Source organism: Caretta caretta, chromosome 22, assembly GCF_965140235.1.
Source record: "Caretta caretta isolate rCarCar2 chromosome 22, rCarCar1.hap1, whole genome shotgun sequence".
NCBI lineage: Eukaryota > Metazoa > Chordata > Testudines > Cheloniidae > Caretta > Caretta caretta.
The window spans coordinates 22027777-22088724 of record NC_134227.1 but is presented as its reverse complement, the minus strand read 5'-3'; the positions used below and the strand labels follow the sequence as shown (position 1 = coordinate 22088724).

Here is a 60948-nt window from a genome sequence, read left to right as displayed (position 1 = left end):
TGACTCTTACTAAAAATACCCACAACACCATCTCAACCTTCCTCAGCCTGCAGTTCAGCTGCGTGGCCCCCAGTTCCCGATCCTGGTTCGACTCCAGCCCAAGCCTCCAGCAGGGCCCTCGGCCTGACGGGGGCTTTTAATGTCCGGACAGGCAGTTTTAATACTTTACCCCGCTGCGGCCTAGGGCGGTCCCTGCGCCCAGTCCCGCTCCCTCAGTCCCGGACGCTCCCCCTCCCCCGCTCAGCGCGCACCAGCAGGCGGAGACCAAGGGAACTCCTCGCTGCAGGAGCCCCGCCGCGCGCCCCACGCCCCTCCCCCGCCGGAAGCGCCCGCGCGCCCCGCCCCACGTGCGCCGGCCGGGGCCAGGCGGTTTCCGGTGCGCGCCGCGCGCCGTTTTGTCCCCGTCGCCGCCCCGTCCGCCCCGCCGCCATGGCGGCCCCGGGCCTGTCCAAGGCCGAGTACCTGCGGCGCTACCTGGGCGGGGCCGCGGCCGAGCCCGAGGGCGGCAGGCGCAAGCGGAGGAAGAAACCGCCGGGGAGCGGCGGCAGGGGGTGAGTGGCCCCGCTTCCGGGTCTTCCCCGGGGCCCCCTGCCTCGGGGCTGCCCGGCGCAAGTCCCGCCCCCAGGGCTCCTCGGGCCCCGCGCCGCTGCCCCCGGGTTCCCGAGCTCCGCAGTGGGGCCCCCCTTGCTCCCAGGGACCCCCCCCAGGGTCCCCCTGGCTCCCTTAGCCCCCCCTTGCTGCCAGGGACCCCCCCCAAGGGTCCCCCTGGCTCCCTTAGCCCCCCCTTGCTCCCAGGGACCCCCCTCCCCACCTCCCACCCCGCCCTAAGGGGTCCCCAGGCTCTCCCAGCCCTTAGCCCCCCCTTGCTCCCAGGGACCCCCCCAAGGGTCCCCCTGGCTCCCTGGGCCCCCCCTTGCTCCCAGGGACCCCCTTTCCCACCCCGCCCTAAGGGGTCCCCAGGCTCTCCCAGCCCTTAGCCCCCCTTGCTCCCAGGGACCCCCCTCAAGGGTCCCCCTGGCTCCCTTAGCCCCCCCTTGCTCCCAGGGACCCCACACCCCACCCTAAGGGGTCCCCAGGCTCTCCCAGCCCTTAGCTCGCCCTTGCTCCCAGGGACCCCCCCGCCCTAAGGGTCCCCCTGGCTCCCTTGGCCCCCCTTGCTGCGAGGGACCACCCTCTCCCGCCCTAAGGGTTCCTCTGGCTCCTCCAGACTTTCCCCAGGCTCCCTTACCCCCCCCCCCCAACGATTTTCCCCACAGCGCTTAGGGATGTGATTAAAGGGTTGAAAAATGTGCTGTATAGCAGCGATTCTCAACTAGGGGTACGCCAAGGTCCTCCAGAGCGTACATCAACTTATCTCGATATTTGCCTAGTTTTACAACAGACTACATAAAAAGCCCAGACAACGACTTGTTTACGGTGCTCTATAGACTATACACTGAAACGTATGTACAGTATTTATATTTCAGTTGATTATCTTACACTTATAAGATAAAAACGAGAAAGTCAGCCATTGTTCAGTACTGGTGTGCTGTGACACATCTATATTTTTATGTCTGATTTTGTAAGCAAGTAGTTTTTAAGGGAGGTGAAACTTCGGGGGTACGCAAGACAAATCAGACCCCTGAAAGTGGTACAGTAGTCTGGAAAGGTTGAGAGCCATTGCCTTATAGTGACAGACTCAAGGATCTCGGTCTATTTGGCTTAACAAAAAGAAGGTTAAGGGGTGACCTGGTTACAGTTTGTAAGAACCTAGGTGGGGAATAAATATGTGATAATGGGCTCTTCAATCTAGCAGAGAAAGGTAGAACTGGATGTTTTTCTAAAAGATCTGCTCTAGGAATTATTGTGGGAAAATTCCCTGGTCTATGCCATATAGGAGATCCAGGTTCTCAACCTGTTTACCTTTGTGGGCTGCATCCAATACTACCTGTGTGGCCCATAGGATGTCACATGGGCTGCTGCTCTGTGCTGATTGGGACATAAGCGGCCCATGGCTGCAGGTTGAGAACCTAGATCATCACAATGGTCCCTTCTGCCCTTGGAATCTATGAATCTGAGAGACCTCCTCCACTTCCACTCTGAAGGATCCCCAAGTAACCCCTTAACCATGGGGGCCCACCAGGCATCTCCTCCCTTCTGAGACCAGAACACTTGTGTCTACCCCTATCCCCAGGGTGTGTTTGGGGCTTGGGGCTTGTGTAGCTTTTTTTCTTGCTCCCCCTGCCCTGTTCACTGCATATGGGGAGAGGTATAGCTAGAGCATCACCCCTAGGTGGCTGATTGGGGGTGGTTGGTCTCACAGCAGTAGACTATGGGGATGCAAAATGCAACTGCTGTGTCTCTGAGGGTCCTTTCTTTGCCTGCCACCTGAGTTGCGTACATTGGACACACATGCCCCTTATTGCTTCATTCATTTGCTTTGTACTCCCTCCCATGAGCCATGGTCCTTTCCTAATGCCACTACCTTTCTCCCCCTCCTCTCAGGATGCGAATAGTGGATGATGATGTGAGCTGGAATAGCATTTCTGCTGCACAAGAGAAAGAGGAGGAGGAAGAGGATGAAGGGGATCTGCCTGTGGTGGGTACTCAAGGGTCAGGAGGCTTGTGCTATCAAAAACCAAAGTACTGATTTTATTGAGCACCCTTACAAACTTCCTGCTGTCATCATGGGGGGAAACACTTGCCAAGCAGTGCCCGGGGGAATGGCTGCCTGTGTAAGTGGACAAAGTGAATAACTTGTCTGGTTTAACTGTAGAGAGATCTGATTAGCATCCTAGAAAGAATGATACTTTGCATTCAGATTTTTTATATATGCATTGCAGTAGATCTAAAAGCTTAAAGCAAACTGGAGCCTCGTTCTGCTCGGCCTTGTACAACCGTCAGCAAAGGGAGCATTTAGTTTGTAAGCTGTTGGTGATAGGGACTGTTACTTACTACATCTCTGTCTTGCATTAAAAAAATTAACAAAACAACATTATAGCAAAAGGAGAGAGCAGCTGACCCTGCAGTGCTGCTGTTCTGTGAAGATGTTTCAGAAATAGGAAGTAAAATTGACCAATGGCATAAGTGGGTGCAACTCTGTTGGCCTTAATCAGTGTCAGATTTGTCCCAGAGCACGTGTGAAAGATGTGGCTGCACAAGGGCTGTGTTACACTACATGTCCCATAGAGAATCCAGGATGCGAGTGTCTAAAAGTAACTGAAAAGCACTTAGAGACCATTATGCTTCATGACTCATGTCCCTCTTCTGGGGTAATTGCTTCCGAGAGCAGAGATTCTCAACCTTTTTCCTTTGTGAGCCCCCCCAGCATGCTATAAAAACTCCCCGGCCCACCTCTGCTGCAACAGCTGGTTTTCTGCATATAAAAGCCAGGGCTGGCGTTAGGGGGTCACAAGCAGGGGAATTGCCTGGGGCCCCATGCCACAGGGGCCCCTGCAAAGCTACATTGCTCAGGCTTTAGCTTCAGCCCTGGGTGGTGGGGCTCAGGGACCTGGGCTTCAGCCCCATGCAGTGGGGCTTTGGGTTTCTGTCCTGGGCCCCAGCGAGTCTAATGCTAGCCCTGCTTGGAGGCCTCCCTGAAACCTGCTCGAGGCCCCCTTGGGGGCCAAGGACCCCTCGTTGAGAATTACTGTGCTAGAGCATATTTTCCTGTGCTTTGTCTATCTAGTTCAGGTTCCAATGACACACTGTAAGTAGACAGACTGTAACTAGCAACTTTTAGTAGGATGTTATTGAGTTAACAATCATATTTTTAAAAGCCTTTGTTTGAGTTACTAACAGCACCTGAGATACTGAAAGATTTTTAATGAGACTGATCAGTTTCACTTACTGCTTCTTTTGCGGTAGCCCATCTTCAATGTCTTGTGAACAGATACTGTTTAGATTTAAAACTTCCCTTCAAACAAATACAAACAAACAAAGTTCCCATTGGAATTGATAATTTTTTTTTTTTTTTGCTAATTCCTGTTTTTGAGCCAAATCTAAATTTTGATCTGAGACTGCTTGGCATGGTGGGTCTTTAGAGATTGATTTTTAAATGAAAAAGAAGCAGAGGAGAGCTGTTCCAAAACAAAAGCAACAGATGAGAGAAATATTTTGAAAAGTTTTAAAACAACCTCTTGTAATGAAATCAAATAAGCCTGTGCAATTGATGATGTGAGCTAGACTTTGCAACTTAAGTAGTAAGGGATGTGTTCTTTTCTAGAGTTACAGAGAACAACCCAGCATTTAATACATAGTCAGAGGCTTTAGCAATATTGTATGTTTTGATATCAATGTACAGGAAGTCTGTGCAGCAGAATAATGGAGGTTTACAGGCAAACCACATTAGTTGCCTGAATGTGTTTATTTTTGAGAGTAAAAAATCTCTTTGGTTCTAACTCTGCTACTTTACATTCAGGTGGCAGAGTTTATTGATGAGCGTCCAGAAGAAGTGAAACGGATGGAAGAATTCCGGACAAACAATAAATGGAAGCTTTTAGGAGGTAAGCTTGGAGTGGTGGTTTTGGTTGTTTTAGCCCCAGTAAAGTTTTCAGCTTGGTACAATACCCACAAATGTAGTAAGTCCTTGTTCCAAATAATTTACAATTAAAGATAGATATGTAGGAAATACTCTGTAACCCAGAGATGGAGAAGTCTTAGGTTTTATAGGGTTTTCATTCCATATTTCAATACATATGTCTTATGAGCCTTACAGAAGAAAAGAGCTTTCAGGAGGAACTTGACCAAAGAGAAGTGGTTTGGCTTAGAAGGGGTGTTCCACAGGAAAGAGGCAGCATGGAAAGTTGCATGTGGAAAGTGATAGAAGGAAATGAAGAGAGATTCAGGACTGGCATTTTACAGAGAACAGAGGGGCTGATGGGATACAGTGGGACACAGGATGAGATGCGGATGGGGGGACTTGTGAATGGGTTTGAAGATAAAGCCAAGACCTTCAGCTTGACTTCAGCAAGGTGATGCCCTGCAATTGTCAGGTTGTCATCGATGGAATTGAGGGTGAAAGTGAGCATAGTCATCATCTGCAGAAGATGTGAGGGCAGGGGCCCTCTTAGTTGATTGCAGGGAGCCCTGTCTGACTTCATCTAGGGAGCACATCTGGGCTAACTTTCCATTCCCTTCCCCTGAGTATATTGCCCCTGCAAGCTGAAAAATAAAACACCAACAGAAAAAGCATATACCTCACAAGTCCTGAGATGTGCTCTCATTTTATGGAGAAATCATAGGACTGGAAGGGACCTTGAGAGGTCATCTCGTCCAGTCCCCTGCACTCATGGCAGGACTAAGTATTATCTAGACCATCCCTGACAGGTGTTTGTCTAACCTGCTCTTAAAAATCTCCAGTGCTGGAGATTCAACAACCTCCTTAGGCAATTTATTCCAGTGCTTAACCACCCTGACAGGATGTTTTTTCTAATGTCCAACCTAAACCTCCCTGGCTGCAATTTAAGCCCATTGCTTCTTTTCCTATCCTCTGAGGTTAAGAAGAACAATTTTTCTCCCTCCTCCTTGTAACAACATTTTATGTACTTGAAAACTGTTATCATGTCCCCTCTGTCTTCCCTCATAGGTCATGTTTTCTAGACTTTTACTCATTTTTGTTGCTCTTCTATGGACTTTCTCCAATTTGTCCACATCTTCCCTGAAATGTGGCGCCCAGAACTGGACACAATATTCCAGTTGAGGCATAACCAGCGCAGAATAGAGTGGAAGAATTACTTCTCTCGTCTTGCTTACAACACTTCTGCTAATACATCCCAGAATGATGTTCGCTTTTTTTGCAACAGTGTTAGACTGTTGACTCATATTTAGCTTGTGGTCCACTATGACGAGAGTCTAAGTGATGATCTTTTCTTTTTTTAGATCAGAATGAAGATTCACAAAGCTCAGACCTTTCTCTAGCTGCCAAGTCTATAGCAAGGTATGGGGCTTTGCCTGGGGTCGTGGTTACCAGGTTCTTTTTTATTTTGTATAATACTTTGTTTTCAGTGTTGCCCCTTTTATCACAGGTTCTCACAGTACTTTACAGTTAAGCCTTATGATGTAGGAAAGGGATATATGAGGATTGCTTTATTCAGTCCTAAAATGCATTCACCTCTGGGGGAGAATGCAGTAACTGTCTATTACAGTGTACAGAAATACTACACAACACCTTAACACAGGAAGCAGAAAATGTTGGTGACTGCGTGCTGCCAAGCAAAGCTGGAATGTGATGAGGACAGTAGAGTTCCCTCGTTTTCATAACAGCCTTGGGATCTTTATATTCTCGTATGACTCCTAAAAACATTCCGACTGCCCATAATAGTGGAAGGGGCTGAAACAGATTTTAAGTATCATGTTGGTCATAAAGTGATTCTGGTAGAACTTAAATGCCAACGCGGCCGGAGCTCAGAGGGCCCAGGTATAGGAGCCCTTTTGGGGTTTTTGTGTGGTAGTGACAGATCAGAGGTGACAAGTGCAGGAATTAATCTGTGTGAACGTCTGTCTGTGAAACTGAGAACCAAATGCGAATTGGTAACCAGCGCTCCATTCAGGAGGGCTATTAACACCCTTTAAACCCCCGCTGGCTGCTTTACAAACCCCTTGTTTTGTTTTTATTTCCAGTTCAGAAACCACAAAACAAAAGAAAATTAAACACTCGTCTGAACCATCACCTCCCAGGAGAGGTCGCCATGATTCACCTGAGAGCTCTCCACCCAGGAAGCAGCGTCATGATTCTTCAGATGAGTCTCCATCCAGGAATCAGCGCCGCGACTCGCCGGACCTGTCGCCGCCCCGGCGGGGCCGCCGCGACTCGCCGGACCTGTCGCCGCCCCGGCGGGGCCGCCGCGACTCGCCGGACCTGTCGCCGCCCCGGCGGGGCCGCCGCGACTCGCCGGACCTGTCGCCGCCCCGGCGGGGCCGCCGCGACTCGCCGGACCTGTCGCCGCCCCGGCGGGGCCGCCGCGACTCGCCGGACCTGTCGCCGCCCCGGCGGGGCCGCCGCGACTCGCCGGACCTGTCGCCGCCCCGGTGGGGCCGCCGCGACTCAGTGTCAGGGAAAAAAAGCAACAAAACTATGGACAAATCGCTACCAGGAGGAATCCAAGGAGAGCGATCTAATCTGAGATCCGGCTTCCCACACAAGTCCTCATCGCATCATAAGCAGCAGATAACTCCAGATCTTTCACCCCCCAGGAAGAACAGAGACAATTCTGACCTAGCCACATCACCATGTCAGAGAAAGAGAACTGGATCACCTAATGGGCTGAAAAAACAAAGCAGCACAAGAGGTGAGTGTGTATGAGATCATCCAGCGCTAGCCGGGTGCTCTTGGGAACAGCAAGTCACTCAAGTTCGTGTTATTTCTAAACGTTTGTCAGGCCCCAGTCTGTGACCATGTTTGAACACTGCTGCCAGCTGTGGGATTTGGAATCAGTGTTTCACACTTTCCCTTGGTATGTTAAAGATGGTAGGACTTGGACTTATCTTACAACAAGTACAAAAATCCCCAGTAACGAAAGTTTTGTAATGATAAAGCTAAGTCTCTCAGTCCCGTTCTGCACAGACTTAGCAAGGGGTTAAAAATCAACTCAAAGTGCCTATATCAGAGGCAAATTCAAGTAAAAGGAACCTCACGGAAAGAGAAGAATATTTCCAACACGTGTTAGTGAATGTTAATAATATCCTTTTTCCCTGCACATGAAGAGGTGGCCTTAGGGACAGCTGACCTAGCCCATGCTGATGGGAAATAGCTCAATCAGGAACGAAGCTGTTGGAGCAATGCTGATTATACCTAAGTACTTACCAGTATTTTTATAGGTGTAGAAGAGGGATTTTCAAAATAATGTCCAGGACCAGTTGGGGCTGTTCTTAGAGTTTGATACAGAGTTCTAAAAGGAGTGCCCAGGCAGGGCTTAGCTGTCTGTGTACCCTATTATCACATGGCTTGTTTAACATCTCTTCTGGTTTCCAAAACTGGCTAGTTTAGCTCTGCAGAGATGCACCACAGACGCTAGCGTGTCCAGGCTTTTACAGGGCTCCAAATTGTATTTCTTCTGTGATTATAATTTCATATCTCTGTATTATTGCAGGCGTTTCTCCAGCCAATAAAAAGCCTAAACAGGCTCTGTCGCCTAAAAGGCGCAAGAGGCATGACTCTGATTCTTCACTGCCACGGAAGAGTTCCCAGGATTCCTCTGATTCTGACCTTTCCCCCCTTCGGAACAGTCGCAGACCAGGCCTGCTACACCGTGACTCCCACTCCAAACTCTCTCCTCCCAAGAGGAATCAGAACACATCTTCGGATTCTGATTTATCTCCTCCCCGAAGGAGTCAGGCAGCTGGAAAGAAACTCCACAGTTCAAGGAGCTCTCCTAGCCTCTTGCCTCCTCGTCGAGGCCCAGATTCTAAAAGATCTTTTCAGGGGGAGAGAGGAGAGGACCAGAGGGTAAGCTTGTAAGGTATACGTTTCCCACGCTGCCCTCCTTACATGCCTCACCCCGTCCTGCAGTGAGCATTGGTAAGGATGAGTGATTAGCTTTGTCCTCTTGGCCCACTCAGTCTTTGTGTGTCTGCTGAGAGTGCCCACAAGGGGGCCAGTTATTGCCCCGGGGAGGGAGGTGGCTTGGTGATATGGGCATTTCTCCTAAGAACTGGACTGAGATCACCAGCTCATTACATGGATGGGCCTCCACAGCCTTCAGCTAGTGATAATGTGTGGTATCCCTTTTGGATTTGCAGGCCAGCCAGATGCTGTCTGGGGGTAAAGCTGGCTTGGTGTCAGCCGACCTGCTGCGGAGAGAACAGCAGGAGCACAGGAGACATGACAGAAATAACAAACACTTGGAAGGTAAAGAGTTAATGAGACTGTAATGGGCATCAACTTCCTTCAACCTACAGCCTGGTTCCTACTGCTTTTTTCTGTGCTAGTCGTAGGGGTTTTGGGTGTGGTGGGCCCTGGCTGAAGTGATTCTCTGTGGGGTAGCATCTAGGCACTCTGAAAGGCCTTCGAAGGGCCTGTAAAGCCCCTTCATTTTCAGTTTAAATCGATTTTTACTAAAAAAGTCGCAGGTTTTACAAAAAGTATTCACTTTTTTTTCTCATTTTCACCATACTTTTGTATCATTCAAATACATAAAAAAAACTTGTTTTATTAGGAAAATACAAGACATTGCATGAGATATATGTATTACGATAATACAATACTCTGCGTGTGTGTACATGCAAAATTGCTTGTTGAAGTAAGGCTACGTATTAACCTAGATAAGGTACACACAATAAACAAACAGGCACGCATGCAAGCTCTGAAGTGCGTGTGTGTGCATCCGAACATACTGATAAATCTCATGCCGACCATGTACACATTTCAAGCTGTTAGCAGCTAGCGGTTTAAAGATTTGACACACTAAAATGGGAAGAAAACTAAAATCTATATCAGAATACATTTCAGAACACAAGGAGGTATTCAAAAGTTTAAAAAAAACTCAAAATCAGGAGAAAAGGATGAAGTTGAGTGTATGCGCGGCAAATGGTGTCGCCCAATTATTAAATGTAAATATTTATAGGTTAATAGTTCTAAGTCTACAACAGTAAACTGTTTATTCAAATGAAAAGTTTTGTTTGGGGATTAGCAATATATTGTTTTCTTAAACTCAGAAGTGGCATTGTGTTTTGAGTTCTGTTTTAGTTCTGTAGCAAACCACATTGAACGGAATTCAAAGCGGTAATCCATCTACTGAATACTTTTTTCCCATCTTTCCGTTCACCAAAATAAACCCTGATACTTACCTAGAAACATTATTAATAGTTTTTTGCACTGATTTTCACCTGTTTTTGGTGTTGTGGTAATAAACACTGATAAATTCCTGGGAAAAATTAAATAAAAACTGAAAACAAAGGGCCCTAGGCCTGTAAAGTAAATGAAATGTAAATGGTGGAACCCCCCCCACCCCCGAGCACTGCTCCCCATGAAATAATAATAGAGAGGGCTGAAGCTTTTGGGACTTGCATCAGGGTGCTAGGCAGGCTCAGGGAGCACTTCTTAAAAGAACAGGGTCAGACTGAGATTTGAAGAGGCCTACCTACAAGGACAGTTGTGGTCAGTGGCTAGAAACTGGTGGTTGTGGTTCTGTTGTTATTGGTTGGTGACCTTTTTCTGAGGCTGGAATACTGTAAAAACAAAAAAATATACATCAACCAACCAAAACACAAGGCTCTTGAAGTGCGTAGAAATGATTAACTGAATTGACTGAGATCTTGGAAATGTTCTAAAATGACTAACCTGCACCTTCTCATGTCTTCAGATGAATCCCAAAATGCTGAAACAGTCTTTCGAGACAAATCAGGCCGCAAGAGGGACCTTACGCAGGAACGACTTGAACAGCAGAAGAAGGCGGAGGCGAAATCTGAGAGAGATGAGCTGTATGCCAAGTGGGGCAAGGGGTAAGAAGCCCCAGAGTTCAATAGCAAACTGCTCAGTCCTTCTGTTCCATGGCATAATATCCCCTCCCCCTAATGATGTAACACCTCTGTTTCCAACAAAGATGGCCATTTTGATGGTGGTTTGAGTGATATGGATGCAGGCCCACTTGTGACTGGAGTGAGATCACTGGACTCCTTTCCCAGGGAGCACTGACCAGGCACTGAGATTCTGGATTTGAACCTGTGACCTGGACACCAAATGTTCTCTGTCATCTTAGAGATCTCTTGAATCTTCCTGTCCAGCACTGGTGTGTGGAGTGTGAGTGCCGTACACTTGTTGGTAGCACAGGATTGCAGTCAGCCAAGCACACTGAGCAAGCAGTAGGATGTGCCCTGGGTCTGACTTGCTCTAACATAAGGCTTCGTATGTTTCTTTTCAAGCCTGGCTCAGAGTAGGCAGCAGCAGCAGAATGTGGAGGATGCAGTAAAGGAGATGCAGAAGCCATTGGCTCGTTACATTGATGACCAAGACTTGGATCAGATGCTTCGAGAGAAGGAAAGAGAAGGGGACCCCATGGCTAACTTCATCAAAAAGAAGAAAGCCAAAGAGAGCAAGGATAAGAGAGGTTGGTTTGTATTTGTTATGGCAGTTCAGGGCTCCAGTGATTGCACTGGTGAACAAGGCTGCTGTGAATAAATACACAGCACAAGACTCACCGTAACAGATCAGTCTGTTTCTGGTGGATGTTAGTGCAGTAGTGGTAATAACTCACTGTACTGTTGTTTGCCAGCTGTGGTCTGATTGGCTTAGAGACCAGGTGAACAACAGTGCTATGGTCTTATGAACCAACAGAGTTAAACTAGATTAAAGGTGGTATTTGGAAGTTGCCTCCATGAATAATGGTCAGTGCTCAGCGGGCTGGCTGGCTGGCTCAGCATTCAGCGCTTGTGTGTGTACACTGGTTTCGACTGATGTTAACATAACCACATGGTTGGGCTGAAATAGTAATGGATTATATTGTTGCTTTTCTCTGTCTCTAGAGAAGCCCAGGTACAATGGACCAGCACCTCCCCTGAACAGGTTTAACTTATGGCCTGGGTATCGCTGGGATGGAGTGGACAGGTAGGCATTCCTGTTAAGTTTGCGGCGGTAGAGGTAGTAGATGGGCCTCTGCCCTGAAGAGCTTACCCTGAGCTCAGGGGATAACCCAGACAAAGGCATGGGGGAAGCATGCTGTACTGCCTGCACACAAAGGCGTTTGCACACAGTCTCTTGGCTTAATGAGCTTCCAAAGCTTTTTTTTTTTTTAATGATGTGAATTTCATGCCAGAGTGAGGTGCTGGCTCAACGCCCCGAAAGACCAGAGTTCTCTGTTGACCAGCACAAGGGGAGCAGCCTGGGTAAGCAGCACTGCAGGCTTCTCGTTAGAGCTGCTTGAATTTTTGGGGCGTGAAAATGGCTTTTCAGTGATACCGAAAAATGTTTGCCTTGGCAATTTTACAAATCGTTGGTCAAATTGAAATGACCAACTATTGGGTTTCAGGTTTTTGCAGGTGCATGCCCCTTCCTCTTTTCCCCTTTCCCATCCTCCCCCTCTTTTTTTCCCCAGTGAGGTGGGAGGAGGACCCCAACCGGTCTTTTCTGTATTGATTATAACTTTTTTTTTTTTTCATTTTTAGATGAAAAATCAAAAACTTCCATGAAATGTATGTTTTTAATTTTTCACAGAAAATACTTGCCATTTTCTTACCATCTGTGCTTTCCACACCCTGCTCTCCCCCTTGCTAATATGCCTCAGTGCTGACATTTGCAGACCCTTGCTATGGTGAGCTGGGAGACCAATCTCCATAGTTTGTCCGTCTTGCCAATGTGGGGATACGTGGCTTTTGCAGTCAGGACATCTATCGTTAGAAACTGGAAGGAGTCTCGCCTAATTTGCTGTACAGTGGCCACTGAACTGCCACCAGATGGCACCAGCTGTTGTTAACTATGGATGGAGCTGAAACTGAGCCAGCAATCTAGAAATGGAGGGGAGCTTGAGCAATCTGGTCATTCCAAAAGGTTTCATTTCTCAGAAATGGCTTGGTAAAGTATATTGTGCACCAACCCACACTCTTGTTGATGTTATTTTGTAGGTCCAATGGGTTTGAACAGAAGCGCTTTGCCAGGCTAGCCAGCAAGAAGGCAGTTCAGGAGCTTGCATATAAATGGAGTGTTGAGGACATGTAAACAAAAGAGAGAACCAAATGGAAGACTGCTCCTGGCTCCCTGGCAGGGAGGAAGAGAGACCTCAGTACACCTAATGCCGTTGCAAGAGCTGTAAGAAATGGCTTATTCTTCCCTGAACACCTCTTCTCCATAGCATTTAGTGTTAAAGAGGACTACCTGGGGATGACAAGGCTGCCTCTAAAGGAAAGTTCAAGATGTTCCTGGAAGAGGATGAAAACAGGTCACTCTGTCCAGGCAGGCAGAGAGGAGAAGGGGGAAACTTTGGGTCCCTTGAGCACAGAGAAGAACTTCTACAGCTTTACTGCAAGCAGCCAACAGGTTGAATGCAGAGGCAAAGTGCAGTATCCTGCTACCTGCAGGAGCTGTTCTGCTCTCTTGGACCTGCTGTGAGATGCAGAAGAGACACCAGTTTCTGGCATTAATATTTTTTTAACAAATTATATATAAATACATTTGTAACCCTATTTTCAGCCAAACTCCTGGTCCCCTGGAGGTGTTTTTGGGATCTGTTGGTTTTCAGTTGTGTCCCAAATCTCAGGTGCTTCTCTGGGGTGCGGAGAGGATTAAAGAAAACTACTTCATAGAATAATTATGCTTTTGCGTGTCAAGATTGTAAACCGAAAGTTGAGATTTCAGCTGTGGGGAGCTCAACAGGTATTTGTAGGCAGTGGTGGCAGCTCGTGCTTTAATACCATCAGCTGGCTTGTCGCTGTTGTGCCTCAGAAAGTCTGCCTGATGTCATTGCTAAGGAGCCTGAAGTGGCTTTTCTGTCCCGCAATGTGTGGATTCCTCGACTGGCAGTGAAAGTTGTAAAGCAGAAGCCCCTCTTGCTCTTAGCTGTGAGCTAAGCTAAGTAGACGAATATTTCCTACAATGCCTTGTTCCATATGGTGTAACATCACTATCTGGTCCCTTCCTAAATGGGGTTTTTTGAGAGAGGGGTGTGGGGGAGAAACTCTTTTGTTGTATTTGACAAAAAACCCATCCTGGCTAAAAGCTCTGGCAGTTGGTCTGGGTTAACTGCTTATGGAAAGATGCAGGTAATGGTGGATTTAAATGTACTACCCTGAATGTGATTTTCTTTTGAGTATCTGATGGCAAGGGGTTGGTCTCTATCGAGCGGTCTGATAGTAACAGCTAGCTTGGCAGTTGCATAGTCACAGCCTTGCTGTTTGCACGTTTGTTTAAACCTGAAATCTAACTTTCAGAACAGATGACCACTCTGCCAAGACTCTGAGCCACAGTTAAGGGAGAGACAATGTGGCCTGGTCCCTCCTGTTGAGAAAGCACCTCTGATCTCACAGGCAGCTGGAGTTTTCTCTTGTTTACTTTGCAGAGAGAAGGTGTTGAATGCCCCAGCTGTTTCCATGGAAGGTCCTTGCCTTAGTAGCAGTCTGGGTCTTGGGATAGGAATTAGGCTCCCATGGTTCTCATGCTGCATGAGAGTGCTGGGTGGGAAGTATAGTGCAAACGTTTTCTTAGGAAATGTGATTCTTGGGGTGGTGCTTTCTCCTGGTCAAAAGGTCATGCTCCTTTTTTATTTAACAGGTTAAATTTCTAGCAGTCCTGTAACCTGGATGTACAATTGTAAATAATAACTTTGTTTTTTAGCTGGCTCTTTGTGTGGGGTGGTTTTTTTAAACTTTAAACCTACAGCAGGGGTTAAGTTGGCATAGGTGTGTCTCTCAGGGGTGTGGATTTTTCAGACCCCTGAGACAAGTAGCTCTACCGATTTAAGTTCCTGGTGAAGACCAGCTCCAAACACAAATACATGTATAAGATAAATGTATGCATGGCACAGACATCATATTATAATCGTTCACAACAGTTACAATTAAGTTTGAATTGGTGATTAAAAAAAATTAACCCTTGGATTTTTTAAGTCAATGTAAGTTGTAGGCCTTTGCCCTCTTGAGATAGACGTATATAAATAGACTTTTGTTTTTGTCATCTGATTTTTCTGATAAGTCACGTGCTGCTGGTGCTCCTCTGTTACTCCAGCTTTGCAGAAAACTACTGTTTGGCATTGTTCAGATAGAAAGTTGGAAACGCTCCTTTTGCTGAGGAATGCATATCTGTCTAATCAGGACCATTTAAGTGCTAACACTAAGCACAAACAATTTTTATTTTCTTTAAAATAAAATGCAAAATAATAGGCTAACGCACTCTGAAAGCTAGTGTTAAAATATTAGAAGTTATTAAAGGTAAAATTCCTACAGAATCCTTAAACAAACAGGAAATACAATGAAATTAGGTACAATTATTGTGTAATTTCAATGGATATTACATTTGTATTGCTGTATCTTAAGAAACAAATACCACATCCATGCACAACAGCCAAATTAATAGTAGCTATTCTGAGTGTGCATCTGCACTGTGATCGGAGGTGATTGCTTACCCGCACTAGCTTTAATCTCGCTAACCTGGCTAAAAGGCAGCGAAGACATGCAGGCTGTACAAGCCTGCCAAGAACCCTTGGTATGTACTTGTGTATCTATTCTGTGCTGCTGCGTCTTTGTTTTTAGCCACGCTAGCTAGATTAAAGTTAGCATGTGTACTTCTGTGTGAGCTGCAATCACACCTCTGCAGTATAGGCATACTCAGTCTCAGAGATTTAGATGATGCCATTTTAATGTTGCTAAGATGCACAAAAAACAGTTTATCAAATTGTCTAGTTAGTAATTGTTTGCCCATTAGCATCCTGGGGACAGCGTTGATTTGGCTGAGGGACCTGGATCTACACTGCATATCAGGCTTTAACGGGCACAAGAGAATTCATTGCTTCTCTTCCCTGCTGCTGTTGCTGGATCAAGTACGTTTGCAAACGACAGACTGGGAGCGGGATTGGCCTGAAAGAGAGTGTGGAGAATCCCGTTATGTGGATGTATGCCTAGTGCAAGCGAAGCCGTTGTTGCATGGCAGCAATCAGGATGCTGCCATGGCCTGCCTGGACTCAGTCACCGAAAGAAGCCGTACCTGTAAGACTCCCTGTGGACGGTGGAGAAATCCTGCTTTCCCTGTGCTCGGATTGGTTTCTGCTCTGGTTTGCAGTTCTTCACCTTCTCCGCTCTCTGGGGCAGGAACGTGCTGTGTGTGATAGTTTGGCTTTCAAACTTGGCCTAGAAATCCAAACAGTCACAGAGTTCAGTCCCTTTTTTTTGTATTTTACACTGCAAGGTGTTGGGAAACGCTATCAAAGTGGCCCCTGCCCCAACCATGGCTACATTAAACATGAGCCAACTGCTAACTAGAAAAGGAGTACTTGTGGCACCTTAGAGACTAACCAATTTATTTGAGCATGAGCTTTCGTGAGCTACAGCTCACTTCATCGGATGCATACCGTGGAAACTACAGCAGACTTTATATACACACAGAGAATATGAAACATATTTTCATATTCTCTGTGTGTATATAAAGTCTGCTGTAGTTTCCACGGTATGCATCCGATGAAGTGAGCTGTAGCTCACGAAAGCTCATGCTCAAATAAATTGGTTAGTCTCTAAGGTGCCACAAGTACTCCTTTTCTTTTTGCAAATACAGACTAACACTGCTGTTCCTCTGAAATCTGCTAACTAGAGATACCGGCAACTTGTCAGCTTCCTTTCCGTTCTGAATGCGGAGCAGAGGTAATTACATTTGAAAAAGAAAGAAATGGAGAACGATAGGAAATTGCTTTTAGGAAATATTAAAATGTGTTAGCAAGGAAGCAGGGTTTTTCCCCTGTTGTTGCCACGGTCAGTTGTAGATGCTCTGTCACTGCCAGTGTCACAGAACAGATGAGGTAAGGCACTTGTAAATATACAACAGGCTGTGCGAGGGGCAGACAGACGTGGCCTGTCTGGATTCTGCCGTCTATATTTCTGGATGTTCCTGAATGCTGTTTGCTAGGGGGTCTGGGACATAAAGTAGCATGTGTGTGCTGCCAGGGTAGCAGTCAAAATACCCAGGTTTAACGTGGTGAATATTTGCCTAAGGGCTGCTTTCCTCCACCTCTTGCTGTCTCAGATGTGCCCCTTCTTGGGGGGAGCAGTAGAGGACCTAGACTGACTGGTGGCAGCAGTAGGGTGCCCAGCTCCAGCCCTACCCATTGAAGCAAGAGGGCTGTCTTTGTTCCGGTCATTGTTTCCTCACTGGATGTTTGCTCCAAGCTCCTGTTCCACTCCTTCATTCCCTGCCCACCAGCTTCCTCTCCCACACCTCTTTGGCCCAGGTAACAACTCCCTTCCTCACCTCCCATCATGTTAGTGCCACACTTCTTCTTTTAAAGGTGATATCTGCAGCTATCCCGCTGCCTGTGTCTTGAATCCCCATGTGTCTCTCCATGTGTCTATTCAGATAATAAACTCTGCAGGACAGGGACTCTGCATGCCTGGGGAGTCTGTGCAGCACCTGCCATGGTAGGACCCTGACTGAAATTTGGCTGCTGTTCTCTCGAGCACATTATCATTCATGGGACAGTGGCCTCTGTCTTTGTGGTACCCTGTGGAATTTGTCTGGTGTACAAGGCTAGGCTGAGGCTATTGGATGCACTCTGCTTTCACAGGACCGTCTGTGTTGTGTGAGGGTACCAGCCATGGGCAGCCCTTTAGCAGGAGCTGTCTCCTGGCCCCATCGTATTACCAGAGGTCGGATGTAGACTCCATCGTGGGGGTCGCCTTGCCGGATTCGGGGCTGGGCTCCCCAGTCTCTGAAGAAGAACTTGTGGGCTGTGGAATTGTCAAACTTTGCAGGGAGGGATCTCAGCACCGTGGGGGGCCACTGGATGGTCTCCAGAGGCCTGTCCAAGGGCAGAGGAGGGTAAGAGAGCTGGAAAGAGACAAAGAGAGAGTCAGAAAAACAACCACAAGCTTTTTTATAGTACTTTTCATCTCTAGATTGCAAAGAGGCAGAGCCAGATTTTCAAAAGAGTTTTGCACTTTGTAGCTCCTATTGAGAACACGGCAGAGTTCTCTTTTTTTAAAAGTCTGTCCCTTGGTACATAGAGAACGTGGCGTTAGGAAACACCACTTGCTGTTCCAGGTGTGGAGCTGGGAGTGGAATGGCTGAGTGCATGATTTACACCCATGGTTTACTACTGGGTCACAATGACACCAGGGCAAGAGGGAGCCAGCCCATTTCTGCCATGCAGGGGCAGGACAGGACAAAACTGTGGAAAGTGACACTGATACCCAAGGGTTGGAGGAGGAGGGGAGGTTCAGGCAGCATTCCCTCCATCTCATTTTTTCTTTAGCTTCCTTTTTTCCCCACTGGCAGGATCACTGCAATAGGGGATTCTCTGTCCATGCTGCACAAAGCAACCACTGCACCCTCGGCACAAAAGCCAAGGGGTGCCCAGATACTGGTCTCACCTGACCCTGCACGCTGGCTTAGAGTTACTGACTTACTGAATGAAAGCAAAATATAATTATCCTGAACTTCTGGCATGGCTTGTCCAAGAATCTCCAAGCAGTTCATCAGTGGGAACTGCATGGACCACACCCCTTTATCCCTTTACAAACGCTGGCTAATTAAGGAGATTTTCAAAGCTTCCCAGCCTGTGGGGCGAAGAAGTGTCACTGTTCCCATTTTACAGACAGGAGGGGAAGAAACTTGCCCAAGCTCATAAAACAAGGCAGTGACAGAGCTGGGAATTAACCTAGGCACCCGGACTCCTAGACCTTGTGCTCTAATCACTAGATTTATTCCCACTGTGTCAGTGAGAATCATCTTTATTCATTCACTGAAATTAACTTTGCTCAAAGAGTCCCTTGATCTCCATATAACCCCCCTTTCCTTCCCGTTACCTTGGTCACCGTGTCTCCACTGAATTTTCCATCCCACTCTCTCCCCAAGTCTGCCAGCTCCTCTTTCAGCTTGATAGGGCTGGCACGAGGGTATCTGCGGGTGTCCCAGCCATGGTAGCTTTCCCTCTGCACTGTCTGAAAATCTGTGCTGGGTGGAAGAGGGAAACACTTCAGCTGCAAGGAGGTGAATCAGGTGTTCCTTAGAGCTTTGCACACCAGCCATCACTGTGCATCTCCTGCGTTCTATTTGTGGCTGTGCCAAGGACTTGCTGTGCAACCTCAGACAAGTCACTTCATTGCTCCATGCCTTAGTTTCCCCATCTGTAAAATGGGGTCAACACTGAGCTACTGCGTTTGGTAAGTGTGTGCGTTAATATCAGTGAATGCCCGCCGGGCACTGTTCACTTGAGGATCTCAAAGCCCTTGGCAATGTTGTTTATAGGAACAAAATCCTGTTTTCTTCCTCTTCCCAAAACTTGTTGCTGGGGTTGGATGCAGCATTCTTCTGACTGAGAGGAGGGGAGGGCCCTTGTGCTAGCTCTCTGTCAAAGGCTCAGCTTACCTGCTCTGCCGCCTGAGGGATCCTTGCTGCAATGCTGAGACAAACCCCTCGTCTTGCCTGGGGTTTCCCCATTCCAAGCACTACCCATGGGCGTTACTTGGTGGCTGCACTCACCTGAAGCCCTGGTTGATTGCCAGGTTGTCCAGAGGAGGCTGAGCAGGCCAAATCCGTGCAGGTAACAAGCTGCATGCTGGGAAATCACTCTGGTACTTGGTCATGTATTCCACCTGTGTTCGTTTCCTTGCTGGCACTACTCCCTTACCGCTTGACTGGGCTACCCGCTTCCCTAAGGGCACAGACTGGTAGGTGCTCTGGTGGGTTGTCGTCATGTCATGATCACCTAGCAGAACAGAAAGCAATGTACTGTCCCGTGCCATGGGGGTGGGGGTTAGTCTTTGGAGGGGCTACCCCTCTCTATAGGAGCAGGGTTTGGCTGGTTCGCCAACCCTAGTGAGAGGGGCTGCAGAAATCAAGAGCATCCCATGTCTTAGGCCAGATTAATAAAACGATACATCTCTCAGCTAGTCTCAAACTTGTTGGACAGTAAACTCAGGCTGGAGAATGGGGAAGCTTTTCCCGGTTCTGGTTTGGAAAGTACCCCAGAGAGAGCTCAGCCCAGGCTTTCAGTGTCGTCTCAGCACTCCGACAGCCCCTGGGCTGGCAGTTGAGAAATGACATGGAAACGAGCCCCCCCCAGCCGGTAAGCTCAGCTCTGCCATGCTCGTTAGTCTCTGAAACTTTGTGCTGCTTTGTGCATATGGTACAGCCCCATCCTGGCCTTCCTGCGTAGTGTCCTCACACCTAGCCGTGACCAGCCTCCTGGGGTGTGTCTACACTGCAAGGGGCAGTGAGTCTCAGAGCCTGGGACTTCAGGGCTTGTGCTACAGCACTAAGAATCATGTGGAGCTGTTCAGACTTGGGCTCAGAACCTGAGGGACCGGGGTGAGCACCCGAGGTCAAGCCGCAAGCTCCACACAGCTGGTTTTAGCACCGAACGTGAGCCCCAGTCCGTAGACTTGCTGCCTCTTGCAGTGTAGATGTACCCCTAAACTGGGGGCTCTCAACCTTCCCAGGCTGCTGTACCCCTTTCCGGAGTCTGATTTGTCTCTCGCACCCCCATGTTTCACCTCCCTTACAAACTACTTGCTTACGAAATCAGACCTAAAAATACAGCTCTCTCCCAGCACACCAGTACTGAACAATGGCTGACTTTCTTGTTTTTACCACGAATTGTAAAATAAATCACTTGGAATATAAACATGGCACTTACATTTCAGTGTCTAGTCTATAGAGCAGTGTAAACAAGTCGTCGTCTGGAGGACATTTTAGTTCGTACTGACTCCACGAGGGCTGTTTATGTAGCCTGTTGTAAAAGCAGGCCAATATCTAGCTGAGCTGCTGTACCCCCTGAAAAACCTCGGTGTTCCCCTGCTTGAGAGCCTCTCTTGCCCTAGACCAGTGGTTCTCGCCCTGTTTACCATTGTGGGCTGTCACAGGGGCCGCAGCTCTGGGCTGATTGGGCCGCAGGGTGGGCACCACTGCCCGAGACTGTATCACCCGGGAGCCGCTGGGGTGGAGGCAAAGGGCCCTGTGGCAGGCTGGCCAGTCGGCCCCGTAAGGGGAGCTGGGCTGAGCCCTGCTGTGGCCCGGCGGATGTAGCCCGAGCTGAGGGTGCGATGGGGCAAGGCTAAGGATGGGTCCCGGGTATCTGGAGCTGGCTGCACACTGGGTGCAGAACGCAGCTGGGAGGAGCCCGTGAGAGAGGAGCTGGGACAGGCTTGGCAAAGGCAGCCCCGAGTGAGCTGGGAGAAGGGCCTGGAGGAAGGGGGTACCTGGGGCGACGCAGCCCGCAGCCCGTCAGGAAGAAGGTAGGCACAAGCGAGAACCAGCGGTGAGCCCCAGGAGGGCCCAGCGGGCCTGGGGAGGGCAGTTCTACGAAAGTGGCAAGGCCAGGCAAACCCTGACCAGGAGGATGTTTGGGGGACGGGCCTGTGCCCAGCAAAGCTGGTTAGAGGGAGCCATAAAACCAGCAGGGCCATGCTTGAAACGAGGGAACGTGTTGGAGACGGGTTTGCTAAGACGCCAACAGCAAGCGCAATCCCGGCGAGGGCGGCTGCGTGCTGCAGAGCCTATGCGGGGGCAGCCCTGCTTCCGGGCCCATGTGGATGTGGGGCTGGAAGCTTTCATCCTCTCTGTTACCTTCGATGGTGAGCTGAGCCTGGAGGCCTTTGACCAGCTCCGGTCTGGGGACGCATTTCTCCGTGAACTCTCGCTGCGTGGTGCTTTCCATCTCGGCCGCCTGGTCAGGGGACAGGAGAGCGCCTGGGGTGGAGAGAACGGGGCTGGTGCTGCTCAGTGTTCCCAGCGCAGCGGGTCGGGCTGAACCCTGGGTTTTGGGCGTGCTCCTGGGCACGGAGCCCAGCACAGCCCAGCCCCATGGCAGGCACTGTGGGCCCGGTGTCTGGCATTGGAGAGGCCCTCCTGGCTTCTGTAGTACCGGCGAGCACTCAGGGCACTATCCAGATCCAGGACTCAGGGGTGGGGCACGTGGACTGCGGGCACCCCAAGTTAATGCAGCCCCTTTGGCCGATCTCGGCCTGGGGGGCGGGGCAGGGGGGGTCCCAGCGGTACCTGCCAGGGCTGGCGGCTCTCCATAGCAGGCTGGGCGTTCCACTCGCCATCCCTTGTAGCTCTCCTTGGTGGTCGTGGTGTGGGGGAAGCCGGAGCCGTCGGGCTGCCTGTGAGTCGGGGGCCGCCGGAGGGTGGCCACGACCGGCTCCCTGGGCGGGAAGTGGAGGCGGTACAGACTCTGGCTTTGGAAGGGCTCCTCTGGGCACTGATACGCCTCCTGCAAAACATGACTGCCCCGTGCTTTGGGCTAGAAAGGTCAGCCTGTCTCCTCCCCGGGGGGCAGCTGGGCCCACGCCACTCCCAGGGAGCGACGCGTTGCGCTAACCCGGGCTCAGTGGAGAGCAGGCAGTGCAGCCCCCGTTGGCGCTGACTGGGTTCCAGAGTGTCCAGCCGCAGAGGGCGCCTCCCCTCGTGAGGGGTGACTCGTGGCTTAATTCACAGAGCCCCCTTGGCCTGCAGGCCTTGCCAGGGCAGGTGAGTGGGTGGGGTAGAGCCCTGGCCTTCTCAATGGGGGGCGGGTGGGGGAGAGAGGGATTCTTCTTTCTCTCTCGGGAGAGGGGGATGGCAGGACCCTAGCCTGGATCAGCTGCGGTGCTGGCGTTACCCGGACGTGTGCCTTGGTCCTCTGGCCCAGCTCCCAAGGGATGAACTCTGCCCGCTGCGTGGTGCTGAAGGCCATGGCTGGGGGGTTGGGGTGTGGAGGGGTGCGGAGTGGCCTCTTGCTGCTTCGAGGATGCACGTCTGGAGGGGAGGAAGAGTGAGGAGGTGACCGGGAGGCGCACGGGGCATGTGTAAAACTAGGGAGACTGCTTTGGTTCCCCTCGCTTACTTGGTGGCTGGGTGTAAGTTGCCTTGTAATGGGACAGCTGGGGCCGCCTGCAGTCCTGAGGCGCTGGCCGGCTCCGCTTCTTGCAGTTCTTGTGGCACTTGTGTCGACTGAGTGTGACAGAGAAGCAGCTGAGAGAGAGGAACTGAAACCAGGCTCCCCTCCCCTCCGGGAGCCTTCTCCACATCCAGCCTGTGTGCCCCGGGGGGGTGACTGCTCAGGCAGCCGGGTCTGCTCACTGGGAGCTGTGTGCTGGGCAGTGGGGCGGCAGGTGCTCAGCAGCTTTCAGCGCCCCCGAGAACGGCTCCCCTCCACCTGGCACCTCCCAGAGCTTCTGGGGAGACGGATGCTATTGGTAAGAGGAAGAGATCTCTCCTGGGGTGGAGGTAGGAGCTGGAACCTACCAAATACTGTGAAATGACCCTGCCCCCCCGCCTGCTACTGCCCTACTCCCACTACCAACACGGCTCAGGGCACAGCTGCAGGCCTCTGTCATGTTCTGAAAAGAGGTGGTTAAAATTTGTAAGTCCCCAGGGACATGGGTAAATGCTACAGAATACATCCATGCACTCGCACATGGATGGTCTGTGGGGCCGAGACTTTCTCATGCCTCTGGGTACCGCTGCAGTACAAGTGATGATAGCTCTTTGTAAAGCTGCTCTGTACTAACACCGAGAGAGAGACAGCCCTACAGCGAGAGATGTAGAGCAGGCTGCTGTCCTTCTCTGTGCTGCCCATGGCTTCTAGCCTGCCTGCACTCCTCAGTGCCAGCAGCTTTTGCTTAAGATCAGGGCTAGTGTGTGTGGAGTGGGGAAACGAACCAATTCTTGCTCTAGAAGCCTTAAGCAAAAATAAACAAAGGGCGTGTGTCTGTCTGTGCCTGTTCGGGCGCTCACTTACCCACAGTCGCAGAGTTCACAGAGACAAGCAAACTGCAGGGACTCCATCTCCCAGGCTTTGTAGGTCAGGCAAGCGGAGGGAATCCCTCCGCCCCCCACCTGTGAGATGCAGTTTCTGGTTCTAGAGATGACGGGCTACAGGGCTGGTGGTATGGACCCAGGAGTGCTCTGAGCAGCTGCTTCTGGGCTCTATGGAGTCTCTGTTTGGGCTGAGCTTAGGGGTTTAGTGTGTGTTGCAGGTTGCTATGGTTCCTGGTCTCCTGCCTTTCACCCAAGAGTGATTTGAATGTGAATGCTGCTCTAGCAACCCCACAAATGCCAGGTTACCAGGAGTTTAGAGGAGGGGAAGGGCTGCGCTGTGTTTCCCAGGCTAGGTTTGTAACTGAGACAGGATTGGGAGCAGCAGGGCTCCACAGGGCCGCTAACAACCATGGGAAAGTACGCAGCCCTCTGGCAGGGGACAGTCACTCGCAGGCGGGGGCCCCTAGGTGCTGTGCACACCTGGTGAGCTCTGGGGCAGGGGCCTGTCTGCATAGTGAAAGGAAGGGAGGGGGAAAACAGGCCCAGAGAGAAGTGACTTGCCCAGTAGAGCTGGGGTTAGACCCAGGGCTGCTGACTCCCAGGCCAGTACCTTCCACGCTGCTTCTCTAACGCTAGCTAGAACGTCCCCCAGGCTTGGGGGACTCTGGAGAGCCACTGGCCAGCACTGTTCAAGGCGGGTCTGCATCTCCAGAGCCAGCTCTTTGGCATGGCTGCAGGAAGCTGCCTGATCCGGCCAACAACTTCCCTGGGGCCGGAGCTGCTGAGGACCCGTTCAAGGCTGAAGTTGCCACCAACAAGAAGCTGGCCAAGCCAGCACCAATTAGCTGAGAGGCCAATCAGCGTGTTAATTGAGTGTCATCAGTCATTTAATTGTTTGAAGCACTGTTTCATTAACAAGTTGAATGGTCCTGGCAGATGTTAATGGAAGGATGCAGAAGAGTCTCCTTCTCACTGGTTAATAAGGGGGTAACTGCTCAGTAATTGGAGACAAAGGTTATTTTTATTTGCTTTTGGGTTCACGTTTTCAAGCTTTTCTCCACAGCCATGAGCAACAGGAACTTAGCTGCCTGTCTGTCTGTCTTTTTTTTTTAAAGTGGGATCCTCAGCTAATAACCTGAGTCCCAGGCTTGGGACTTTTAATAATAAATTTACAGTGTTGCCAACTCTCGGATGTTTTATGAGTCTGACAGTATTTGCTGTTCTTCTTAACTGGACTGGATCCGAGAACAAACAGAACAGAAAATCATTCCCTTCCAGCCCTGGAGACTTGGCCAAGTTGAACATAGATCATCTCTCTCTCTCCCCACCCTTTTGAGCCCATTCCCTCAGGAGTTTACCAAACTCCCAGCAAAATGCATTAAAAACCCCTAAGTTGCCTCGGGGGCTGGTCTCTTACGAGTCCTGTGAAGGTGAAGGAGCAGTTCAGTGGTGCTGATGGACACAGGGCTGCCCACCCTCTCCGGTAATGATGTTTGGTGAGCGTGTGTCTGTATAATTTACTTGCTGTTGTGACTTGACCCTGCACAAAGCGTAATGGGGTCAGTCCCCGACCGCCACCCACTCCCTGCTGCAGGAAATACCCATTTCCAGCTGCTCAAAGACAGGCACATCTCCTCTGCTTTAATTCCAGGCCCTCCCAGGGCTGAGGGAGAATGTCAGTCTCACCTCCCAGCTTCTATCGGACTTGATTGGTTTTCTAAGCATTTCTGAAACCAGCCCTGGCTGCCCAGTAGCCAAGCCGGATCCTACACTCACCCAAAGGGGGTTGCTGTATAACAACAACAGCCCCACAACAACAAACCACCACCCAACAGGCAGCCCAGCCCTCAGAAGCCGCTGTGCGGTGTGCATGGCCCGTCAGCGCCAGTGAGCAGCCCTAGAGCCAACCAGCGCGTCACGCGAGAGGGACAGCACACATTTCAGGTGATGACTCAAGTATTAAATGATGCAGCTAGAAAAAAAAGGGAAGCCCCTGAAATCTCTCTGGATTCCAGCTGAATTTATGACCAAGAACTAGTTCCCTCCCCGGCACTGAAGAATTGGCCTCGCGAGCTGTTAATTCAGGTGTTGAAGCTAAAGGCTGGGGCTGCTGCAGGGCTCAGTGACATATCTCATGGCAGAGCAGGGGCCAGGAAGGGGATGGCTCAGCCCACACGCCAGGCTGAGCTGGGGAGGGCAGGGAGGGAACTTGCACTCAGAAGTGGACAGTTGCTGCCCGAGGGGTTTCCAACATGTGCATGAGCCTGTCCCATCACACCTTTCTGAGGCTGTTTTGGTGGGGGGCTGACCCCAGGGTGAAGCAAGGCACAGGAGGCCCCATGCAACTCATACCCCAGCCAGGAGCTCAGGAGGGGGCATTATCTCATCATGGGGGGAAGTGCTGACAGCAAGGGGCCAGGAGCTGTCCCCTGCCTGTTCTGAAAGCCTCCGTCAGGACGGGAATCCTCTGTTCAAACACTTCAGGTGCTTCCTCCAAGCTCAGTGCACTGTGCTCAGGGGGGGCTGCAGGACAGGTGGAGCGTGCATTGCTCCTCTGTGCCGGGTGCTCTCCTGGCTGCTTTTGGGGGGTGAGGAGCCCTGCTTTCCCCTCCCCCAGTTAGTTTCCTTGCCCCAGAGAAGTAGTAACAATGGCTGCTGCATGGAGATGCCTCTCTCCTCCCTGCCTGGCGGTGTGTGTGTGTCGGGGGGAGGGCAGCTCCTGAGGCCTCTGCTCCCCCTGAGCCAGGATGGGTGGGGTTCCTTGAAGCCCTGTTCCCTCTGGAACCCATTTCAGTGCTCAGTCTTCACGAGCCTCAAGTGGCTCTTGCCAAGTAGCCCACGCCCCAGTTATTGCACTGGGCGGTTCCCCTCACAGGTGACCTTGGCTCCCCAGGCTGGAGGTGGGTTGCCCGAGGGTGCTCCCCGCTAATTAGCTGGAGGTGCAGAGCTATATTATAGTCTCAATAGTCAAGGTGCTGCGGGCCCACCAGAGGGCACTGTGACACCAGCTATCTGTGCCCTGGGCCTGCAAGGGGCTGGGAGTGGGGGGTAAGTGCGAGTCTGTCATTGCAGCCCTGCCCCCTTGGCATCACTGGCCTGGAGCGTCTAACCAGCCCTAGAGCCACAGCTTGGGGGTGGGCGTCACAGCTCCCCTGTGCAGGGTGGCCAGGTCCCATGGCAGCATGGGCCTTTCCGCAAACACCTGGCATGATGTTATTTAAAAATACAGCTTCCATGGCCATGATGTCCAGTGCTCAGCCCTCCTGGGATGGACGAAAAGGGCTTTATAGGCTTCCACCTCCTGGGCTCTATCTCCAATTTAGAGGTGGGGAAACTGAGGCACAGAGTAGTGGTCTGCTTGGGCCTGACCTGGATTTAAGCCCACCTGAGCTTGAGAGGGTTGTGTCATTTTCCACCCCAACACAAACCGGAGTTGCCCCTGGGGTTGGTGTGGCTGCATGCCCCACTCCCTCCAGAGCGAGAGGTGCTGCCGTTCTGGACCTAGGGCAGTGAGGAGGCCGTGGCTGGCACGAGGGAGGGCACGTGGCTGCCCCAGGCTGATCCCAGGAGGAGGAAAACTGCCCTGAGAGGGTCTGCTTGTTTTCTCAGCACTTGTGGCTGGGTTCGGGTCGGGTCACAGGGTTCTAGCACAGAGAGGGGAAGTGACTTGTCACCCAGCAAATCAGTGGCAAAGTGAGGGCTAGAACCCAGGAGTCCTGTCAGGGCTTCTCACTAGCCCTCAGACTGGTCATGCCCTACCACTGTAAGTGTCCGTACACCTGCTGCGCTGGGAGGGGCAGCGATGGGCTTCCAGCTCTCTGGCTTCTCCTTCTGACCCCTCTCTTCCTGCATGAGCATGAATCTGTTGCCTGAGAGCTGCCAGGCAGGAGTGGTGGAGGTTCACGGCCCTCCCAGGAGACTTTTGCTCCCCTAACACAATACCAGGTAGCTGACATCACAGGTCATTTGCCTTCAGAGAGTGAAAAACTCTCACCTGACAGTTTTCAGAGTAACAGCCGTGTTAGTCTGTATTTGCAAAAAGAAAAGGAGTACTTGTGGCACCTTAGAGACTAACCAATTTATTTGAGCATAAGCTTTCGTGAGCTACAGCTCACTTCATCGGATGCAACACCTGACAGTGTCATTAATCAGGTGGCACTGAACAGAGCTGCTAATGTTTGTGCTTAATTAGTGCTAATGCAGCTGGGGGCCTGGGGATCATTTGAGGGAAGATTTCACACACACCCCTCATCTTCTTCACTGGAGCTGGCAGTAGCTGGCCCTGCGGTACCTTAAACGTGGTGCCCTTAGGAAAGTGTCCAGATCTTTCATGACAGGCTGGAATCAGGGCAGGGCTGGGTCCCAAACCAGTCCCCTAGATCCAGTCACCTCTGGATATCAGGGATATTTGGATCCAGAATTGAGGCAGTTGTGTTATCATGCACACCTGCTGTATTCTTTGTGAATCCTGCTCCCCACATTTCCACCTCAGGTGTGTGATGTCGTCCCCACCCCACCCCCCAAAAAAAGCCACAAAGCATTATGGGTTGGTCTGTGCAAAACAGAGTGGCCTGCTGTTTCTTTACTTGCAGGTGCAGAGTTCTGTTTTTACAGTACCCACATGCTTTGGATCTGGTTTTTGCTGTCAGAAGGCCCTGGTCTGAGAGAACTGTGCTGGGCTACAGAACAGAATGGAAGTCGGATCAGAATGTGCAGAAACAGATCACTAATGGGTCCCTGCTTCAAACAGCTGTGTTGCTGAGTGCATGGTGCCTGTGTGCTATAGCAGTTTTAGGCATGCATAGGCTGTGTGTATCCTTATTGTGTGCTTTACTGTGTCTGCATCCATTGTTCCCAGGGGTTGTGTATATCCATGCTACACGGTGTTCATTCCTAGCTCCCTCTAGGCATGGGATGAATGACACCAGCTGTTGCAAAGCTGGTGAAATGTTTGAGGGACGACCCCTTTCAGTGGCCGTTACCTGAGGATATCTGGATGCAGGCCAGAGACGTGCTCATGCCGGAATGTAAGTGGATGGACTCAAGTGGCCTGCGGGGACACTCTGTGAAGAACCCTGGTTCTAATGAGCCTTAAAGAGAGACGCTGTGCTACCAAATGGCTGGCTTGGCAACGTTTAGGGTTCCCACATGGACAGGACATGTGCCTCTTGCTCAGCCAGCCAGGCAAGCAGATGTCCTCTCTCGCCAGGCTCGTATTTCAGGGGTAGCTGCCTGTGTTCAGCGGGGCAGCGGCTGGGTGAGCTGTCCTGGCGATAGGGATGGTAAGCTACTCCCTGATTATTCCCTTGGGAGGGGTTTGCAACAGAGGAGGAGGTCTGGGGTGAGGTGAGTGCATCACATGGCAATGGGGTTCTTCCCATTGACTGTGGTGGGCATTGGGTCGAGTCCCTAGAGTACAACAAGGAGCTGGGGGCTGTACAGTGTTAGAGGGCTTTCTCTTCACCCCCTCCCCTGGTTCTTGTCATGCAGACAGAGAGCAGAAGAGCAGAAGTCCGAAGTGCAGGCAATGCGATGTTTATTGGGGTTAGTTCCAAGCAAGCATGTCCAGAGCTCTATACGTTGGCAGAGTCTATTTCCCAGTGTCCCCTACCAGCTCTGATGCCACAGAGCCTTGCCTGTGTCCCCATTCCCACCTCCTTCTCCTTAGCAGGCCCAAATACATCTGCCATGCACACCCCTAGACACGCCCCTGACAACTTACAGTCATGTTCTGTTTTGGAGGGTCGTGAGTCTGGGGTCTTTGTCCCACCCTTCTTTTGTATCCCATGGGAGGGGTAAGGAGTGAGGTTGTGTTCTGGCCAAGGCCAGGCTTTTCTTTGGCTTTTAGTGTTTCTTATGCCTCCCCTCCTCTCCCCCATCTCCCTTTTCCCCTCCTGGCTGATTGCTTATCTTAGGCTTGAGAAAGGAGCCAGGCAGCCTTTCAGTGTATGCTCATATTACACTCCCATCATTCCCTCTAACACTTTAGTTCTATCCCTTATCTCTTCCCATTATACTAGCAAACCCATCTGGCCAGGCAGAAGCCACACACACAATGTCTTTGTCCTTTGTTTACACATATTAATATAAGAGAGAGAATTTTGGGTTTGACTTTTGGATACTTTTATCTCAGGTAGACAAACAAGCCTAGCTACTAACATATGGTACTTCAGCTGCCGGCTCACCACTGGCTCTCCTCAGCCCAGCAAAAGGGCTTGTGCCTCCCACCTCCTTGTGCCCCAATGACATGTGGGTGCGTGCAAAGGTGCTCAGGCCGGGCGAGTGGCAAAGGTTAGAGCCCTGGGTTCTAAACTGGAACCCAGAGCCGCAGAGCATTCCAATGACCTTGGCTAAATGTCTAGCTCCTCATGGCCAACATACCCAGGGGTTCCCATCAGGCTGGGTTTGGCCCTTAATCCTGCCATGTTCCATGCAGTTTTCTGAGTCTGCGTCATGCCTGGGAGGCCTCTAAAAGGCCATCAAATCCCCATGGGATGTCTTGTAAGAGGGTCCTCGGTTTGTGTCCTGCTTGGCTGCCAGCCTCCATCCCAGAGCTGTTGGCTGCAGCGAGGCTGTAAAATGCCATGGGAGCCTCTGGGATATAGCAAACAGCACCCAGGAGTGGATCCCTTTATTACTGCTTCTAGAAGGGCAGTGGCCCCGGTCTTGGCGTCACAAGGCGACTTTGATTAGCTTAAAAAAAATTAAAATCTTAATTTAATTTAAAACACTGTCATTCACAGTCATGGCAAATGCTGAGCAGACTAATTATTATGCAAATTAGGCAGATAGAAAAATGATTAATAATTGCACAAATTAAAAATTATTGTAAACATCCTGTGACTAGTGATAAGTCCGCACGGAGTGCGTGTGCAGGAAGGAGCGTTGCTTAGCCGGCTCCTGAATCCCGATTTTCTCATTAGGGGACTTAATTAGCAAATGACGCGAAGGAGCCAAGCAGCAGTTGTGTGGTTCTGGGCTCAGGACAGGCCAGCGTTTGGTTTCAGATGATGGGGGAGAGGTGCCAGTCTGGTCATTGCCACTGCCAGCATGAAGCTTGAATTTCACAGCTGAGAGCTCAGTTCAGTCGAACACCCATACAGTAACTTTGCTGCTCAAGGGCTCAGCCAGGGTTGATTGGCCCCAAAAGGTCACTGCCTTCACTGTGTCCTGTCTCTTTGCAAAGTTCCTGAGACTCTGATGGGAATTCCCCTTCAACGATCACACAGCCGGGTTTGCGCCTTTAGAATAGAAGGAATCGCCCGCTGCCCTGCCATACCCCACCAGCAAGCCCAGTGCTCCCATGTAACTCTGCAGTAACAAACCAATTGCCCAGGCCTGGCATGGACTGGGGATGAACAAGGCAAGCGTCCCGCCCACCCCCTTGATGATGACCTCAACCCCGTGCCGAGGGTAATGCGCAGAGAGGCAAGTTGGGTCTGGTCTTTCTGCCGACATGGCCAGCCATGGTGCCTATTTGGGCCAGGGGGTCTTCTGTTGCCTACGTTCCTGCAGAAGAAACTGAGATTAGGGGAGGGTAGATGGATGATGGATGGACAGAGAGACAGTCCAGGTGGGCTGCACAGAACCCTCCACTGCGGATGTGCCTTTTGTAGGCTGCATTTTAGACAGGACCTGGAACAACCCGCCCCATGTCTGGGCAGTGAGAGGGATCGTTGAAGGTGTCCCTCCGGGCAACAGCATGCTCTGCTATGGGCATGGATGCTCCTTGTTGACACTGTCCTTCCAGCGAGAATGGGATGCAGAGATTTTTTTATGCCAGTGGTGGAGGTGGGAAGGTCTGGGAGACACTAGGTTCAGCCCAGAAGATAAATGCACAGGTGAATGTGTCCCAGGTTGCATGGGCCCCTCATTGGCCACCTTGGCAGAGAAAGCCCACGGAGCATGGATTGCCCTCATCTTCCCCCCCCCCCCCCCACACCTCAGCCCTGTCAGGACTAGGAGGGAGGCTGTAGGGAAGCTTGCCCCCAGTGCTAAGGACCGAGCTGGAGCCTGGGGCTCTCTGGCTCTTCTCCACCAATGGGTGATGGGGAACTTCACAGCGATGGGGCTGAAGGGGAGGATCCCAAGCCCCTTGAAGCATTTGGGATTGCGTGTGGACAGGGCAAGGCTGTTTTAAGGTGGGGCAGAAGGCCACCATGGATCCATGGGGCACACTGACTGCACAGACCCCCTTCCAGGGATAGCCCCTGGGGCTCAACCTGGGAGGAGAGGGTCAACTCACAGGTAAGGAGGAGGAGGGGGCTGGCTTGACACTGTCCTGGCAGCCCTGGACTCAGGGCTCTGCTTCCTTGGGCTGGCTTTCCCCAGGAGCAGGGCGATGCTAACAAGATGACTGACTTTCAGAGCCAGGCCTGCCTGGGTTGCACAGCAGCTGCGGGATGGCTAATGACCCTCTGTCATGGTGATCGATTCCCCTTTATCTCGGTGTGCAGAGCAGATGCGAATAGCTATTGGACCCCACTACCTGGACCACTGCTGCATCAGCCCGGGTGAATGCGTCTCATCTGGCAGAGCTGTGTGCATCAGCCCTCGGCTGCATGCCCGCACCAGCTCTTTCTGCCCCGTCCTGCTGAGAGGGAGGTGGCAGGAGGAAGGGGAATGCTGCCGAGAAAGACTAGCAGAGCAGATGCTGTATGTGATTTGGGGGCAGCTCCCGCAGCACTAGGAACTGGGTGAGCCCAGGGGACCACTCGGGTCTTTGTGGAATACTCCCGAAACCCAGCCTCCGACAGTGTAGAAGGGAGGCATGTAACTCACTTGCCCAGCGCTCCCCCCAGCATGCAATCAATAGCTGCCCCACGCTGCCAGGGTGTCCTTTCCCACCCAGCTGCTTAGCCTACCAAGCCCCCACGCTAGGAGACAGACTGGTGTTCGCATTGGCGTTGCTGCAGGTGTTGTGCCCAAGGCTGGACTGTGGGGGCTGTGGGTCCACTGACAGCGTGGCGGGACGGGGCCCAGATCTGTGCTACCAGGGCTTGTGTTGTCAGGACTGAAGGGCAGCAAAAGAGGTGTGCGAGGTGAGGGCTGCTGGGTGCTGCTGTGCGGAGGGTCCCATGGCTTGACTAGCCCAGGGCGGTGCAAGTGGAATTGTGGAGGGGCCATACATCTGGATTAGTAAAAGAGCTCAAGGCTGAGCAGCCCTGAAAGAGGCACCAGTGCCCAGAGCTGGATTAGCTGGGGGCTGCTGGGCCGGGCTGGGGTGCCTTGGCAGAGCTATGGATCCGACCTAGCAAGTGTCACCAGTCCCTTGCTCTCAGGAGGATGTAAAGTTAGCAGCGCTTCTCCACGCCTTTAACACATGCCCGCTAGGCGCCAGGCTGGCTGAGCTGGGGCCCATGTGCATGTTAGCGGCTGTGTTGCAGTCCCTCGGCGTGGGCATGACACACTCCGGCCCCTGGGCTGCTTGTCTGCCGCCACGCAGATGAAAAGCTGCCTTTGGACGCAGCAGCCTGACAGCGGTGTGAGGAGGAGGGGCGGGGGTGGGACAGCGGCTTTGTTCCATGTTATCCCTGCTTCCCCGCGGGGGTTAGCCAGTCTCATTCCGCCCTTCTGCTGTTGACAGCTCCCGTGTCAAAGGGAGTTGCGGCATCCTGAAACACCTGCTCATTATTGCTGCTCTACAGAATATCCTTACAAGGGGGATTCAGAGCCGGCTGGCTCAGATACGAGCTACCCACTTTGGGGCTTTGCTCATTTCCCCAAAGTCAGTGGGAGGCTCAAACAGATAGTGACACATGATGTGCACCAGGGCGACTGCAGCATCAGCATGGGGAAGGGATGGGGCAATTATCCAGTTCTCTCTCTCTCCCATGCTGTCATTCAGAGAGAGCGAGTGCATGAGCCCCTAGGCAATGCACAGGAGGTGGGTGCGGGGTGTGATGGGAGGCCCCTACCCCCTGCCAAGGGACAAGTGCAATCACTGTGAGGATGGGTTACTGTAGAAGTTAGGCAGTTAGAGAACTGGTTATCTCAGGGAAGTAACCAAACCCAGGCCAGTCCACTCCTTCTCCTGACCATCACACACTGGGGACGGCACATTATGACATCAAGGCCATGGGTCCAACCCAGTGCAACTGGCCAGATCCTCAGCTGGCGGAAGTTTGGCATCACTTCCTGGAGATCAGTGGGGCTAGTTAACGCCTGCCTTTGTCCGAAGCTTAGAACAAAGAGGCTGGTTTATACAGGAGCTGTGGTACCTCTCTGGGGTGGAGAAAAGCGCCATGCCCCAGGGACTTTGGTCGCACAAGCTGTTCCTCAGCCCTTTCCTGCTGAGCAACACTTTACTTTCACACAGGGGGTGAAGGAATAAGGCAGGCCAGAGAGGCCAATTGACCCACCTGGTTGCATCTGGAGGGTGAGCCAAGCCTAATTAATGATGCAGCCCAGCTGGGGAGGGGCTGGGAGTGCTATAAATAGAGGACATTTGGAGTAGAAGCTTGGGGGAGGGAGAGTTGAGCAGTTACTCTCCTGATAGTGAGGTGTGAAGGAAGTCTGGTGGGGTGAGGAGAAAGCCTAAAGGAAAAGGCTTGGTAGGCAGGATTCTGGTGAACTGAATGTTGACAACCTGTCCTAGGCTCTCTGGAGTGGAGCCCTGTGTAGCCGTTGGGCCTGGCTTCCCTGCCAGCTGCTGGTAGGTGGCAAGGAGCATGTGAGAAGGGGACAACTGGGAGTCCTGAGGAAAAAGCGCATGGACCATTGGTCTCAGAACTGAGGGCGTGAGCCTGCATGGAGGGAATGGACTCTCTTGCTGACCTTTGTCATGCTGGTGGGGGATGATGACAAAGCATGACCTTTCTGAAGGGCTGAATTACAAGAAGAGGTAGACCACTATGGGACTGCAGTGACTGTCGGCTGTGGCTGCTAGAAAAGGAGAGCCTGCTATACTGTGTCCAGCCATGAGGGAGTGTTCTAGGGGTGAGTACAAACATTTCCCACCCCCCAACAGGGCTCATAAGGGGGAATGTTTTAGGGCAGGTGACCAATGCAACCAGGGAAACCCCTTATGCTCCCCTGACATCAGAAAGCAAATGGCTTCTTCTTACATGCTGATGGTCAGTGTTCTTTCCTTGCTCCTCAAGTTCCTCCCTGCAATGATAATGCTAGAAAGCACTCTCATGCCCTGTTAGTGGCTGGGGAGGTTTGCATCCCAATCACCCCCAGCCAGGAAAGCCATAACCTCGGTCTCCACTCTGCTCCAATAAAGCAGCTCACAGTATGGGCTGGCCAGTGTGAGACCATACCCAAGTCCCAAACCGCTCTGGGCTTCTTTCAATGGCAGAACGAATGTGTTGTAGAATTATGCCAGGAGTGGATGAGAATTGGATCCCTGTGTTCATGAAGGGGGTTCATCCCCTGCCCAGCCCCCAAATGTACATCTAACAATCACTGATGGTGCTCACTTGCTTTAAGAATTAATGAGCTTGTTTGTCTGGCATTTTGCTGCTAATTGCATAACATTATTCCCTCCTCCCCCCCCCCACCCGTTTGACTGTTTTTACTTTTATACTTTTGACAGTGAGTGTGATAATAACAATAATAGGCTTACACTGGGTAATAGGCTTATGTGGTGCATTATTCATGTCAAGGACAAGCAATTAAGATTGGCCTCACACATAATAATTAGATTTTTGTTGATGAGCGGATCTGTAATGTGCTTAGTTGAGATTAAGAGCTTAATTCATGGTGTGACCTTTCCCCCTCCACTTTCTCCCCCCCCATCTGCTTGCAAGGCTTTGTCTGGTTCCACTACCATTGGGGTTTCTTGTTGGCTTGGAGGGGACTTCTTTTCTAGTGGGGTAATACATTTAATCCTTTCTTCCTCCACCCCATGAGGTGCTTAGCTGACCTTCATCCAATACTCCACCGTATACGCACAGTGGGGTCATACACTCTGTGCCTCCCTGGCACAGCTATTGCACGAGTGGTCTGGATGGGCTCAGGGGGCTGGGGATGGACTACAAGAAGGAGCCTTTTACTTCTAGAGCATTTGAATTTGCTCCAGGTGCATAATGGTCAAACATTGGTACTCTGATAGCTGGCTGGCCCCTCGTGATAGGAGATGCTGGTCTCCGAATACCTTGTGGTAGAGATGCCCAGGGCAGAATGGGCCAGGGGCACTGACCCCTCCACCTCGGCTCTAGAAATGGGGGGGGCAGCTACAGCTTTGGTGTCTGGTTAGTTGGAGGACTTGGGTGTCTAGAGCTGCCAGCCAGGCAGGTTGGGGTCTTACCAGACCTTGCTCCCAGTGTGGCGTGGAGGTTGTTGCTGATGCACAAAGAAGGAAGTAAACAAAAGCAGAGTCACAATCCCGTGAACTTCATGCTCAGTTTGTCATAAACTTGTAGGGTCCTCAGCATGGTATTCCATGAGTTACTCAATCTACTGCATTTACCTTCAAACAGCCCTGGGAAGTAGGGAAGTGCTATTAGTCTCCCTGTGCCTCAGTTTCCTCTCTGTGAAATGAGGATACATGACTTGCCAAGGTTTGCAAGTCTGAGGCAGGACAGGGTGTTTAAATCCAGTTCTTCCAAGCCCCATGCTAGCTCCTAACCACTAGACTATCCTTCTCCATCTTTACTAGATATGTCTGTGGGATTTTTAGTGCAATAGTATCCAGGAAGAGTTTCTCCACAACTTGACAATAGCTCTTTTCTGGTTCTATTCTATCTTGGATAATTTCAGTTGGGTAGTGTTTTTTACTTCCTGCTTAAAATGTAGTACAGTGTTCCTGCATGCAGTTACCTGCTCTGTTGTACCCCAGAGGTGGCTGCATTTCAATGGTGGAAGAAGCAGCCCTTGGTACAGTTTGCATGTTGCACTGGGGTCCTTTGGGGGGTGGAGAGAAGGTACATTTATAGAGTTCCATTAGACAGACTGAACGTGTTGCAGTGGAAAACAATTTGTCCAAACAGCTTTACGAATTAGAAGGAAGCTAGTAAAGTGCTCACGACTTTCTATTTTTGTAGATGAATAGGGAGACACTTGTAGAAGACACATGCCTATAAATATTTCATGTTGAGAAATGGATGAAATTGTTCCCTGTAAATGATAGCATTTACTTAGGAATATCTGTATTTGCTCAGTTCCTGACAATTATAAATATCTCCAAACCCTGTAATATTCTAAGGCTGTATTTTTTATCTCTGGAGCGTTGAGATTTAATAGAAACCCTCAGTATACATAAAGGCTGGCAAAGCACTTCCCTGGCTCCAATGTATTCTCCTTCTGCCTGACTATGCCTGCTGGGGTCCTTTTTGTATCGATCAATGTCCTTTCCAATATTCCACGCTTGCTTTTCAGCTGTTTGGTTATCAGTCATTTCCTTGTCTGAATCCTTTGAGCAGATGCTCAGCAATTACAGACTCAGCTGTGAGCCGTGGGGAAGTCGAATTGGTTGCCAAATGCTCCGGATTGTCGTCCAAAATATCAAATGAACAAGTTGAGAAGAAATAAACCGCTTCGATGATGGGGAAGGGAAGAAGCACAACTGCTCAATGCATTCACTGCGTGCCTTCCCACCCTCAACATCAGACCCATGTTCATGTGCAACCTCTCCTGCTTTGGATTCTGGGGGGCAGGGCAGCCCCATGGGGCATTGTGCCAGGCTGACGGTTGGAACTGAGGGGTCCTTTGTCCTTGCAACAGGAAGGTGTCCCCTATTGTTTTTTGTTGCCTGTACCTGCTGTTGTGGGTGCTGGTGGCGGAGGAGGGCTGTGTTTGGTGCAATCTCCACTCAACCCTAATGTTCTTCATGCAGGCGTACTTGGCATCACACGTGGGAGCCCGTCGCATCTGTCGATGCAGTCACTGTGCAGAGGCCCCCCTGCCGCATGACATGCAGGCTCGTGCTAAGGGCTGCCTCTGACCCTGCGGCCCAGGCACTGGATCTTACCCACGGCTGGGCATTCGTAAGCAGAATCTTCCTGGGCTGAAGACCACTGCTTTACCAGCTTTTCCAAAGGGAGTGTCCTCAGCTGGGCATATCTGTGGGGAGCTGGGGTCAGACCCTCTCGGCTGGCAGCCCCTTGCTAGAATTCTAACCAGACTCCTCCAAGACCTAGGCCAGCTGCACAGAGCATGGCCTGTACTCCAGCCCTGCTACTCCACAGCCAAGACCAGCCCTTAGGGCTGGCTGGAACTCGCTCCCCCCGTCACGGTGTCCTGCTTCACCGCACCGTGCCACAGTGCAACCCCTGCCCCCGGCTCCCCCTGAGGGCTCCCCTCCCATGCCACTGGCCTGGCTCAGTGTTCAGCACTCACTCGCTCTCCAGCCTGGCCAGCACTGCTGTGTGCTTCAGTGAACTTCGTACCGGGCGGGCAGGAGGAGTGAGGGAAACCTTTAGCCTGGTAAGACGCTTCTGGCTGGCTTGTGTCTCCAAATGCCATCGCTCATCAAAGGCCAGGAACAGCCACAGTGAGGGGTCTTTATAAACTTTAACAACTAACATTGTCAACAGGTGGAAAGAGCAATGCTCAGCAGAGAGGCAGGGGCAGAAAGCCCAACTGCCCCTCCGCACCTCTGACCCACCAATGACTGGGGGGATTTATCAGGTCAGGCAGCGCTGCTCGCTCTGTGCCAATTTACCATCCCCTAAACACTAATGGGGCTGTTGAAGGAGTGAGACTGTCACCCCTAGGCTGGCTCCTCTGGCACCTGCATGGAGTCTGGGCACCAGAGCAGAGTGGCAGCTGTTGCTGCTGCACATTATGCATGTCAGGGTCTGTTGCTTCCTTTCCAGGTTGGCTTTGTGTCTGAGAACTGCAGTTCCTCCTGCGGCCCTGGTTTGCTTCTAAACAGAAAAAAGGGAAACCATGAGTCCAAAAAGGCTGATGAGACATGTGAACAGGGCAGCCGGTCTGGAGATAAGTCATCATCCCGCCTGGGTGTGGGGTTGACTCAGCACCCCAATGCAACCACCTCTGAGGTGGAGTTCAGCAGCTGTTTAACAGAACTTGGTAGCTGTATTTTTTTTTGAAGCTCCAAGGGAGTTCTAGGTTGGTAAAATACCAAGGATAACCAGCCTAATTCTCCAGGAAAGAGCCAGCAGGGTCTGTAACAAGCATAAGGGAGACGCTTCCTTCCCCAGCAGTACGGTTGGGGCCTTTGTCCAGTGTAGACTCTGAGATAAGAGTAGGATTCACATGCAGCGCTGAGAAGAGGGCTCCTGTCCCTGCACTCACCAACCTTGAGCTGCACTCCACCGTGTCTCTTCACTGGTCATCTCTGGGTCGAGATCAGATATTCGTCTCTAGCTTAGGGTGGTAGTACCCATGAGGCAGCTGTTAGCAGGAGGGCTGGAGGGAGTGAGTATGGAGAGGTCAGGGCTTGAGGCAGCTTTGAGGATACAGGGGGTTCCCCTCCTACTGACCTGCTGAGGCTGTCAGCAAGGGCATGTCTACACTGCAATTAAAAACCTGTTGCTGACCCATGCCAGCTGACATGGGCTCAGGCAAAGAAGCAGTTTAATTGTGGTGTAGTCCTTTCCGCTTGGGCTGCAGCATGGGCTCTCAGACCCCGCAAGGCGCGATGCAGCCTAGATGATCAGACTGGAGCCAATTAAATGGGTCCATGACCCCGAGTCAGCAGGCACAGGTGTCTGATTGCAGTGCTTACGTACCCAGAGAAGCCGAGAAGTGCGATCCGGGGGAGGTCCTTGCAGGGCAGATGAGGGGGCTTGGGGCAGTCTGTCTTACGGCTCTCAGGATCAGCAGAGGGCAAAAGGGCTTATGGCGTCTTGGTGTTTCGATATGTAGCTGGAGAAAGCTGCGTGAGGGGGCTGGGGACATCAGCTCTCTGCTTCTCCCCAGAGCTGGCACGGCAGGGAGCTTGTAGATTCCCAAGGCCAGAAGGAACCACTCTGATCCTCTTGTCTGACCCCCTGCATAGCACAGGCTAGAGACTGTCCCCACAATAATTCTGCCAGCAGATCTTTCAGAGAAGTGTCAACTCTTGATTTAAAAATGATCAGTGACGGTGAATCCACCACAAGCCTGGGTAAGTTGTTCCAAATATTAATGACTCTCCCTGTCAAAACATGTATGCCTTCTCCCAGGCTGAATTCATCCTGCTTCCAGCCTTTAGTCTTGGATCATCTCCTGCCTCTGGGGTTAACTTCTTCTTTGGCTCTTCTGCTGAGGCTGCCCGCAGGCATGGTGGGGAGCTAGGGCCCACTCTGGTGGTGGTTTTGCTGTGTCGTTGCCCGCCCCAAAGGAACTGACCTGAGGGTCCCCCCTTCCTGCTTGTGCCTCATGGGCTGCAGAACAATCCTCCAATGGCAGCTTTCACTTACTGGGGTCTGCCCAAGTCTCCTGTAACAGGGCCCCTGGCCCCAGGCAGTGTTTCACTCAGTGACTCTGTTTCTGCTGCTGTGGTTAGCCCTAGAATGGCTCCTGTACATCTGGCTGTTTGACACACATTCAGATGAAGGGACAGAGCTAGAAATAGACCACTTCCCCTCCTCCAAGGGTGCCAAGGAGCCAGCCCTGGGCATCTGTCTCTGGCAGCCATGAGGCAGACATCAATCCATGAGGGTCACTGGAAGTAAATGTGGCCTCTCCAAGCTACCAGAGTCTTTTTTTTAAAAAAAACCCAAAACCAAAACTCCAGTACAGTGGGTTTGAATGAGCAACATGTTCAAGTAGCTCTTTCCTGCTGAGGTCTCCTATTTTGGAATTAAGGACCACCAGCGCTTTGTCACTTTTACTTCTCTTGAACTGGCAGCAGGTCCAAGTCACAAGTACTTGGCAAATCCTGATGGCTCCATAAATAGTCCTGGGCTTTCAGTGCCAAAGGCTCTGGGGAGGCCAAGCTGCCAGTAAGCCACGCGAGGCTGTGCAGTTACTTACAATGAGTGTGTGTAGTCACAGTGCACTACTCCTGCCCTGGGGGCTGACACACAAGGCCATAAAGCATCCAGACCTAGCTGCAGGAAGGGTTAGGGGTTTGCTTACAGGTTTGGGGGGTTTGTTTTTGTTAGTAGTAAAGGGGGAACTTCATGAGCTCAAGGCCCTATTGGGCTATTCACACTAAATGCACGATAAGAGTCCCTTGCTCCAAAGACCTGGCACTCTAAACAGCCGAAGTGTGCATCATTAGCCAGAGTAAGTGACCTTCCCAGGTCACGCTGGGAAAGGAATCCAGCCCTCCTGGGTCTAGGACCATGCACTAACCACAAGGCTGCCCTTTTATCCCACCTGAAAACATTTTAGACATGGTTCCTAGATAGGGCCCTTTCAGAGACTTCAGCTACTGTTCCTCTCTCCTCTCCCAGCTGGAGACTGTGTTCCTGCACAATTCTCTCTCTCTGGTCAAACTCTGGTGGCTTTGAAGGGAGGCAGGGGCTGCAACAGTCCTAGGCTGGGGGCCTGACTCTGGGAGTTTCCTCAGCATTTCCCACAGGTGTCAGAAGGGTGGGAACACTAATGTAGATGGCCATGGGTGTTTTCGCCCTTCTCAGAGCAGGAGGCAGCTGCTTTGGAGCAAACAAGGGAGGGGAAGTTGGTATTGCACACTCAGCAATTTATCCAGGGAAATGGCTTTTTTTTTTGTTTTTCCACTGGTCAGAATATACTCTCTGCCCCAAAACCTTGTCCTCCATCTGTTCTACTCACAGTGCAACCCCTCCCTGGTTTCAGCATCCTGAGCGATGCCCCACGGCAGCCAGCAGATGGCAGTAGATCTCAACCCAGGTGGGCTCACCTGGTGCAGGTATTGGAAGAACATTCTCTCAGGCGGGAGGCAGCATTTCTCCTGCGTACTGGGGGAAGTGGCAGCTGCTGGCAGTGTTAGAGCCTTGTCCGGGTGGTCTGCTCGGGGCGCTGCTTCTCTGGCGATTCGGAGAGCAACCACCCTTTCTTAAAGAGCTCTTCGGGGGTGCTACGCTTTACCCAGGGCTGGCGTGAGACCATGTGGCACCCAAGTGAGGAGCATCTTCAGCACCCTCCCCCCATTTGTTCAATACCTCATTTTTATTGCATTTGGAGCCCATTTCCATGGGGGGAAATGGACACTATTAGGGAGAGCAAAAGTCTCTGTTCCATGGTCTTAGCAAGTCATCAAACATGATGTGTTAAGCATGGCAAAAGAAGTTTCTTTTCTATTAGTGCATAGATGGGGTTTGAGAGATATCTCCGCCATCTCATTAAATATGTCCTTTATTAGTTGCTACTTATACTCTTCAAGTCTTAAAACACAAGTCCAGTTTCACAATTCCACACTAAAACAAGGTTCACAATATGGCAGCGGGGCTCTGACTTCTTTCTTATATCTCACTGACTGGCGCCTGCCCCTAATACACCCCCGAGGGCCTGGCTGACAACATTCTAGACTTTAAGGACATGTTCCTCAAACCTCCTAGAAGGTTCCACAAGATTCTACAAAAGTCCAGAACATTCTAGGAGGTGAGCACACATATGGAATACCCAAAACATGTTAGTTCGAACAGTCTATTTTCTCTTTTGTCACAAACAACAAAAACGGCACCCCAAGTGCTCGCCTGCTCCTAAATCCAGCCCTGCCTTTACCTACCTGCTGTCTGACAGAATTACCTCCCAGGCATGGAGAGCAACACAGGAAACCTGGGCTTGCTCTCTGCCTCTTGTGGGGATAGCTCCCAGCAGAGGAAACTTGACAGAAGAGCCCCAGAAAATGACACATCTCTTGCCCTTTATGCACCACCCTACTCCATGTGGTGTCTTCCCTCCAGCTCTTGCCTTTCCCAGGGAGGTGCCTGTCACTGAGAACACAGACCTCTTGGGAGGCAGTAGCCATGATCCCAAGTCAGCAACAGTCTGGCAGGGCTATGTCCCAAATTTCCTGCTGTGAGAATCTCAGAGCCCATGAGCTCATGTGGTTTCCCACTGCAGACCTCCCCCACACTGGAAGGGGCAGGCCTGGGACTTCAGGCATCTCTGCTACTGGGGGTCTGTGGGGTCACCTCTCCCTCAGGTTCCTAAGGCCTTTCCTCTTACATTCCCCTACCCTCCTTTGGAAGCTGGAGGGTTTGATGAGGCAACAGGGACAAAATATCCTTCCCTTGTAGGTAGGAGCTTGTTCATCTATTGGCAGGTATGTCTATGGTTCTCTTTGTCAATGCAGGCCACTTTTGGCATTTACCCTTGGAGCAAAGTCTGTTAACGCTATGCAGAAGGTTAGGCAAGATGAAGAGAAACCCAATTCTGATGCAATGTACTTAGGAGTTTTGGGAGGCAGGTTGCATCGTCCCATCCCCCCCGTCGGAATTTGGCTACAATACAGTAGTTCCCACCTGGACACTTGGGCAAAGCCCTGTGGAGATCTTGAATGACCACAAGTGGTCAGCACACATTTTACATCTCAGCTGAGAAGTGGCACCTTTAGCAGAGCCCAGAGCACCACACTAGGGTATTGGCTCACAAAGCAGAGCCTAATACCATCCCTCAGCGCCAGTTGTTTCCTTATCTTGCAGCATATTCATATTAGGGAGAATAAAAGCATCTAAAATCCAGCTCTGTCTCTCAGCTGGTGGCTGGGGTAGGAATGAAAATCAATAAGACTGACAGGTTAGTAATTACATATGCAGATATGCACTTTTCCTAATTATGGAATAATTAGGGACATGCAGAGATAAAAATTACTGATAATATTTACTCTAGACTCTTGTGGTTTTTTTTAAAATAACCTCTTTCTCATACTTTCTGTCTTGGTAGAAATAACTTAGGAGATCCCAGTTAATGAATATTTGTAAATTCAAGAGCATTCAGCATCAGAATATCCACAGGGCAGCCTCTTTTCTTCCTTGTAATTTTTTCTTACAAGATACTTAATATTTATGGCTCCATAGCCTTGTGAATTAAAAATAAAAAAGCAGCCACCTCAAATCCCCAGGAGCTGAGTCGGAGGATATTTATGGTGCTTCCGCTTTTCAATTACAAAGACACCTCACATAATTAAGTGCTAATAACCTTGTTAATCTAAAATGGATACTCTTTCTCCTAGCCATCTCTTAATAGAATTAAAAACAGATTAATAATCAACTATAGGAGCCATCGTATGCAATTATAGACGCAGGAGTGGGTGATGGGGCAGTGATGCAGCATCTCAAACTTATGGCTGCTAGTTTTTTTTATTCCTCTTCTTTCATGAAAGAGCCAACTCCAGTTTGTCATTCTGGTTTTGAATGTGGCTGTGGAGGGGAGGCCGTGTGTGCCACTGGATTAGTCTGAATTGATGACCTCTGCCCCTCCCTGGTAGCCACTTGGTACAGCTCCAGGATAGCCTGTCTCAACAAGCTCCCAATGGCAAGGGAAGCGAGGGGCTTGTGCCAAGTATTGTGACTTTGGTCATTTTCAGGTCTGGTCTGGAGAGTGGCTCTAGACCTGTCACTCAGAGAAGTCACTTGCCTTAGCTCTGGTACCCTAGTTATTTGTATTCCACTAGAGGCCCCAGCTGAGATGGGGACCCCTTGCCCTGGGGGGCTGCGCAGACCTGCTGAGAGATGGGCCCTGCTCCAAGGAACAACAGACAAGGTGAACCATGGAAGGATGATTGTTGTACAGATGGGAATGAGGAAGAGATCCTGGGGTGTGTTTGCGCTGCACACTAAGCCTGAGTCTGGGGGAGCCGGGCTGTGCCCTTGGGGTTTCCAAGCCTGTGCTGGAACGACCATGCTCTACTGTATAGCTGGGTTGACAGCTGCTGCATCCGTGACCCAGCTCTCCCAGCCGTACTCCCAGTTCATGCTGCACGACACAGACCATCTGACTCGGGCCTGAGGCTTTGAGCTGTGTCCACACGGCAACGTGACAGGGCTTAGACCCGAGTCTTTGCAAGGCTCGGACCCACCCTCCAGCTGGGTCCTAGGACTGAGTGCTTGCTGACTGGAGTCAAACTGGTTTGTGTGTGGATGGAAGTGGGGCTTGGGCTCAAGCCTGAGTCAGAATCCAGGCTTAGCATGCTGTGTAGACGTACCCAAAGTGGCTTTTGTAAAGTCACCCAGGGAGTCCACAGCAGAGCTTGGGTTGGAGCCCTGGTCTCTTCAGACTTGTCTTTTGTTTGTCTGTGCCTTACAAAGGGTTCTTTTGAGACTACTGTGTGGGGGACTAGACTGGAACATGCTCTGTACAGACTGGGGGGGGGGGGGGCCCTGAGCCCCCACTGCTGGATGGCTCCTGCCTTGGGAGAGCCATTCTGCCACACCAGCAGCAATTGGGATGAAGGCAAATTTATTACCCTTTGGCCTTCCTCTGCTTTTAAGAGTGAGGCACACAGAAGCAGCTTCGCTGTGCCCCCAGTGGGTACCTGCTGCTGATGGCAATACCAGCCAGAGGTGCTGATGGTGTGCCCCCCCCACCCCCACAGCTCCCAGGCTACAGCCGTCACGGACGCACTTTGAAAATAAGCTGAAAGCAAAGACGTGTTTTTCCTTGCTCTCTTTACACAGTTTAAATTTTTAAGACAAACAGCTGTGTAAAACCATCTCCTAATGAAACTGTTTTATGTTAATTAATTATGTATCCGGCTCATTTTCATGCACAGCTTGGCTTTGCGTCTCCTGCACTGAGCCTTTGATCTGTCAAAGGCTAAATGGGATATAAATAATCAAATTAAAAAGCAGTCTGGGTGGAAATAAACACCCTTAGGCTGTGTCATCCAGTGGTTAGTGCGAGGCACTGGGAAACTGGACTCATGGGTCTTGCTCCCTGCCCTACTGCTGACTTGCTGAGCAAGCCACGTCCCTGCTCTGTGCCTCAGTTCCCCCCTCTCTAAAATGAGGATGATGATAGGTAAGCTTGGGAATGTTTGAGATGAAAGGTCCTAGCTAAGTGCAAAGTTCTGTTACCATAGACACATGTCTGGGGAAGATCGAGTATTTATATCCTACTGGTGTCAGTTTCCATGGATTTGTGTGCCTCTGTAATATTTAACATGCATTGTAATTGGAATTATGATTATGTTCCTTGCAGGCCATATTCTCTGCTGGTAGAAATCAGTGCAGAGGCACTGGAGCTGTCCAATTTATGCCAGTATGGAATGGGCCCTGCGGACGTGAAACTCATTTTATGATGATCTATATATGCAGGCACATAGGGAATAGATCATCAACAAAATCCCCTTAGGATTGCAAACCTGAATGGAAGAAGGAAACACGAAAGATGCTTAGTTTACTCTAGTTTATTTATATTGCTGTAGCATGTCAGGGCCCCAGGCCTGGACCAGAACCCTATTGTGGTAGGTACTGTACAGACCCAGAGCGCACAGAGAGATGGGGGAACACAAGGTAACAAGGAGACACAACTGCTCAGCATCCTCACCATTGTGTGTGGTGTTTGGCAGGCTTCATGGCACGCTTGGCTTTGAAGGAGGACAGTGAGGTGGCCTTGGGGCAAGGGTGCTGGAACAATTTGGGTAGTGGGGGTGCTGCTGATGGAAACCATGTATTCGATGTTTGTTACTGCTTCAAGCCAGGGGGTGCGGCAGAACCCCTAGTTCTAGCACCCCTGCCTTGGGGATTTTTACAGGGGGCTCTTTTATGTTTATGGGGTGGAGGGGGAGAAAGCATGAAGGTGCTGGCTGGAAAACTTGCCAAATGCATCTGTCTCCAGCCTTCCTCGCAGCACTCCAGCTAGTGGAGACTTGGGCACAGCCCAGCCCGTAAGCCTCTGTTCAGAGAGATGCAGCAACCTTGCTCCTGTTAGACCTGGGACCCTGCAGCGTTGTGATGCACTTCAGTCCTACCTGAAGCATCCTAATTGCTACTCCAGTCTTGAGCCCCTATGCCATGGTGCCAGTGCACCTCTGGACTGACCGGCCGCTCCCCTGCTCTAATATTCCAGGTTACGCCCAGGAGGATGCACGTGTTCATGTATCTGCAGTGCTGCTGAATGTCCCAGCTACATGCCAGGTAATAAGGAGGTGATGGTCCCGTGGGTGCAGTAGAACTGGGGAATATTGGCAACTTGGCAGCTGCCCTGTAGGCCCAGCGATGACAGGCTCCTGCATTCTAAGGGCACCTTGATTTCCTTCAGGCCATGTAGGTTGAGCTTTTACTCCCTTAGCTCCTTGGATTTCTCACTTGCTAAACCAGAGCCTCATTTGAGTTACAAGCACATCTCAGGTCCATGCTGTCTGGAACCCAGCCTTCCCTTCGGGACCCCTGCTGCTGCTCGTATCCCTGATGCTGTTGCGATGGTAACTGTTTGGTTTAGTATGTTTTTCCCCCTACTCAAATTAAGTAGACATGGGGGCATGCAGAAAAGAGGAGCAGGGGTGAAGCTGCTGCCAGATTTCTAAGTGTGAATCGGCTGAGATTTAGGTTTTGTAGCTCTGTTAGAAATGTTCATGTATCCTATAGTGTCGCCTAGACATTCAAACACTCCTGGGTGTCTTATAGATTCCAAGTCCCAAAGGGACCACTGTGATCATCTAGTCTGACCTCCTGTATGACACAGGCCAGAGAACTTCCCCAGAATAATTTCTTGATCAGATTTTAGAAAAAAAATATCCCATCTAGATTTAAAAATTCAGTGATGGAGAATCTACCACAGCCCTTGGTAAAGTATTCCAATGGTTAATTAGAAAGACCTAAGGGAAGAATATAATTCTGCAAGCAGTTTTGCAAGCAAAATCACTTGTGCATGCAATCTACTACATGACATTTAAGGTAAAATGCCATATTTTGAGGCACATGCTATCACTTGCACTATTGCTTAAAGCACAAAATCGTGCTTATAAAGATTATATGATGAAGCCTAACCAAACAGGATATAGGTATACAACCAACCTACTCCTGCTGTGAGTTAAGGGGTCAGAGGTGGGAAGCAGCAGGTCTGATGCAATCAGTGTCTTACACACAGTGGAAAGGAGGGAGAACTACACAGTAGCTACAGAAGTGAAGACCCAGCAGTGGGTCAATCAGTAGACTAGCCCACCATCTGTGAATCTGCAATCGCTGAGCCAACTAACTGCTTCTGGACCCTGATATAACAAAGCCTGGGGCCCGGGGCCTGTCCCGCTTTAGCATGTGTAAGACCCATCCAGATGTCCCCTCTGCTTTCGGAGTTCCTTATGAAAGGACAGCTTGTATAGTGAAGCTGTTTTCGTCTTGGCTGGACATAGGGTGCAAGGCAGGTGGCTACTGCCAAAGGCATGTGGGGCTATGACTGCTGCTGCTCGGCCGGCAGCGAAGGCTGTTTCTCCTGCCTGACAAGCCCAGAACTGAACAGCCTGTACTTCAGAAAAGTTTCGAGCTGAGCTTTGAAGCTGGAGCCCATCTCTAGCTGTGCCCTCAAATGCCAGCACCCTCCCCAGTGCATTGTAGGGCCTAGCGAATGCCATTTTCCCCCCTGCCCTCCGCACCATACTCATGAACTTTGCTTCAGCCTGCCTGCCACAAGCTCCCTCTTAATGGAAAGTCTATTCATATGCACACAGAATGAAATTCAATAAAACTCATTAACCTAACACCAGGCTGATAAGATGAAAGGCTGAGATGCTGCTGTCTGAGACACACAATGCCTCCTCTCACTCTGCCAGCAGCCAGATAATTGCTTCAAAGCCTGTGACACAATGCATCACAATGGAGGGGGCTGATAGGGCCTAGACGCTGCAGACACAGGAAAGGACAGAACCACCAGTGCCTTTCCCTGAGAACTCCTGAAGGTGAATGGACCCACCACAGCCTAGGGTGGCCATGGGTCTGGAAATGGAGCTGGAATGCCTCTGGCTCCTGGGGATGGCATAGAGAGCACTTGGGTCAATGCAAAGGGGGATGGTTCTTAGTTGGCTCCTCATTGGGAGAATTCAAGGCTGAGCATCTTAAACAAGGGAAATTGGTGACTGAAAAATCAAGTGTAAAGAGATCTGTTCCCCTCTGCTCCCCAGCTTTAGATACTGGCTGGGGAAATGGGCTGGAGCCTGAAACCATAACCTCAGTGGAGAGTCCCATTCAGCATGGAGTGGGCGTGGTGATCCTGGCAATACAAGTAAGAGCAAGGCATTTGCTCATAATGCAGGACCAACATCCTGCTACACAGCAGGGCTCCACAGAATGTGAGCACCAGCATCTTCTCAAATCAGCCGTCCTCTAGCCTTGTCGCTCACCCTGGGACCTCAACAGATGATGGCAGAGTGATCCAAGGGCTGGCGTGCTCCTGAGCGATGCACCGTCAATGCAGGAAGCCAGCAGCAAACCTGTTTTCAGCTATGCACTAACCATTCTCCTTCCTGTCTGTGCACTGCAGAGATGTGTCTCTGCTGTAGCCATTTTCTGCTTGGAAACAAGGGCCCAGGGAATTGTCAGAACAGCACCAGCCCACCTGCACCTGGGTCCCCTACAAGGTTGGCATCTCCCTGCCAGAGTTCCCATCTGTTTCCTGAAAAGGGGCTGTGACCCAGGGTCTGTGTTCCGAGGAGCAAGACAGAGAGTGAACGTGCGGGTGACATTGTTCCCTTTGCAACAGTAACATAGGAAAGTTCTCAGTCCCTCTACCCTCTCCTGTGACTTGGAAAGTGCAGGTATTGAATAAAGGCACCATTTCCAGCCTTGTTCTTTATTCCGGTACACGTGCCCTTGCTGTACCCACGCAGCGCATTAGCACCGAGTGCATGCAGATGGCTGAGGCTAATGCTTGTCTAAATGGGCTTTGAGCAGGAAAATCCTCATGTGCAAGGGTTAGAAAAAGCGCCAGCTGCATGCCCATGTAGTGTGCCAGAAGGGGCTGGGTTGGTGCCCCGCTGAAAACAGGGGGTGGATGGAATATTGGCCTGGAGAGAGGGAGTGGGTTGTTCGGGGAAGTAAGACCATCGCCCTGAACCCTGTTTGTGTCAGACTCTAGAGCAGAGCCTCTGTTTTTTTCATAGACGCCAAGACGGGAAGGGGCCATTAGATAATCTGCTTTCTAAACATTTTTACTTTGGATAGTCCCAAAACCACTCTTTTTCCTGTGGTTTTTTGTTTTGTTTTTCTAGTTTACCAAAAAATCTGGGATGGGAATGAACGATGTTCCCTGCATTCATGTGACATGGGGTGGTGTGCAGAGCTGTGCAAATAACAAAATCCTTTTTGAACAGCAGAAGCTGTTGGAAAGTTCCCTGAAGCCTCTCTGATAACAGCCCATGCTGGGGACACTATCTTCTAGCAAAGGAATTTTGTCTCAAACTACTTCCCTCTAAGAGGAAGCTTTGCTCCAAGAGGAAGTGCGGTTTCTGCTGTGTGATAAATGGAATCCAGATGGGGCTTTCACTGATACAGTGTCTCCCTCTGTCTGAGTTCACTGGGAGCGTTCCACACGATTTACAACTTACGCGGTGGCAGGTGGTGGTGTGAGAACAGTTCAGTCTCCCGCTTTTCTTTCCCCACAGGCATTGGTGTACAGTACTGGACATAACCAACTTATTGGCAGGACAGGAGGGTCTCCAAATTCCCTTCTTAACAGAATTACTCACTGCTCCTCCTCCTCCTCTGGTCTAGTTCACCTTAACTCAGGGGTCCAGCTGTGTATAATCTTCAGAAAGGCACCCTTATAAACTTCATGTTACTTACCCCTCCTGCCTCTCACCTTGGCTTCCTCTATACAGGAGCAGGAGAGGGAACAAACACTGTTAGCATTAGCCTTGTGGCACGTGGACTGGACACATCAGTAATGGGATCAACCATCCTTGTGCCTCATTGCAGTGGATACAATGTTCCCCTCTAATTAAAAGAACACATGGCAGCTCCAGCCAGCTGTTATGAACCAGCTTCCTTCATTCACTCATTGGATAGTCCAATGAGTTCTGACCTGTAGTGACGCTGGTAGATCAGGGTAATGAAATCTCACCTGTGGTTCAGGGACAAGCTGATCACTGCCAGGGACAGGAAGGACTTTAATTGTCCAATTAGCCAGGTGAGGCTATGCTCTGAGGTATCTAGTTTAGGCTACTGCTTAGAGGCATGTGTGGGGCAGACAGACCAGTCAAGCAAATAGGACTGGCAACACTTTTGTTCCTAAAATACCAGCTTGGATACAAAGAGTGCCTTGGACAATGCCAAGCATTCGGCTTTGTTTCAAATCTGTACCCAGAAGGAGTCTTTCCTCATGTGCATACACTGCAAGGGAGTTACAAAGACCAATTGTCTGTCAGTAGCAGAAACTTGTCCTGCACAGCAGTGAGGAAAAATGCAGTGTGTTGTGGTTTTTTGTTTTTGTTTTCTTTTTGGGGCATGCCGTGTATCTTGGCAAATTCTGACCAGGGCTGAAAGGAGCCCAGGGTGCTTGGGATCTTGGTGGATGCAGTTTTAGGATAATTTAACAAAATCGCTATCAATTTGTTACATCTAAGTGGAGACAGATGTGCATCGATATTCATTTTGGATAACTTTAGAAATAATAACTTTATAACTTTATCAGCCAAGCCTATCTTAAACTGATTTAATTTAATTTTAATTTTTAGTTTGTTTATCAGCCAAGCCTGCTCAGCAGCCCAGTATCCTGGTCTCCAATTCAAGGAATAGCAAGTAGGATGGAGTGGAAATCAGCAGGACTCGTCTCTTCCCACTGGAGATCAGATTTCTCTCTTGTTGTAGGCTCTGCAAAGACAGATGATGAAATGATCCTTCTCTTCCTGAGAAATGTGGGTTACAAGGGGGAAACCACTGCATCCAGAATCCATGACAGCTGGGATCAGAAATTCATTCCAGGTTCTTCTCATTCCAGGAGGGTACAGAAATATCTGTACAGAAAACTACTTTCCTCCTTTGATAGCTTTGCCTAAAGACCATCCCAGGCAGGAGCAGGAATTGAGTCCAAGGTCTCTTCCCATGGTCTACATCCGGATTTCATTCCAAAAGGACACAGAAATCCAACCCAGGCCTCTCTCCCAAGGGTGCAGGGGCACACATGCATGCGTGTGTGTATTCCATTCCAGCTCTGCAACTCACTGGCTTGGTTTTCTTACCATAAACCACAGACCTCTTAAAAGCAGGAACCTGCCTTCCCCTGCCCACATGCCTGTTTTACTTGGTTGCTCTTGTTGCATTTAAATGTTGCAACTTTGGCAGAAGTTGGGACCTGAATTGCAGTGACTAAGATCCGAGAGCAATTAAAGAAACCTCCTGTCCTGTGCCTGATTCTCTCTGCTTGGCTCTTGGCAGCATAGCTGCCCTTGCTCCTGGGGCCAGCCTTCGGTAGTGACATAAATCAGGTATTCTTCTGACGGTAAACGCCAGACCGCAGAAACTACACGTTATAATTGTGGCATGGCTTATAGCAATACCAATGTAATGTTCTAGCCAGCATGTAATTACTGCCCAATAGATTTCTTGTCAGAGGTGCTTGATGTAGAGCCTTAGCTATCTTTGTTTATTGCTGGAGGCCAGTATAGGCATCTGGGCCTTTGCACCCTGCTTCGACGGGCCATGGTGTTTCTGGACGGTGAGAGGAAGGGTGAGCTAGCCCCAGCTGTGTACACAAACAGAAGCACACTTTTGTTGCAGGGGGCCTGGCTCTCCCCGGCCAATCGTGATTGGATGGGGTGCCTACCAGGACAACGCTGTATCTAGGCAGTTACACTGTGGCTGTCATGGCAGAATCACTGTCCAGGGACTCAGCTCATTGAATTGCTATAAAGAGAAATAACGTGAAAAGCGCCTTTGTTTCTCTGAAACACTGAGGCTCTGCCTGCCCTGTGACTGAACGTGGCAGGCCGAAATGCTGGTGCAGGTATCTCTCCCATAAGTTTGCTCCCTTTCTTCATGCAGCAGATGTGGGGTGCAGCCAGAAAGGTGCAGAAGAATGCAGCCTCCTTGAGAATGCCTCCTGCAGCCTGTCACCCCATCTGGCCAGTGCTCTGTCAAGAGCCAGCTGATGGAAGGCAAATCTGTGGTTCTCCTAGCCCTGCATTGGAACATACCACCTAGTGGGTGTGCTGGAGCTGAGACAGCTGCACATCCATATTTATCAGAGGATCCCAGCAAGCCGGTCTGTTAGGGTCTCATGCCAGCTCACAGCTGTTCACGCCTGTTGGAATTCCCAGGGCCTTATTATCAAACCGGCCGTTTCATTCCCCTATCAAAGTTGCATGTGCTCCTTTTTACTTGATGTCGTCCATTAGAAAAGAGAGCGCGGGAGCGAGCATGAGGTGTTAACATGGCAGTAGGGAGCAAAGATGCAGAAGCAGCAGCGCTAAAGTCTTCAGACCAAGCGCCCTGCCAGCGTGGGGGAGATGCCAATGCACGAGCTCATTTCAGCAGAGGAGCCATGCTGCTTTCAGGCCTAGCTGGCTGCTTAGGTGCACAGATGAGCCATGATAATTGTGGGAACACTTCTGTTTGAGATTAAGGCAAACAAATGGAGGCCGGGGAGAGGGGGGAGTGGATTAGGCTGCCTTCACCTAAGTGCTAACAGCAGCATGGCACGTGCACCACTGTTGTCTATAAGTGAGCGAACAAGCCCAGGCCCTGTGGGTTTGAGTGCAGGGGGACCCTGGGCTTCCTCTTCCTCCTTGTGGACGGTGGCTGTGAAACCGCTTCCAGTGAGATCTGGACTGGCTACCAGAGAGCGAGATCTCCTGCAGTTCAAGCCAGTGCTCGGCTGAGTGCCCAGAAGCCTCTGCATCCCTCTCAGTAATGAAGATGTTTCCTAGCAGCGGCAAAGAGATTCCAGGGAGCAGGCTTTAGCATACCTCAGCTCATTTAAGGGAGAGGGATTGGAGTCATTCTGCAGCATCTCAGGCCTCAGCCTTCCTGGGGCTGCTCATCAGCGTGAGTAAAGAAGCCCCTCTGGCAGGGGTCCTTGCCAGGGAACGCTGCACCCTGAGGTTACTCGGCAGATTAGGAGGGAGGTCGCTATATTCTGTCAGCTCCTCTTTGGAGGCTTTTGACGGTGTCATATTTATCTCTGGGTGCACCTGAGGCAGGGCTCCTTCGCAGAATCCTTTGCAAGTAGGAATTATGATGCAGCCAAGGATTTGTCTACCAGCTCCTCCAGTGAAATAGGTTTGCTCTCCAAAACGTTCCCATGGGAACCCCAGCCTCCTCAGTGCAATGGGGAATTGGAAGAATCATCTATCAGGGGCTGCTTCTGCTGGCCCAATCCCCTGATCACTGGGGGATGTCGATCTGAAAATGAGATGTGGACCATACAAGTAGGAGCCTCTCCTCACTCGAGATGGGCTAGTACCTCGAAGGCCAAACCCACTTTGAATGTTAAAGGGTTTATTTATTTAACAGTCCAACCCCTATTCCTGTGTCTGAATCCATACGGGACACCACTGTGTCAGATCTCTGTAAATGCCATGTAAATAGCATGTGCTTTTGATATTGGACTCATTTGGAAGGCATCCCTTCCATAAATACTTGACTATACCCAGAGGAAACATGACTTAAGGTACATGAATCTCTTCTCATGGTTCTGGTTGCAGGTCAGATCAAAACCTGGAAGGTTCCTTTCCCCTCCCCCTGGTTTTGGCTCAAAGCCTTGTGAGAAGATATGGGAAGCCAAAGTGACTTGCCCAAGGTTATGCAGTGAGTCAGTGGCAGAACCAGAATTAGAGCCCAGGAGCCCTGATGTCCAGGCCTGTCCCTTAACCACAAAGCCAGGCTGCCGGTGCATTATTTTAGAGCTGGTCGAAAAACAGGGAGGAAAAACTTTTGTGAAAATTTCCATCGGAAAAACAGAGGGAAATTTTCCGACCAGCCTTCATGAATTTGAGCTGCCCTCCTGAGCTCCCCCATCTCGCTGCAAGCGAGGACCCAAGAGGCATCCGGCCCAGCTATGCTCACCTGTGAACGGTGGGTCTGACTGCTGGGCTGTCTGTGGCCCCTGCAGGAGGGATAGACCGGCCAAGTGCCAGCCTTCAAGTGGGCACCTAAATGACCTAGCAGCCCAGAGGAGAACCCACTTCCCTTTGCTGGCTTTACGTTGTACCTCGCCTCAGGGCAGACTCGCGGCCTCTAATCCTCGCCCTCTCTCCTGCTGTGGGCCTCAGACCGCAAATGCTTCTGGCCCCTGTTTAGCAGCCCCACCCTGCTGTTGGGAGGCAAATCTGAGCGCTGAGCAGTCAAAGGGATAGCACAGAGCGTGTTGTGTCGCCCCTGCCTTTGGGCTTCTCATGGCGTGTCCCAAGCATTGTCAGTTCTTGTTAATGGACACCTCAAAGTCACAGCCACAAACACTGGAGAGATTTTACAGGCTTCCTAACTGGAGTCACAGGCAGCAACCACCTAGGTAGGGGTGTGTGTGTGTATGCATGCTCATGTGTAAGGTGAAGGGGGTAGGTATTGCATTTCATATGGTTTTTACAGTGACCGTTCTGTCCAGACAGGTGAATCCTGTCCCAGGCCAGTCAGGATATCTCAGTCCCTTGCAGGGCAGGAATCCGGCACTGTTCTATATTTTCACATTGCTCCTGTCCTCTGCTTGCTCCAAACTCTGGCTCTGTGCCCCTTGTACACTCACAAGCAGCAAGGCTGACTGCTAGGAACTGGATGCTGCTGCTGCTTCCTTATAAAAATGCAGCAAAAGAAACTTTTATCTATCGGTTAGAAGCAAAAGCCCTGCTTGCAGCATCACTCGCAGGCAGTTTGGATAGCCGCTCGCCAGGCTGATCAGCTCAGCCCTTATCTCTGGTGAACAGTCTCTCCCTGGCCCTGCCTGTCCCTGGCACGCAGGCTTGTGGCGCCCTGTCACGGGGAGCTGGGATGCTCCTCTTGGAGCAGTGATATTCAGGAGTGCCGGAGCTGAGGAGCAGATTACTGGCTGTGAGTAGAGAAGCCAGTACCAGGCAGCTCTAAATTGAGAGAGGTCTCCTGCAGAAGGAGCTATCATAGCCCTGGCACCTTTACAGGCCTTGGGAAGCACAGAGGTCTGGCAACTTTCACCGAGCCGGGTTATTTTTCTGGACATCCGGCCTAATTAATGTCAAGCTCCATTCGCCCCACCACCTCTCCTGGTCGCTGCTGACTGGTCACGTGCTGCAGTTCACGAGAGCCCCAGCTCCTGGCTGTCGGGGATTGTTGCTGGTTTGTGAGTGAAGGGGAGATTTGTGAAAATCCTTCGTGTCCCCTGCAGCAGGAACGGGCCCCGAGGCTCTGACAGTGCACCTCTGTGCTGACCCACAGTCTGAGCTCCCTTCTCTCAATAGCTCTGCCAATGCACACCTCGGTGCTGACCTGCAGCCATCCTGCAATTCTAGTGCTGGGCTTCCAACCCAGCTCTCCTGGTGCAACTCAATTGTGCCCAGTGTTCTAGGATAGAGTTTGCCTCTTGGAACGGTGGATGGGGTTGAGACCCATCACACTCATTTCACTTGTGGCTGAACCCAGGACATCAGAGCTGAAATGCAAGTACCTGAGGTGGCTGAATTCTTTTAATCAGCGCCTGCTTCTCTTTCATCACGTCAGCTTTGCAGGAAGCAGCAAGCCCATGAACCATCGGAGGGTTGAGGCTGCAGGATGGAGGGGGAGCTGATGAAATGGACTATAGAAATGGGCACTGCCACTCTTTGTGTCACTGCTCTGAATGAATGAAGTAGCCATCAGAGCAATCGGCGGAGACCTGAGAGCCATGAGTGCGTAAGAGGAGTGACCATGATGGGTGGAAGCCAACCCTTGGCTGTCTGTTGGCTAATGCTGGCAATCATAGAATCCTAGAATATCAGGGTTGGAAGGGACCTCAGGAGGTCATCTAGTCCAACCCCCTGCTCAAAGCAGGACCAATCCCCAATTAAATCATCCCAGCCAGGGCTTTGTCAAGCCTGACCTTAAAGACTTCTAAGGAAGGAGATTCTACCACCTCCCTAGGTAACGCATTCCAGTGTTTCACCACCCTACTAGTAAAAAAGTTTTCCTAATATCCAACCTAAACCTCCCCCACTGCAACTTGAGACCATTACTCCTTGTCCTGTCCTCTTCTACCACTGAGAATAGCCTAGAACCATCCTCTCTGGAACCACCTCTCAGGTAGTTGAAAGCAGCTATCAAATCCCCCCTCATTCTTCTTTTCTGCAGACTAAACAATCCCAGTTCCCTCAGCCTCTCCTCATAAGTCATGTGTTCCAGACCCCTAATCATTTTTGTTGCCCTTCGCTGGACTCTCTCTCCAATTTATCCACATCCTTCTTGTAGTGTGGGGCCCAAAACTGGACACAGTACTCCAGATGAGGCCTCATCAATGTCGAATAGAGGGGGACAATCACGTCCCTCGATCTGCTCGCTATGCCCCTACTTATACATCCCAAAATGCCATTGGCCTTCTTGGCGACGAGGGCACACTGCTGACTCATATCCAGCTTCTCGTCCACTGTCACCCCTAAGTCCTTTGCCGCAGAACTGCTGCCTAGCCATTCGGTCCCTAGACTGTAACTGTGCATTGGGTTCTTCCGTCCTAAGTGCAGGACCCTGCACTTATCCTTATTGAACCTTGTCATAAATATAAAGGGAAGGGTAAACCCCTTTGAAATCCCTCCTGGCCAGGGGAAAGCTCCTCTCACCTGTAAAGGGTTAAGAAGCTAAAGGTAACCTCGCTGGCACCTGACCAAAATGACCAATGAGGAGACAAGATACTTTCAAAAGCTGGGAGGAGGGAGAGAAACAAAGGGTCTGTGTCTGTCTGTATGCTGCTCTTGCCAGGGACAGAACAGGAATGGAGTCTTAGAACTTTTAGTAAGTAATCTAGCTAGGTATGTGTTAGATTATGATTTCTTTAAATGGCTGAGAAAAGAATTGTGCTGAATAGAATAACTATTTCTGTCTGTGTATCTTTTTTGTAACTTAAGGTTTTGCCTAGAGGGGTTCTCTGTTTTTGAATCTAATTACCCTGTAAGATATCTACCATCTTGATTTTACAGGGGGGATTTCTTTATTTCTATTTACTTCTATTTTTTATTAAAAATCTGCTTGTAAAAAACTGAATGCTGTTTCATTGTTCTCAGATCCAAGGGTCTGGGTCTGTAGTCACCTAGGCAAATTGGTGAGGCTTTTTACCAAACCTTGTCCAGGAAGTGGGGTGCAAGGTTTTGGGAAGTATTTTGGGGGGAAGGACGCGTCCAAACAGCTCTTCCCCAGTAACCAGTATTAGTTTGGTGGTGGTAGCGGCCAGTCCAAGGATAACGGGTGTAATATTTTGTACCTTGGGGAAGTTTTGACCTAAGCTGGTAAAGATAAGCTTAGGAGGTTTTTCATGCAGGTCCCCACATCTGTACCCTAGAGTTCAGAGTGGGGGAGGAACCTTGACAAACCTCATCAGATTTCTTTTGGCCCAATCCTCCAATTTGTCTAGGTCCCTCTGTATCCTATCCCTGCCCTCCAGCGTATCTACCACTTCTCTCAGTTTAGTATCATCCATAAATTTGCTGAGTGCAATCCACACCATCCTCCAGATCATTTATGAAGATATTGAACAAAACCAGCCCCAGGACCGACCCCTGGGGTGCTCCACTTGACACCAGCTGCCAACTAGACATGGAGCCGTTGAGCCTGACAATCTAGCCAACTTTCTACCCACCTTATAGTGCATTCATCCAGCCCATACTTCTTTAACTTGCTGACAAGAATACTGTGGGAGACCGTGTCAAAAGCTTTGCTAAAGTCAAGAAACAATACATCCACTGCTTTCCCTTCATCCACAGAACCAGTAATCTCATCATAGAAGGTGATTAGATTAGTCAGGCATGACCTTCCCTTGGTGAATCCATGTTGACTGTTCCTGATCACTTTCCTCTCATGTAAGTGCTTCAGGATTGATTCTTTGAGGACCGGCTCCATGATTTTTCCGGGGACTGAGGTGAGGCTGACTGGCCTGTAGTTCCCAGGATCATCCTTCTTCCCTTTTTTAAAGATTGGCACCACATTAGCCTTTTTCCAGTCATCTGGGATTTCCCCCGTTTGCCACGAGTTTTCAAAGATAATGGCCAATGGCTCTGCAATCACAGCCGCCAATTCCTTTAGCACTCTCGGATGCAACTCGTCCGGCCCCATGGACTTGTGCACGTCCAGCTTTTCTAAATAGTCCCTAACCACCTCTTTCTCCACAGAGGGCTGGCTATCTGTTCCCCATGTTGTGATGCCCAGCGCAGCAGTCCGGGAGCTGACCTTGTTAGTGAAGACGGAGGCAAAAAAAGCATTAAGTACATTAGCTTTTTCTACATCCTCTGTCACTAGGTTGCCTCCCTCATTCATTAAGGGGCCCACACTTTCCTTGGCTTTCTTCTTGTTGCCAACATACCTGAAGAAACCCTTCTTGTTACTCTTGACATCTCTCGCTAGCTGCAGCTCCAGGTGCGATTTGGCCCTCCTGATTTCATTCCTACATGCCCAAGCAGTATTTTTATACTCTTCCCTGGCCATATGTCCAACCTTCCACTTCTTCTTGTAAGCTGCTTTTTTATGTTTAAGATCCGCTAGGATTTCACCGTTAAGCCAAGCTGGTCGCCTGCCATATTTACTGTTCTTTCGACTCATCGGGATGGTTTGTCCCTGTAACCTCAACAGGGATTCCTTGAAATACAGCCAGCTCTCCTGGACTCCTTTCCCCTTCATGTTAGTCCCCCAGGGGATCCTACCCATCCGTTCCCTGAGGGAGTCGAAGTCTGCTTTCCTGAAGTCCAGGGTCCGTATCCTGCTGCTTACCTTTCTTCCCTGTGTCAGGATCCTGAACTCGACCAACTCATGGTCACTGCCTCCCAGATTCCCATCCAGTTTTGCTTCCCCTACTAATTCTTCCCAGTTTGTGAGCAGCAGGTCAAGAAAAGCTCTCCCCCCCCCCCCCCCCAGTTGGCTCCTCTAGCACTTGCACCAGAAAATTGTCCCCTATGCTTTCCAAAAACTTCCTGGATTGTCTGTGCACCGCTGTATTGCTCTCCCAGCAGATAACAGGAAAATTAAAGTCACCCATGAGAACCAGGGCGTGCGATCTAGTAGCTTCCCCGAGCTGCCGGAAGAAAGCCTCATCCCCCTGGTCCGGTGGTCTATAGCAGACTCCCACCACTACATCACTCCTGTTGCTCACACTTCTAAACTTAATCCAGAGACGCTCAGGTTTTTCTGCAGTTTCGTACCGGAGGTCTGAGCAGTCATACTGCTCCCTTACATACAGTGCTACTCCCCCACCTTTTCTGCCCTGCCTGTCCTTCCTGAACAGTTTATATCCATCCACGACAGTACTCCAGTCATGTGAGTTATTCCAATCACGTCATAATTCCTTGACATCACCAGGACCTCCAGATCTCCCTGCTTGTTTCCAAGGCTTTGTGTATTTGTATATAAGCACTTGAGAGAACCTGCTGATCACCCCTCTTTCTCAGTATGAGGCAGGAGCCCTCCCCTCACAGACATTCCTGCCTGTGCTTCCTCCTGGTATCCCGCTTTCCCACTTACCTCAGGGCTTTGGTCTCCTTCCCCGGGTGAACCTAGTTTAAAGCCCTCCTCACTAGGTTAGCCAGCCTGCTCGCAAAGATGCTCTTCCCTCTCTTCGTAAGGTGGAGCCCGTCTCTGCCCAGCACTCCTCCTTCATGGAACACCATCCCATGGTCAAAGAATCCAAAGCCTTCTCTCCGACACCACCTGCGTAGCCATTCGTTGACTTCCATGATTCGACGGTCCCTACCCAGGCCTTTTCCTTCCACGGGGAGGATGGACGAGAACACCACTTGCGCCTCAAACTCCTTTATCCTTCTTCCCAGAGCCACGTAGTCCGCAGTGATCTGCTCAAGGTCATTCTTGGCAGTATCATTGGTGCCCACGTGGAGAAGCAGAAAGGGGTAGCGATCCGAGGGCTTGATGAGTCTCGGCAGTCTCTCCGTCACATCGCAAATCTTAGCCCCCGGCAAGCAGCAGACTTCTCGGTTTTCCCGGTCAGGGAGGCAGATAGATGACTCAGTCCCCCAGAGGAGAGAGTCCCCGACCACCACCACCCGCCAATGTCTAACCAGGGGGAGTTACGGGCAGCAGAGGCAGAATGCAGGCCGGTCAGTGGTCCAGTTGTATTGCTGTGGAGAAGAAATGCACACTGCCTCAGGCATAGGGTGATTGGACCACAGTACTGGCCTCCCCTGGTGCTACCCCATGGGGTGAGCCTGCCTGACTCATCCAGATGTTTTCCCAGGTACCAGGGATCGCACATGACACAAGGGCTCTGTGCAAGGGGTCAACAAGGAGCTGGGTAAAAGCAGAGCTCCCCCAGGGCCATTCCCCCTTCTCAGGAGGCAGAGTGTCTGAGCGGGGATGTTAGCAGCACTGGTCCATTGGCCCAGTTGCTGTCTGGAATTCTTCAAAAGGCCAAAGGAGGAAACAAGAATTAGAAGAGAGAGGTTCCAGATGCTGCTCTTGGGTGCAACAGGCATCCTAGCGTCTTGGTGACAGGCCATCTTCGCGGACACGGCCCTTGATCAGCTCTGGGGCTGGAGCTGGGGGAGATGCTGAGGGTCAGCTTTGCTGACAGAGCTACATGGGCCCTAGGTTGGTCAGAACAGGTTGTGAGGGAGGAGCAGCAAGTCTTCTCCACCCCTTGGGAAGGGATTTCTGTGGAGAGAGCCAATTAACACAAACAACCCAACCCTGATGGGAGGGGAAAACTCTCCACAAACTAGCTGCATGCAGTTCGTTAGCCATCTCCCAACTGGG

At 50.7% G+C, this 60948-nt stretch overlaps 2 protein-coding genes across 3 annotated transcripts; one reads left to right on the top strand and one right to left on the bottom strand.

Annotated features, from left to right (window-relative positions):
* The first annotated feature begins 375 nt into the window (after positions 1-375).
* Positions 376-14244, top strand: BUD13 (BUD13 spliceosome associated protein). The gene is made up of 11 exons (XM_048827257.2): positions 376-551; positions 2485-2578; positions 4400-4484; positions 5860-5917; positions 6601-7268; positions 8070-8425; positions 8719-8827; positions 10281-10419; positions 10840-11024; positions 11440-11521; positions 12535-14244. Exons 1-11 carry the CDS (start codon positions 430-432, stop codon positions 12626-12628), a joined length of 1992 nt encoding a protein of 663 aa, XP_048683214.2. The 5' UTR covers positions 376-429; the 3' UTR covers positions 12629-14244.
* Positions 14245-15241: 997 nt separating this feature from the next.
* On the bottom strand, positions 15242-23534 carry LOC125625343 (uncharacterized). 2 transcript variants are annotated; one of them, XM_048827258.2, is made up of 10 exons: positions 23331-23534; positions 22434-22540; positions 22209-22345; positions 21605-21821; positions 21173-21295; positions 19088-19313; positions 18412-18559; positions 17249-17434; positions 15605-15747; positions 15242-15477 (listed from the first exon to the last, which is right to left on the bottom strand). In XM_048827258.2, exons 1-10 carry the CDS (start codon positions 23375-23377, stop codon positions 15378-15380), a joined length of 1434 nt encoding a protein of 477 aa, XP_048683215.1. In that variant the 5' UTR covers positions 23378-23534; the 3' UTR covers positions 15242-15377. The 2 variants fall into 2 exon arrangements, with proteins under 2 accessions (XP_048683215.1, XP_048683216.1); XM_048827259.2 differs by lacking the exon at positions 22434-22540.
* Positions 23535-60948: the final 37414 nt, after the last annotated feature.

Excerpts from the sequence above, each read along its gene's own strand:
- BUD13 (XM_048827257.2), top strand. The coding sequence starts at position 430 with ATGGCGGCCCCGGGCCTGTCCAAGGCCGAGTACCTGCGGCGCTACCTG. Across the intron at positions 7,269-8,069 it reads AAAACAAAGCAGCACAAGAG|GCGTTTCTCCAGCCAATAAA; the intron begins GTGAGTGTGTAT and ends GTATTATTGCAG. Across the intron at positions 8,828-10,280 it reads AAATAACAAACACTTGGAAG|ATGAATCCCAAAATGCTGAA; the intron begins GTAAAGAGTTAA and ends TCATGTCTTCAG.
- LOC125625343 (XM_048827258.2), bottom strand. The coding sequence starts at position 23,377 with ATGGAGTCCCTGCAGTTTGCTTGTCTCTGTGAACTCTGCGACTGTGG. Across the intron at positions 21,822-22,208 it reads GGACCAAGGCACACGTCCGG|GAGGCGTATCAGTGCCCAGA; the intron begins GTAACGCCAGCA and ends CATGTTTTGCAG. Across the intron at positions 15,478-15,604 it reads GTCCACAGGGAGTCTTACAG|GCCAATCCCGCTCCCAGTCT; the intron begins GTACGGCTTCTT and ends ACTCTCTTTCAG.